The following is a 51,134-nucleotide window of genomic DNA, read 5'->3' as shown; positions in this document are numbered from 1 at the left end:
TCATTTTTCCAGTTTTAAATTCAGTCCTCCAAATTTCTGCAGCAATTTGCGATTTAAAAAAAAATCACGAGAATTCTCCAGCATTTTAGTGCAAACTTGTAGTAAACACATTTTTGTAGGCAGTTCTGACTAATGTACACATTTTGCAAGCAATTTCTCATCATATAATGCGTTTTGTATATTATTTTCACTCATGTATTCATTTTTATGCACACTTTCCCCGAACATATGCATTTTTGTAAACTTTGTTTGGTTGGCAAACTGCATTGCAAAATTCAAATAACTGTCAATTTTGAGGGATGGCAGTGTGTCAGTTCCCATATTGTTTAGGAAAGTGCAAATTTGATAGATTTGGCTTGAAATGTGAACTGAATTGAATTTCTTGCCCATCCCTAGTGGCCAGACAGAAATAACTGGATCCATCTTTTTCCTGCCAGTACTGAGAGTCTGTGAGTGTGTGATGGGTTGTGAGCAAATAACTTAAGTGCACATTTCTTCTCCCATGTGCCTCCTTTCCTCTTAGAATAGAAGGAAGATGCCAAAAGATATTTCAGACTGCATTTTAAGTAGTGCTGCTATGCTAGTTTGTTGAAAAGAAAATGGGTTCAAGGAAAGCCAGTTGCCACTGGAGAAAGACTTTATTCTAAGATTCCCTTAAAGTCTGTGCCACATCTTCCATGGAGGCTGTAACAGACAGGAGGGAGGTGACCATCTGTCACTTGCTCAAGAAAAAGAAAACAAAGAAATAAAAATATGGAAGCTCACAAGCAACTTTTCATGGGATTAACTTTGTTTTTCTGCAATATTAGTGGAAGGTGGTGATATCAGAAACAGCTGTTTTATCAGTAATGCATGCTTTCAGCTGTCACTGAGAACTGTTTGCATACTTGTTATTTTATTTGGATTAAGCTATCTGAGAAAAAAGAAGACTGAGTATTGGAAGTTGAAGAAGGAACCTGGTGGAATACGCAACAGTAAATACGAAAAATGAAACCAACATGATATTCTGCAGTACTGTCATTTGGTAGCCAGGCTGCAGCTGGAGAGCAAGGGCAATAGAGCTTGAATGAGCAATTGTCATGCTCCCCCCCTCCCATTTCCCCATATGGTCTTAGACAAATTTGCTCTCATATACCAAAAAAGTGGGTTGGGAGGCTTTATAAGAGGATGGAAGAGCCCAGGGTTCCCATCTTGTCCATCATCTACTGTCTTCCATGTTTGTATAGGGACCTGGCACCTCCACTTCCTGGGAGTAGTTGACTCCCTAGCCAGAAGAGACACATGAAGAAGGGTCATGTGTCATATGGTAGTGTCCTTGGCTCCTTCCTTCCTTCCTTCCTTTTTTTTTTTTTTTGGCTTTTTTCTTGGCTCCAACTTTAAGTCCAACTTTCTTATGTCCACCATCCATTGTTTCTTCACATCCTTGATTTTTTGTCCACTGCTTTTTTGTCCTGCCCTGTCACTAGCCTTCCTTACCCTCCTCCTTCCCTATAATGTGCACCCCTTCTTCATTTTAAGTGCTTTGAGCTTTCTTCAGGGACCCTTCTGTTTAGGGTCATGTTTTTGTTCATCCTGCCATTTTGGTCATGTTTTAGTCTTTCTCTACCTACGCTTCCTTCAGGTTTCTCTTTTTTGAATCATTCTCCCTCAACAACTTTGTTGTCATTCAGACTCCTTACTTTGGATTCTCTGTCTGTAACTCTTTTTAGACCCCCACCCTGCTTTTGTGTGAGTTTTTGATCCCAGTCAGACGGACACCTTTCCCTTCCCTCATAGAATCCGGGCTGCAAACTGTTTTGTTCACTGAGCAAATGAACCTTCTATGCCAGCTCAGCCAGTGGCCGCATTTGCATGTCACAGTAAGCCAGCCTTGCTGAATTATGGTTATTGAGAATGAGCAGCATGCTGATGCTCACTGTCTGATTGCTTTCATTTTGCTCCTCCACTGGCATGAACTGGAGAAACAAACCAGGAAGTTAAGCTTGGATTCTTGTGATGTCCAAACCTGGGATCCTGATTTGTTGCTCCCAAAAAAGATTCATAAGGCACAAACAAACAATGGTCACAACTTAATGGTCTTCACTGGCTCCACTGAGCTCCTGTGCCTGGAAGCACATGAAGCTACAATTTTGCTGATGCTAAGCAGGTCTGAGTGTGGTCAGGGCCTGGATTGGCGACCTCCTGGGAACCACACATATATCACTTTGGGTTCCATAATAGAAGAAAGGTAGGATATAAATGTAAGGGGGAAAAAACAAATTTGTTTTACTGTAGTTAGCTGGGTTCTTCCACAGTACATATGGTTTTTTCATGGTAGTTAAAAAAAGAAAGAAAGCTATCAGAGCTTGCTTTTAGGTCATGTCTATATATCTTTGCCAAGCGTAGTCATTATGAGATGATTCATACATTACCTTCTACTGCCACCAAGTGCATTTAACAGTTCAACGAACAGTGTACTCATGTGAATAGTGTCACTTAGTAAGCGGGAAATTCTGCATCACTGCAGATTAACTTCTGTGACCAAGGATTTTTGCTTTTGGAGTATACCCACCTCAAAGAAATTATACCTGGACAATTAATGTGGGCAGACTAACAAACAAGGTGTTAATTGTGCATTTCATGCAGAAGGTAATGTAATGATCTGCTCTGAGAGGCAAAACCAATTCAGAGAGTAAGCTGGGCATGTGGTACTGATCTCACTGAGCATCACTGTCAACTATCTGAGCTTTTGTTTGTTATTGCAACATGAGTTTTAGATTGCAATCCTACACACATTTTGCTGGGAGTAAGTCTTATTGAACTCAGTGAGGCTTACCTCTGAGTAGACATGCAAGAAATTGCACTGTTGGCCCATTAATCTATTGATTTAAATATGCATTTGGATAAAATTATCTCTAAAGCAAGCATATTCCTTTTGATTTAAACCAGGGGTAGGGAACTGGATCCAGAGGGTGGACTGGATTGATATTTCCCCTCCCTCCTCCCTTGGGATCTGTTTGGTAGGTGGGTGGAACTGCTCATCTGTCAATCACCTGGCACCAGTTGACCTGTTTTTACATAATGCTGTGCACGGAAGCTCCAATGATCACATTATTGGGGATTGCAAAGTGCTGTGCAGAGAGCTTTGCAAGTGCTGCTGATCAGTTGCAAACCTCCTTTCAGCCCAGCTATGCCTTAGCCCAGCCATGATGCCATACATGTCAGGTGTAGGGCAGGTGGGCCTGGCTTGGCTTTGCAAGCCAAATGGGGAGGCCTGGTGAGTCTAAGTAGGCACATCGGCAGGGAGTTCCTCCATATTCCATAGCAGACATCATTTAGAAGAAGCATTCTTTCTTATGGGAGAGAAAAGTGGAAATGGCTTTTTAAAAAATAGTGCTTTCCATCCACAGTTTTAAGTACTTGCATTAAAAACATTTTAAAAAGAAAATTAAGAAATCTGCTGCCCCATTAATCAAAGTCACTCTTTTAGTAGATTAAAGGATTTTTCAATCTATTACTTTAACAAATTGATCACTTGAACATTGCAACCATTGTTTATAATTGGGTTGCATCCAAATAAGTCACGTTTATTTATTTATTTATTTTATTTCATTCCATTTCTATACCGCCCTTAGCCAATGGCTCTCTGGGCGGTTCACAGCAAGGAATAAAATACAATACAGTAAAATAAAAATCAGATAAAATCACTAAAAACATACAACATTGAGCATTTAACAACTTAATATAGAATAACTTAACAATAAACAGTAAACATTAAAATGCCTGGGAGAATAAAAAGGTTTTCACCTGGCGCCGAAAAGATAGAACAGTAGGCGCCAGGCGCACCTCATCGGAAAGACTGTTCCATAATTCGGGGGCCACCACTGAAAAGGCCCTGGATCTAGTAACGGCCCTCCGAGCTTCCCTATGGGACGGAACTCGGAGGAGGGCCTTAGATGTTGAACGTAGTGAGCGGGTAGGTTCATAGCGGGAGAGGCGTTCCGCAAGGTATTTTGGTCCCGCACCGTGTAAGGCTTTATAAGTCAAAACTAGCACTTTGAATCTAGCCCGGAAACAAATAGGTAGCCAGTGCAAACACGCCAGAACAGGTGTAATATGCGTGGACCGCCTGGTCCTCGTCAGCAGTCTGGCTGCTGCATTTTGCACTAGCTGTAGTTTCCGAATTGTCTTCAAAGGCAGCCCCACGTAGAGTGCATTGCAGTAGTCCAATCTCGAGGTTACCAGAGCATGGACGACTGAGGCGAGGTCATCACTATCCAGATAGGGGTGTAGCTGGGCTACCAACCGAAGATGGTAGAACGCATTCCGTGCCACTGAGGCCACCTGAGCCTCAAGCAACAGGAATGGATCGAAAAGGACCCCCAAGCTACGAACCTGTTCCTTCAGGGGGAGTGTAACCCCATCCAGAACAGGTTGAACATCCACCACCTGGGTCGAGAAGGCGCCCACCAACAGCGTCTCAGTCTTGTCAGGATTGAGCTTCAGTTTGTTAGCTCTCATCCAATCCATTATCGCGGCCAGGCAACAGTTCAGCTGAGAGGTCAAGTAGAATCAACAGGGTTACACTCCCCCCGTCCCTCTCCCAACATAGGTCATCATACAGGGCGACCAAGGCTGTTTCGGTGCCGAAACTGGGCCTAAAACCGGATTGAAATGGATCAAGATAATCAGTTTCATCCAAGAGTACCTGGAGCTGGTTGGCAACCACACACTCTAGAACCTTGCCCAAAAATGGGATGTTCGCAACCGGTCTATAGTTGTTCAAATTATCTGGGTCCAAGGAAGGTTTCTTCAGGAGTGGTCTCACCACCGCCTCTTTCAGACACTAGGGGACCACTCCCTTTCCCAAAGAGGCATTTATCACTTCCCTGGCCCAGCTGGCAGTTCCAACCCTGGCAGCTTTCACTAGCCAAGAAGGGCAAGGATCCAGTACGGAAGTGGTTGCACGCACCAGTCCAAGTACCTTGTCAACGTCCTCAAGCTGTACCAACTGAAATTCATTCAATAAGTGAGGACAAGACCGTGCTCCAGATACCCCATTAGGATCAACTGCCATAATATTGGAGTCTAAGTCCCGGCGGATGCATGAGATCTTATCTTGGAAGTGCCCAGCAAACTCATTACAGCGGGTTTGAGATGGTTCCAAGATATCCGGAGGGCTAGGATGAAGAAGCCCTCGGACAACTTTAAACAACTCCGCTGGGCGGTTGAGAAATGATTTAATAGTGGCAGCAAAATATCGCTTTTTTGCTGCCCTAACCGCTTCTGTATACCGTTTAGTGGAAGCACTTACCAAGGCATGGTTGCATCCGTCGGGAGTCCGTCTCCATCTGCACTCAAGCCTCCTCCTCTCTTGCTTCATCGCTCTTAGCTCCGGGGTATACCACGGAGCTGCATGAGCTCTGCAAGGGAGAGGGCGTGCAGGAGCGATTGTGTCCACAGCCCGGGTCATTTTGGTGTTCCATAATTCGACCAGGGCTTCGACAGGAGCGCCAGTCTTCTCAGCCGGAAAATCCTCCAGAGCCCTTTGGAAATCCTGTGGATCCATTAGTCTCCAAGGTTGGACCAACTTAATAGGTCCCCCACCCTTGCGGAGGGAAAGGGAAGCTGTAAGCCTAAATTTCAGCAAGCGGTGATCTGTCCATGACAATGGGGTCGTTGAAAGACTCCCCACCTCCAGATCACCATCTCCATGTCCAGTGGCGAAGATCAAATCAAGAGTGTGCCCCGACACATGCGTTGGGCCAGTGACAAATTGAGACAGCCCCATGGTTGCCATGGAGGCCATGAAGTCCTGAGCTGCCCCAGTTAGAGCAGTCTCAGCATGGATGTTGAAGTCCCCCAGTACCAATAGTCTGGGAGACCTCAACAATACCTCCGAGACTACCTCAGTCAGCTCAGTTAGGGAAGCTGTTGGGCAGCAGGGTGGGCAGTACACCAACAGAATTCCCAGTCTGTCTCCTTGACCCAGCACAAGGTGGAGGCACTCCAGACCAGTCGTCAACTGGACAGGGTGCTTGATGAGCAAGAGAGAACTCCTATAGGCCACAGCTACCCCACCTCCCCGACCCTCGGATCTACCACAGTATTGAACCGTATAGCCAGGTGGGCAAAGTTGGGAAAGAGCAACTCCTCCCTGATCACCCACCCAGGTCTCGGTTACACATGCCAGGTCGGCACCCTCGTCAACAATTAAATTGTGGACGAGAGAGATCTTATTAGATACCGACCTGGCATTTAAAAGCAACACTTGGAGATCCGAGGACAACCAACATTCCTGCGGGTGTGGGGAGGACCGGAACAAGGCACAGAGTAAACCCACTGAAATCAGTGGAGTTAAGTTATTATTATTATTATTTATTACATTTGTATACCGCCCCATAGCTGAAGCTCTCTGGGCGGTTTACAACTATTAAAAACATTAAAAACAAATATACAAATTTAAAAACACTTTTAAAAAACAATTTAAAAACACATACTAAAATGCCTGGGAGAAGAGGAAAGTCTTGACCTGGCGCTGAAAAGATAACAGTGTTGGCGCCAGGTGCACCTTGTCAGGGAGATCATTCCATAATTTGGGGGCCACCACTGAGAAAGCCCTCTCCCTTGTTGCCATCCTCCCAGCTTCCCTCGGAGCAGGCACCCAGAGGAGGGCCTTTGATGTTGAGCTAGTGTACAGGTGGGTTCGTGTTGGGAGAGGCGTTCCATCAGGTGTGGTGGTCCCAAGCCATGTAAGGCTTTATAGGTTAAAACCAGCACTTTGAATCAAGCTCGGAAACATACCGGCAGCCAATGCAAGTGGGCAAGTTAGTTAACGTGACTAATTTTTAAGTTTATATATTTATTTAAAATATTTCTTAACTGTTCATCAGAAGAGTCTAGAGCTGATGACACGATATCTAATTCACACTATGTCTAAATACTACTTAAAATCAGCAAATAAGCATACCAAAATATATAAACAAAACAAAATAAATATCCCAAACGTTAAAAACAGAATAAAAGAATTTCAACTCCCCCGCAATCTAAAATGTGTGGGCAAATAGGAGGGTCCACCTGGTGCTGAAAAGCTTGCAATGTTGGTCCTAGACATGCCTCCTTAGGGAGGGCATTCTAAAGTTCAGGAGCCATTGCAGAAAAGGCCCTTTTGTTTTGTAGAAGTAAAGCATACCTCAGTTAAAGAAGGTACTTGGAAGAGGATTTCTCCAGAAGATCTTAAGACATGGGCAAGCTGGTATTTTAAAGGGTCTACTTAGATACAACTCAGATACAGCTCTTATTCTATACAAATTTTATCCAACCTTTCCTCCAGGGAGCTCAGGGCAGCATTCATGGGAGTTATCTCATTTTATGCACACAGGAACCCTGTGAGACTGCCTAGGTAGGGCAAGTATTTGATCCCACATTGCCCTAGTCCAAGTCCAACACTACACCCCCAAACTGGTGCTCCAACTGCTTGGAACATCTGCCCTAAGCAACTTGGGTAAAGAAGTTTAAACACTATTCAATACTTCCCCCAAGAAATCATAATGTAGAATTATAGAACAGAGATTCATACAAAGGCAACTGATGTAAGAATTTATTCATCTTCAGAAATGTTTTTTTAAAATAAAACCCATTCAGAAGGAGACAGTGTGTGAAAAGTAAGCTAGTAACAGACTTGACTTTCGTCAAGGATACTGTTTTATACCACAAGTGTATGCAGTGATGCATAGTGCTAGTATCTATTGGGGTGGATGGGAAAAACACACACACACATGGATCTTAAAAGATCATGTTCTGCTATCTCTAGAGAATTGCATCCAATTGTTAGCGGTCTGACTTGGCCTTATTCTAGCATAGAGTATATAGACTGAGGGTCAAACTAGACCTGAGCTAGAGACACATCAAGTATCCTCCAACATTTTCTTTTAATGCACCCTTGTTGCTTCCAGATTTGATTGGAGCAGTGGCAGGAGGGAGAGGGTGCTTAACCCTTTCCATGCAGGGCATTTTCTCAGTCAAAATTGGCCTAATACTTTTAGAGCAACAGTGTTAAGAAAAACTCAAGGCAGGCTTTCTCAACCTGGTGCTAGGGATGGGGGAGAAATTTGATTCAGTTCACATTTCCAGTTGAATCTATAAAATTTGCCCTTTCCAAAACAATATGAGAACCAAAACACAGCCATCCTTCGAAATTTGCACTTGTTTAAATTTTGTGATACAGTTTGCCAACCAATAATGTTTACAGCAATGCATATATTAGGGGAAAGTGTGCATAAAATAAATATATATGTGAGAATAACATGCAAAAATGCATTATAGGACAAAAAATGGCTTGTAAAAATGTGCACATTAGTCAAAACTGCCTACACTAATGTGTTTATTAGGAGAAATTCACACTAAAATGAGAATTTTCATGAAGATTTATTTTAAAAAATATTGCAAATTGCTGCAGAAATGTGGAGAACTGAATTGAAGATTGGGAAAATGAGAAACTGAGAGAGCCCAAACTGACAGATTTTCCCATCCCTACCTAGCACCCATCCAGTGGTTGTGCTGAGTGGCACTGATGGAAATTGCAGTCTAAAACATCTGGAGGCCATCAGGCTAGGGAAGGCTAAATCAAGGCATTGGCAAACCCAGACTCAGGGCTTCAAAAAACTTGCATAATCTTGCTAATATCTATTTACTTATGTTTACATTGTATATTTTGTGTGCTCATTAATTACAACATCTGTACATCTTAATGTTGTGCTAACCCAGCATTTTCTTTTGGGTGCATGCTTTGTTGACTTTTTGCACAGAGAATACAAGTCAACAGTTACACAAACTGCAGGCTACAGAAACCACTATGGAAGGTCAATGGTCTTTAATCTGGAATCAAGAAGAGACCACAGCAAAAGCAGCTCCTTGCACTGAAAGCCCTGTAATTTTAAATAGCTCTACTTTTCAAGGTAAGAGGAAAAGCAAAATAGAGCTAAGACCAAAACTGAACCACACTGCAGACAGGAAAGACACATTTTGAATTTCAATTAACTTAGCTGTAAGCATCACTTGAGTATATTGTGGACTTTTCTAGGCATCCAATTATAAGGCAACAGGCAGATGAAGTTGTACTGCTTGGCTAATATTCTAAGGGCATATCTACATTGCAAACATATTAGGTTTTATATTGGTTTAACAATCATAGCTTCCTTTAAGCCACCCCATCCTCAGGGCATTCTGGGAAGTACTGTTTGGCTAACGTGCTGAGACCTGTTAGAGGTCTGTAGCCCATCTTCACAGAACCACAGGTCTCTTGGGAGGGGGAATGACTATTAAGTAAACCACCTTATGGTGATAATGATCTTATCTGAGATTGAGCCTCAAGGAAATTTGAGAATATATTTTTGAGGTCTGATATTCTGCAATAACTTCTTTGGAGTTATTGGAACTGTGCACCAAGTATGTGGTCCTTAATGTAATATATTGTACATTAATATAGTAATATTGTGCACTAATATATTTATATTGTACATTAATATTAATTGCATTTATGTATTTTTATATATTTTAATGTTTATTGTTTTTATTGTGTATGATTTTATTATGAGCTGCCCTGAGTACCCTATTTTAAGGTAGAAGGGTGAGACAGAAATATTTTAAATGAAATATATAAATAAATAAATGTATTAAATTGATATCCCGCCTTTTCTCCCAGAAGGAGCCCAGGGTGACAAATAAAACACTAAAACCACTCTAAAACATCTTAAAAACAGACTTTTAAAATAAAACATGTTTAAACAAAACATGTTTAAAAACATATTAAAGCCAAATATTTTTAAATAAATAAATATATTACTTCGGTTTAAAAGTCCTTACAGTAGAGATGTGCAACGTGTCCCTCCAGATGTTGGGCTTCAGCTCCCATCTGCTCTATCCAGCATAGCCAGTGATCGGAAAATGAAAGTTGTAGTTCAGTATCATCTTGAAATTTACAGGTTCCCCACCCAGCCTTACTGGTTAGAAATATCTTGTAGATGTCTTCATATTGTTTTTCTATGCAGGGAAAGAAAATCTTTATCATACCCATTGCCATTGTATATGGATATCACGAGTTCAGTATTTTACTGAAGAGTAAGAACTGTGCTTCACTGGATGGTGATGACGACTGTTTTCTTCCAGATCTTGTGAACTGTGTTCTGTGAGATGTTTGATGGTGCAATGGAATTACAGGAACAAAGATGCATATCTTCCACCTACGTGGCACGCGTATATGATGGGAAGGAAAACAATGGAAATCTGAAATAATCTAAAACCCAATTATATTTAATGTGCTATCTCATTTCTGAGAAGATGCAGTCTGTTAGCAGCTAGGCAGAGGAGTTCCAAACAGGCTTGTGTAAAAAAAAAGAAGTGATTACTAATTTTCATTTTGCTAACATCGTATGTAACAAAAAGGCCATTTTATCTCTTCATCATGGTGAGAAACTGTTGCTTTAGCAAATTGTCATTACATTATTAGTACATGGGCTGGGTTTTATGTGTAGACATAATTCGTAATAATATGTTGCATTAAGCTTGCATTGGCTGCCTGTATGTTTCTGAGCTCGATTCAAAGTGCTGGTTTTAACCTATAAAGCCTTACACAGCTTGGGACCTCAATACCTGATGGAACGCCTCTCCCGATACGAACCCACCTGTACACTATGCTCAACATCAAAGGCCCTCCTCTGGGTGCCTACTCCAAGGGAAGCTGGGAGGATGGCAACAAGGGAGAGGACTTTCTCAGTGGTGGCCCCCAGATTATGGAATAATCTCCCTAATGATGTGCACCTGGCGCCAACACTGTTATCTTTTTGGTGCCAGGTCAAGTCTTGCCTCTTCTCCCAGGCATTTTAGCATGTGTTTTTAAATTGTTTTTTTTTTTAAGTGTGTTTAAATTTGTATATTTGTGTATTTGTTTTTAATGTTTTTAATTGTTGTAAACCTCCCAGAGAGCTTCAGCTATGGGCCGGTATATAAATGTACATCATCATCATCATATCCAACTGTACTGTATTTTCCTGATTAAAACAACCAGTGTGCTTTGTACTGCGTATCCTCCAACTGTCCATGTTTTTTTGTCTGTGTCCCTAATACTTAATTATTCCTGTTTTTGCCTATAGGAGATGCATTATCAATACTGTTGTTGGTGTGAGTTGCTAGACTTGCCATTCTTTAGGTTTTAGCCCCCTTAACTCAAGTCTATAGAAGTGAAATCTGCATTTGCAATGGAATGGCTATATCTTGCAAAGACACACATCATTGTAAGTGCACATATATGAACATTAAAGTGCCATGTTGCCATGTGGCATTTTACTTTCTGATGATGCTCATTTTGATGAATGGCTGGTAACAGGTTGTAGGACAATTATGTCTTTTCTACTAGCATATCTTTCAGCCGACACAGCAAACACCTTGGAGAAGCTGTTGCAGGATCAATAATTGAACCTTTAGAAGTGAGTGAGGCTCAGGCAATGATCCTTAGTGTGGCATGGAATGCACCTAACAAAAGAAACAAAGTCCTCTAACACAACTCAAGTTGGTATTAGGATTAATACTTGGTATTAGTATGGAATAGAATAGGAATGTTACAAACTTCAGGTCAATTGAGTTCAGCCACATTTCTGCATTAGTTTGCAATTTTTTTAAAGTCCTCATGAAAACTCAACAACATTTTACTGTGCATTTCTCCTAATACACATTTTTATATGTGATTTTGCTTACTATGCACATTTTTACAAGCACTTGTCCCTAATATGTGCATTTTTGTATGTTGTTTGCATTAACATATGCTTTTCCCCACACTTTCCCCTAATATACACATTTTTGTTATTGTAGGAGCACTGCAGATTCAGAGAAGTGCAAGTTTCAAGGGACAGCTGCATTTCAGTTTTAGGAAGTACGAATTAGATAAAATGCAAACCAAACCAAATTTCTCTTCCCCCCCCCCATCCCTGCACCTACCTGGTCGAAACCACATCTTGCATCTCCATGCAGGTGAGTTAGTGTAGAGGCAAAGGGGCTGTTTCTGGGGATAACTGGCTGGGAACCTTTTTGATCCATCATCAGTATTACCACCTTACTTTAAAAAGGAGTGCCCATTGTGAAATTCTGAGGGTTACCTGCTTTTTATTTCTTAATGGAGATTATTGGTGCTCAGGATATACCACAGATAGCTGAATTTGGCATTGATCTGAGATAACATGTAGCACAGATATGTGTTTGGTTTGAGGGAATGTAGATCTTAAATATCTGAAGTATGTTGAGAAATGTCAGAATTAAAAGCATCTGAAAATATAACCTGTCACAGGTGTCTTGTTAAGAAATGCCCTGCAATAGAGACCAGTGGTGGATTGTGTCCATTCTGCAAAATTCTCCAGATAAAGAAAGATGCATCTGCAGCAACACTTGTGGACCATTACAATTCACTACTAACCCCAGACTAAACATGGGTTTCTCATAATAAGGAGGGACTGAAAAATCTTCTGTGTGATGTATGTTAACTACTTTTCCTCTTTTCCTGAATGTATTAACTTTCCGGATAAATGCCTCAGATTTGAATTTTTAATTAGCGAGAAAAGAAACAATACTGTAGTTGATACATTTTTCACCAGCAGCTATTTCTTTGAATATCAAACTTGAGTTGCATTAGAGGGCGTTGTTTCTTCTGTTAAGTAGTAAATATTCATCCACTTAGATCAAGTTCTTATGAACATTTTATTTTAATTTAGTTATTAAATGTTGATGCATGAAAAATAAAAAAAAATAGGGGGAAAAAGAGCTGTTGACTTCTTCAGGACAGTAGTTTCAGCCAAAATAAAAAATAGATCTCTTTATCTCTGGCTCTTACTCCTCTTCCTGCCTAAACCACTGCTAAATATACATTCCCTTGCTAGGTACTAAACCTATAAACAGAAAGTATTTCAGAATCATTCTCTATGAGCAAGATATAGAACTACGCTTGTGTGGTATTGCAGGCTTATTTGTCCATATAAATTGCCACCTTGAATGTAAAAGCATCCAGCTTGCCTGCCAAATTTACATCCAATCAAATATTAGATTAAATTAAATAACCTTCCTCCCGAAATGTGTATTTTGTTTATTAACATACACTGTAAAGGTTTCCCTTGGATATCCAATTTGAGCCTTCTTTCCTATCTGGATGGTGATGCTGAATGACTGTGCTTTCTTGAGTTCTTACCTGGTATTTTCTGTGAATTTGAATACATTTAAATTAGTTCTTCCTAATTTGTGGTTAATGCTACAATCTTAACCCGACGTATGTGGGTGTAAGCCCTATTGAATTCAATAGGACTTGCTTCAGGGTAAATATGGTTAGGATTTCAGCCTAAGTCAGTGTATTTGTAGAAAGCTGTTTCATGTTTCTTGTATTTTCCTATGCTTCTGAATTTCTGTTTTGATTTTCTCAATAGACAAGCCTACCATGGATAAATAATTGTTGCATTCACCTGCCACAATTTAAACAGTAGCATGCTCTCCATTCACCTATTCTGCTATTTATGATTCTTTTAAGGATCCTTATGATCCAAACTTATTTATTGAATTTTGTGGTTCTGAATTACTTGTTTTTGGTCACAAAACAGCATCAGTGTATTTAGTCTTCCACTATTGCCTTGTAGTGGAATAAAGTTTGTAAAGATCACTATTCATGTGCAGCTTATTTGTTCCGCAAACTTCTAATCTTTTACCTTTCTTCTCTTCCCTGTAATAAATGAATGTATACATTGAAATACTGCATCCTGTGTGTGTGTGTGAGAGAGAGAGAGACTGCACAACACTATCTAAATTATAATGCTCTGTTGAGCTGCCTTTTTGAGGTACATGGGGAAGCACATTCTCTGTCATCTGAGTCTTTATTTTAAACTGATGTGTACTCATATTCAGTCACATACTCAAAAAAATAATGTTTCAGTGTGCATGGCTCATTATGTGCATGGATTACTTGGAGAGAGAGAGAAAACAACATGAATGAATGAGGGCAAAGTATGCATGTGCCAGTTCTAAAATCAATGAGAAATTCTCCATGCAAAATCAGACAACAGAGTAGAATGTGAGAGACAGCCCACACCCAATAATGAAATCTACTCATTCTCTTTTTCTCACTTTCAGTCTCAAAGGAATTGATAACATTGTTGTTTCACTTCTCATGCTGGAATCCACTCAAATATGACTTCTGGGTTCTGGCTGGCCACCAGTAGTGTAGTAGCAAATTCGGAAGTGCAGGGTACCTTCATGATAGTCACAGCCATGCCCCCTCACAGCCACACCCCCTTCTAAGATTATACAACCTTCTTAAATTATAGAATAATCTGTCCAGGCTTGAATACTGCTTTCTGCTTCTCTGTCACTGTCACCATTTGACTGTCCTTTCTCACTGTCAGAGATACTGCTTGAATTATTGAATGCAGTGTCTCCACATTTATCTCCTTCTGCTACCAAACTGCTTGATGATGTAGATAGGATGCTGTCATCAGGATTCACTGTCTCTTTGTTCTGCAGTTGCAGCATTTTCACTTTCCACACCTTATCTTGGCTTTTTGAAGTACGATCTAATAAGGGTTTGCTTTTTCCCTGCTCCAAGCAGCTGGGTTTCCCACATTGCTGCCAATGTAGCATCACTTGGGGGCATTTGGGGAAATTAAAGTCACAACTCCCAGCCACCTAGAGTTGTTTGGATCCTTGCTGCTACTTGCCATCACTGCTTGGTAAGCCCACCCTCCTGACTAGAGGCTTTCCCTTGCACCACCACTCACTCTGAGTCCCTGTCTCAAGGTTCTGGGCCTGATTCCTCTGAGAACAGATTCCAGGAAAATGTCAAACTGGAGGGAGTGTTGGGATGAGGCAATCCTGGAAAGGGGCAAATATGTTGACTCATAATGATGTCAGGTGATTGACAGGAGTGTTGTCCCACCCTCTGTCAAGGTTGGCCCCCAGGGTGGGGCCAGAAAAGATCTGGCCTCTGGACCTAAAAAGGTTCCCCACCCCAGATGTAGAGGGATGGGATAGTCTGTGGGAGGAAATTATTAAGGGAACAGGCATGTCTAGAACCAGGGCAGAGAAAGGGAGAGGGTTGGTGCCAACTTAGCATCTTACTTGCAACATAAATAAAATGGATATTGAGCATCTGGAAATGGCCAGGAAAAAATGGTAACCTAAATATGTTGTTTCTGAAAAAGAGTGAGCACTGGTCTTCCCCTCATTCATCTGTTTTCTTCCAGAATTATTCTTGGATGCCATATAGAGTCTTAAGTTCCCATTTGATTGCTTGTACTTAGGATGGGGTGGGGGAAGCAGCCCATTAACATATAGGTTGCAGTTGCCTGGTACTAGTTCCAAAAAAATAAAGGGCAAGTGCACCCATGGGTGACTTTCTAATTGCAAATCTCTTTTTTTCTCTCTCCACTGGCCTGCAGATGTCTGGAGATTCAGCTCATTGCCTTTCTCACAGAAGGCTATTTTTGTCACATCTTAGATCACAGTGAAGTTTTTTTCTCTCTGTCTGTGTGTGTGTGGTAGAGGCAAAATAGTTATCCTGACCTTCAGACAGTCCTATAGACTTCAGAGACAAAGTTTGGTAGCTTTGGGGGCAATTCTTGTAAGAGCACTTTTGGGAGTGGGTGGGAACACACACACACACACGCAGACACACTTGCATTGTAAGTGTGTATTACCCATTACTCTGACTCTCTCAACTGAGGCATATGTGCCATATCTAAAGCATCAGGGAAGAATTCACAAGGACTTTAGCCATGGGAAAATTTTGCACAGTGACATGAACGCTACAACTACTGTACTACTGCTACCTCTACTGTGTTAAATTTATTTACATAGTAGTAGAAAAATAGTATACTATTTTTAGCTTTTCTGAATTGACTAAAGACCTAGCTCATTCAGATGTGAATACTTTTACTATGATGTGAAATTTAGATGTGAAAACTTTTACTATAGTGGGCATACTGTAATACAGAAGTAATGCAATCCCTACTAAGATGACCTGCAGCATAAGCAAAAGAGAAGAAATGTGATCACAAAAGGCTGGATAATGATGCCACTAGGATTGGGGAGGAAAGTCCTAATTTCAGCAACAAAGATGTGTTTTACTAGGTTCAGGAAAACATGTGCAAAGAGAAAGGTGAGTTTGAAGGAGAAGGGTTTGCAAACAACAGAGCAGCTTTGGAGACAAAGATGGGTGGCATAATGTAAAGAAAAAAGGCCGAAACAGAGTACATAGTGCAATCGGTGCAAACAGGTGATTTTAAATGACTGTACATCCTGTGCTGTCCAGTGCAATGTTAACTAATTCATCTGATGACATGTAAATTGTGTTGGATTTAGCAACCCTGTTGTTTCCGGGGGGGGGGAACCTGTGGCCCTCCGAATGGTGGTGGACTACAATTCCTATAATCACTGGTCATTGGCCATGTTGGCTTGGATCAAATTGAGTTGGAGTCCAATAACATCTGGAAGGCTACAGGTTCCCTGCCCCTGATTTAACCCTTCAGTTCCTTTTCGGTTTTTTGTCCAAATGTATTTTTCATGCTATTCCTGCAGTGGTTTGAAAAACAAAGGTGGTTTCTTTATTTTAATAAAGTTATAATCTAAGAGGAGGAGGAGGAGGACAGAAATATGCACAAAGAAGAGACGGAGAAAGGAGAAGTACTAATTAGATTACATGATACACACAATTTTGTACCTGTCATCTGCTACAATAATATCTATTCTGTGGACTCTCTGAATAGAGACCATGCTACTTCTGTAGGGCAGCATGCCTAGCACAGCAGAGCTGCATACTGTTAAATGCGTGTAATTTTTCTAGCAGCAGCATGCAACCAAATACAACCCAGGAGTGGCTTTTCATATCATCTTGTTCAATTTGCCTAAGCTTAATTGTGGCTGGATAATATTCTTAATCAGAAAGAGGACCTCATTCATTTAAGGCTTGTGCTAGTGGTTCTGGTCCTAAAAGTACAGAATTCTTTGAGCTATCATTGAGACTCAAAAGCATTCAGAGTGATTTTATAACAAGCATGTATATTTTATACTGTAAATTTATTCTGCAGATTTTGTTCCCAAGTCTCTTAAACTGATTGCATCTAACCTGTTTGATTGTTTTCAGTAGGTTGCATCTAACTATGTCATACTCAGTGAAAACCCATTGAAATCAATGGATTCCTCTTTGTGGGCCTCCTCTGAATATGACATAGTTATTACTGCCTCCATCTCCTGAAGAGACCTGGCTCTTCAGGCAGGCTTTTGGGGTGGGTTAGGTTTTTATTGTTATGGTTTTAAATGTTAACGTTTTAATGTATTGTTTTTATCTTGTACGTCGCCCAGAGTGGCTGGACATCCAGCCAGATGGGCGACTAATAAATTTATTATTATTATTATTATTATTATTATTATTATTGGGATTGGAGCTTTTATGTTTTTTGCACTCCTGTGTTTGTATCATTGAATGAAGGGTTTCAGTGAATAGGAAAATGTGACATAACAGGATTTGCTGGGGATTCTTCCTAGTTCTGTCTTGTTGGCTCTGGTGGTCTTGCTTAAACCACTATTTCATCTCTCCTCCTGAATCATATTTTTACACACCCCACTTCCTGCATTCAGGGCCATAGAAATAGATCATCAAGGTGATGTGCCTACATTGTGAAGTCAGTCAACCAAGCACCCTTCTGCTCTATTTTGAATCTACATTAGTCTTGTATCCCTCCAGTATTCGTTCTTCTTTTCTTTTTTTTATTTCTGCTTCTGACATCATTTCCTGAGTAGTACATTGGTTTAACAGCAAAGCCAGATCTTCTTCTCAGCACACAATACAAGAAGATGTTTAAAATGGATTTCCGTTTTTCTTTTCTTTTGCCATGCATGCTGGTGATTCTGACCATTATTGATGGTAAGTGGGCATTTTCTTTATAAAATTGGCATTGCTTTGCCTAGATGAGCAGAAGTTGTCCTCCTTGTTCAGATTTCACCCCCCCTTCTCTTTCAAAGGTGTCTAGTCTCCAAGACTCAGGGAAATATTGGTGTCGTAACTGCCAAAGCATGAAAAAGGGACAGTCAGTCCAAAGTAAGACAGATTTTCTTATAAACTAATTGTAGCCATGTCCCTTGGTGTACTGCATTTGTAAATGCAAGAGAAATAAGAGGTTGTCAGACTTTGCATGCAGTATAGCAGTCGACAACATGATTCCAGGATTCTTTTCTTGTCTCTTTATGTGACCTTGAGCAATTAATTTAGAATACTAGACAAAAAGATCCCCAAATCATTTAGATGCCCAAGTCCCATGTACATAGGCTTTCAATTTTAAGTTCTTTTGAAAATGGTACTTCAAGACCTTTTCTATATCCATTCATGATCTCCGTTCATTTTGCGGACTTTGAATTGTAGTAAGGGGGTGTTAGCTAGTTTGAATTTATCCAGGTTTGCAAACACTGCTCAGATTTCCTTTCCTTTATTTTAAAAAAAACCAAAGTAGGTGGAAATGATTTCTATTATTTTATTATATACAGTGTTATCAGTACAAATCTGTGAACTATATAAAGTTACTGAACTCTTTTTGCTTTTTGAGACCAATGAATCAGCTAATCAACAAATTCACACACACACACACACAGTATAGGTGACAGTTTAAAGCCAAATACAACATTATTCAACTCCGCAAAACAACTGACAAATTACATACTTTCTTTTTTCAATATGTTAAATGTTTTATCTGAATTAGCTACGTTTAGGTCATTTGACTTATTTGCAACAATGGATCAGCAAGTATCCTTCTGAAGGCCCAGCTAAATCATAAATTAAGGCTTTCAGCCTTAGTAATGAACTGGGTTTTTAGGTGAACCCCCCCCCAACGTTCACTCAGATAAAATGTAGCTATGAACTCAGAGGAGAAAAGGGAAGATGCGACTTCTCAGATCTTTTCTTGAATTCAGAAACAGAAGGATTTCTCATCTTTTTCTGGTAGGGATCAGTGTTACCTCTTTGGTCAGACTTAATACCACCCCTTCCTACGCAATGCAGCCGTCTCTTGATATGCCTTTCACTATGCCAAGACATTCCCCTCTTTTGCCAGTACGAAGGCTGATGTGTATAATATTCACAGTGCAATAATGACTGTGGTTTCATTATTTTTTATTTAAAAGCATTTGTAAGCCACTTCATATATTTTTTAAAAAAATATTTTATTACTGTTGCAGGCAGGGCTTGTACTGACATAATCCGGATTGTTGGAGACATTGGCGGGAATATTTCTTTCTCTTTGGAAAGTCAACATCTAAGCAACATCTCAGTAACAAAAGAGATGAACTGTTCTCACTCGGTGGATTTAAACGTGGACTGTTGCAATGATTGTGATAAACGGATGTGCTTGAGGAATGGATTCCTGGAGATGATGAATTTATCAGAAAATGATGACGGGAAATATACAATTGCTCTTGGAAATGACAGCAAAACTTTCTCACTTGAAGTATGTGGTAAGTAGGGATGGGGAAGAAATTTGATTTGGCTTGCATTTAAAAGTGAACTTTCCTAATTTGCAATTTCTGAAACAAAATGTGAACTGAAACACAGTTGTATTTTGAAATTTGCACTACTCCTAGTTTTGCAATGCTGTTCTCCAATCAAGTAAGGAGGTACAAAAGAGCATATACTAAAGTATGTATAAAAATTTCACATAGTTAAAATAACATACAAAAATGCTTTATATTCAAGAAAAATGCTTTGCTAAACTGTGTATGTGGGAAAATTGCATTCACATATGTATATATTAGGAAAAAATGCATTAAAATGCCAGTGAATTTTCATGTGGACCTTTATAAAAAACATTCTCAAATTGATTTGGAAATGTGGAGAACTGAATGTGGAAAAACGAGAGAAACTGAAATTGACAGATTTTTCCATCCGTGATGGTAAATATCCTTATTTTGGAATCAACAATGGCAAAACGGAAGAGCTTGATTAATTGCTGGTTCTGTTTCACATGCACTGTGACCTTAAGCATGCTTATTCAGAAATAGTACACACACACAGGCTATTATCCACAAACAAGTGGATTTGAATTTAAGCTTAAACCCAGTGATCTTCAGCAGAGCCTATGGGAACCCTTTGGCCCACCAGATGTTGTTGGACTCCAGCTCACATCTATCCCAGTCAGAGCCGATGTGATGAAGTGGTCAGAGTGTTTGACAGGACCAGGTTTTGAATTCCCACTCAGCCATGAAGCTCACTGGGTGACCTTTGGGCCAGTCACTGCCTCTCAGCCTAACCTACATTACAGGGTTTTTGTGGGGATTAAATGAGGAGCGGGAGAATGAAGTATGTCACCTTGAGCTCTTTGGAGGAAAGATGGGATATAAATGCAATAAATAAATAGATAAAATCCCAACCAGCATGGCCAGTGGTCTGGGATAATGGGAGTTGTAGTCCAGCAACATCTGGAGGGCCACAGGTTCTCCACTCCTGGCCTAATGAATAAAGGCCTCTTGCACTCAGCTGGCATTCAAAACCATTACCATTGTCTCACAAATACTGCATGTGGTCCACAGGTCTGCTGAATGCTTAGATATGACTATGTCAAGCTGCAATTTGACACAACAGCACAGATGTTCCTGATACGAACTGCATTGTGGTATGCCAAACTGTCATTTGCACTTGTTGCAAACATTTCAAATTATTCATTTCACCATGTGCCAACACAATCTGGGCTGAAATATAACAACAGGCCATTACGTACAGGGTTGCCCTCCATCTTCTTTAATCCAAGTACTCTCGAGATTCTCAGCATTGTATGGACAGAGGCCTTTAACAGCTTCACAGTGGGTAAAAAAACAATAAAGCTTTCCCTGGCATAGAGCTACAGTAAACCAAAGGCTCTTTCCAATACTAAAGTAACATGCTACAGCTACAGTCTTACACAATCTTACAGTAAGCTTCCACTTGAACTCAGTAGGACCTACTCCTGAGCACTTCTGCATAGGATTGGGCTGTCGGGTAACTGATTTGTCAGTTTGGGTACTTAAAATGAGATGTGAAGACGTTTCCATCCATAATTCAAGCTTGAGGTCACAGGCAATGTAGTGCATTTCAAAAATAAAAACATTACACGTGTTTATCTCAGAACTGAGGCCTTCCAACTTCACAGGAGAAATAGCACACTTCCAAAATACCTTCTCAATAGGGACTGAATGGATCAATGGGAGTGGAGGTTTTAATTCAAAGATGTGGGTTGGTACGCAATAGTCAATGGAGGGAGCTAATTCATTCTTGTTACTGTAGTGAAACAAAACAGCGGCTCTCCATGCACTCAGATCAGTTTGTAAAACCATAAGAAAGGGGCTTTATATAAAGGTAGGAAATTATGGTTCAAGTGTCTAAGAACATTGCTCTTAAGTGCCACCCAAAGGCAAAACAGCAGAACTGCAACAGAATGCAGTGGTGCTTTGGGTACACGTCTAATCGGGATTTAAATAGTAAAGATGCACCTTGCCAGAGAGAGAGAGAGGAGGCACCAATTTCCCCATTACCCCAAATACATGCTTGAATTGTGTTCCCATGTATGGGAACATTTTTCCCAGGAATATTCCTCCAATAAGCTTCTAGGTGGGACTGAAAATGAATACAGCATTTTAAATAGTAACCGGATATGCAAGGAACTTGAATAGTGACTCCAGATATTCCATATATTTGCTCTGATACAAAGACAGATCACTCACTGGGACAAGTTTGGTGCAGCTAATCTCAGTACACTTGATTTCAACAAGACACAAGATGTCTACCTTTCTTTGGACTGGAGCCACTGTGAGCCAACTTCACACAACCCTTAGCAGGCAGTGCCTCCCCTATGTGTGGGGGACACTTCTCCCCGCTACTGGGTGGGGGAGGGGGTAGAGCATTATGTCAATACAGTTTAGTCAAGATACACAGTACTTGCATATTGAAAAGGGTGGGGTAGAATGGGAGACAGTCCTAGTCATGCTCCACAGCAAGTGATTTTCTCCTTCCCTCATGAATCTGTGAGATGCTATATCCTGGAGCTCCCATCTGTTGGAATGGAGTGATGTTTGCTCCTGGGTGTTTATCTGGAGTCCTGATAATTGCTGGGTTATAAACAAGGAATTGTTAGCACTGCACTCAGGTTCCTTGTGTGTTCTGGAGACAGGCTGTTTTGTGCAAAGTGCCGTTTCCGTTACTAGTTCCCTCTTGTGAGCTCTAACTGTGCATGACACGGGCCCCAGAGCAGACAGTCATCTGAGTTATGGTCTCCATGTGCAGGGTTTATATTCTGGTCATAGTGAGCTGTAATTGAGCCCTGGTCATCACGGCAGGGTTGTCTGATGCCAAAGTGGCTATCTTCCCCCCCTCAACCCTGAAGTCAACAGAGGGAGAAAATTGTGTCAGTTCTGGAAACAGTGTAAACGTGCACTGTCAACAGGGTCATGGCCATGGATTGAAGTGGAAAAATAAATTGGCATCAGTATGCTCCTCCTCTGCGCTGTCTTGTCCACAACTCCACCCAGTTTTAGCCATTTGGCCAGCATATCTGGGCAGTTCTGTTGGCATCTTTTTCTTGAAAGGGCCATATCTTGTGTTCCACTATCATCGTAGGGCTTCTGCTGAAAACAATAGCTCCTCAGCTGGCAAATCTTTTAATTACCCACCCCAGTTGCTCTGAAAATCAATATGCAGTCCATGCAATTTGCTCTCCTAGATTTCGGCAGTCCAAATTTTTAAAAGATGGTACAACTTTTGTACAGAAGAAAGTTTCTTTACAAGGACCATAAGGAGTTTTCATTTTCTCAGGAAGCGAATAGCAGAAAAAATACATAAGAATCCACTGTGTGTTATATGGAGTCAAAATCTGTGATGGAGGTGGTGGGAATTAAATGACACATCTGAAGGGTGCAGGTGACAATTCCCATTGTTCTGTCATATTAACACTTTCCCCCCTGTTTGGTTGTTGCCATTCCACTGGCTAGAGCTGCCTCTAGCTATTCATATTCATTGTCTATCTGATGGAAGAGCAAATCTGTCCTGTGAAGTAGATGGCCAATCCAATGACAGTATTTACTGGACTCTGAATGGGAGAAGCATAAATGAGGCTGATGTTTGTAAGAAGGAAGGTGGCAAGAGGATTATTTTGGAAAAAGGGGCACATGGAAAGCTGGTTTGCCATAGACGAAACACTTGTAGCAGCTCCTCCATTGAGCTGTCATGCAGTGATGGGAATGATGGTAAGCTATATTTTACCTTCTTCATCTTCTTATGGGAGTTCAAAGTGTTTGAATTTATATATCTGCAGATCTGTCTCTCTGTTTCTCTGAACCTGCCAACACAAAACCATTTTTCCCAATTCAGGAAATCATCTTTCTTTCTCCTCTCACTTTTATAGTGTATCTTTGCTGATCTTTCATATCGTGTATTTTATCACTGGTGAGATTATTGCTCTAAAACAGCTTTCCCCCCTCCCAACATGGTGCCCTCCAGATGTCGCAAGACACTTCCTCCCATCATCCCCGACCATTAGCCATGCTGGCTGGGGCTGATGGAAACTGGCATCTGACAAGATCTGGAGGTCACCACGCTGGGAAATGGTGCTTTAGAGAACAATTAAAACAATGTCAAAGAATACCCCTATCCTTTTTCTCATCCAAATTTATCTTTTCCCTTCGGATTGTCTCTGCTAATGTTTAGTGTTTATGTTTAAGCAGACACTGTCAAATAGTAGAAGTGGTAGAGGAATGCCCTTAGCCATAGATGGAAAAAGTGGTTTTGTATATACTTCCAGAGGAAGTGATGTAACTCCAGCTGACATACAAAAGTGTAGCCTTCCCAGCCTGGTGCCTTCCAGGTGCTTCCTACATCCGTCCTAGCCAGCTTAGCCAATGGTCACGGATGATGGTAGTTGTAGTCAAAAACATCTGGAAAGCACTCGGTTGGGGAAGGCTACTTTACAGCACTAGTGAGTAGCATGATCATCAGTGGTTGATGATCAGAGGTACTCCATTTTAAGAGTTTACTCTAAATGTTGGGATTTAACACTGACACACCAGCCCCCCTTTTACAATCCTACTTTACCAAGCTCAAAACATTCTACTATGCACAGTTCCTATGAATTTCATCCTTTTCACCTGAGCTGAGATTAGCCCCGGCTGCTCCAGTCTCTGCATCTGTGTTTGGTTCCCTTAGTCCTGGTCTCGATCTGAGAAAAGAGGGTCAGGTTGGATGCAACAATTTCTTGGGTTTGATGTTACCCACAAATTCTTGAATAGACCCCTACAGTTGCTGACATACTCCAGCCCCTTGAAACAGCATATCTTAAAACATACCTGAATATGTCATGCAACATACTAAAACCGATTGTTATCCCTTACCTCTAGCTCTCTGAACCATGAGTTTTTCTCAACCTAGAGAAACAATAATATGATAATCTTTCTAGTACTAGGATTATTAACTGATTACATTGGCCCCAACTTGTAATTCACAAATATTAGCAGCTTCCAGTAAAATCTTCTTCACCTGGCCTCATTCATAGTTAGAAACTGTGTAAATCATTCATCATTTGGACAATGTATTTTACTTTTTAATGTCTATGTCCTGGAATAAGCAAACAAAGAATTAAATTTCTTAACTGTATATTACCCCCTGAATGTTTTGAATGGAATGCAGTCAAGGAGTTGCTCACAGACTGCTAACCGCAAGCAGTCGTGCATGGCTTTGATATTTATGTTGCAGTAACTGTGCTGTCCCCTCAGTCACAGAGAACGATTTCTACTCTTTCAGACCTTTGCAAGCCTGGAAAGAGCAGAATAGGTTTCTGTGCATCTCATCTGTGTTACTACCAGGGACATTATTAAGAGATGTCTAAGGGGAAATAGGCCTGAGAGCCAGCGTGGTGTAGTGGTTAAGGTGTTGGACTATGACTTGGGAGACCAGGGTTCGAATCCCCATACAGCCATGAAGGTCACTGGGTGACCTTGGGCCAGTCACTGCCTCTCAGCCTCAGAGGAAGGCAATGGGTAAACCCCCTCTGAATACTGCTTACCATGAAAACCCTATTCATAGGGTCGCCATAAGTCGGAATCAACTTGAAGGCAGTCCATTTTCAAGGGGAAATAAGCTCTGTGAGGAGAGCCACACCCGGGCTCTCCTGCCCCTTCCCCCTTAAACTTGAGTTTTTTAACAGTTAAAGGGGGGCAATCAAGGCAGGCAAAAGCCATTTTGCTGCAAGAGGTGGAACAGCAAATGGCAGTATGATCCCTCCGCCCCAGTCACAGTGCATAATATCCAAGGCCATCCAAAGTATTCTGGCACCTGAGAATAACACATAGTTAAATGCTGTAATTTGTCCCCACAAGAAGTAGTGATGGCCAGCCACCAACTTGGATGGCTTTAAAGGAGGTTTAGACAAATTCATGGGGGATAAAGCTATCAATAGCTACTAGCCACAATGGCTGTGTTCCATCGCCACTGTTGGAGGCAATATGCCTCTGAATGCCAGTTTTGGAAATCATGAGTGGGGAGATCCTTCTTTTAGACTTCCCATAGGCATCTGGTTGGCCGCTATGAGAACAGGATGCTGGACTAGATGGCCATTGGCCTGATCCAGCAGGCCCTTCTTATGTTCTAAGAAAATCCCCAAAGCAGCTCTCTGCCTCTCTGGCAGTAGAAAAATACAATGACAACAAAATAAATAAGACCCCAAATCTACAGACTAATGGTAGGGTTGGCTCCATTGCCAATAGATTGCAGGTGGGGTGGAGCAGCCAATCTACATGCAGAGTATTTTATTTATTTATTTATTTATTTATTATTTGATTTCTATCCTGCCCTTCCTCCCAGCAGGAGTCCAGGGCAGTAGTGGGTCCAAATCCTCAAAATAAGTTCTAGAGATGTTTTGGCTAAAAAAAAAAGGGGGGGGTTAAAAATACTTTAATAAATAAAATATGAAGATGAAAAACCACTTCAAAGTTGTAGGGACTAAAATATAAAATGTAACACTAAATAACATTCATTAGATTGTAAGATGGATTCTTAGGTGTTGATGGAATATTTCCAGGCAAGTGATTTTTTTGAAAGTCTGATCTAAGTAAAGTGTTAGGTGGAGTGCTTTTGTAAATCATGCTCTTTTGTAAGTATAAGAAATGAAGTAGGAAAAGGATCAAAGGGTAGCTTATCATTCCTGTCTAAACAAAACAACCAACTGAGCAATAGACACAGGTGTGAAATGTTTATAGACTGAAGTAAGCTTCAAGCACTGACAATGTGTAAATCAGTTGATTTAGTAAAAGGTATCTCACTTCAGCTCTTGATTTTTAAAAAAACAATGCCAACAAACTTTCAAAAAGAATAGGTAACAGTGTCAGTACACTAGGGACCCTGCTAATCCACAGTGCAGCAATATCTTTATTAGGACCAGAGACCCTTCAAATTCTTCCTGAATGACAAATCCTCATCCAAACAGATGTTGGTGCTAGTTTAACCACTCCACTACATTCTGCTGCATTGTTATCTGTTACATAGATTTTGCTTAACTTCCTTATACTAATTTTGTTTCCTTCCATTGGCTTTAGGGCTAATTGAAACATGACTATAAATCTGTCTTTGCATTGGTGCCAGCGGGGGATGCCAATGGGGGATTTACTAACAACGCAAGTAGCTTCAGAGGATGGATTTTTCTCAGTACTATAAGCTGGAGAGGAAAGAATTAGGTTGCTTCTAGACAATCTGCTTTTTTTAGTCTTTATCCAGATTCGCTTGCAGAGAGGCTGGATGATGCCAACTATTTATTGAACATTCATTCTGATTAGTTTGCGGGGAGGTTAGACAATGTTATATCAAACAAGTGTTATCCCATATTTTCCAGTGCATCTCCCCACTGCTTTATTGCAAAAAATCTAATCTTTTGAAGACACTGGTTTGCTGTGCAAGACTGCCGTATCAATTTTAGTTGTATAACCTGAATTTCCTAGTATGCTATGGAATCCCACACCAAAACAGTGACAGTCTGGAAGTGCCCTTCTCCATGTCTGCTGGGATTCAGATAATTTTATGTCCCCCCCCACTGGATGCTATTTGCATTTAAAAAAAAAAAGCTGCATGTTATATGCGAAGACATAATTAACAACTTGGTTGACCCTTAGTTCTGTCTTTAGGCTTCTCCTGTTTTTTTGCTGCTTATAAACAAGTTGTTTCTTTCAACCAGGGGATCTGCTGCAGCACCCTCTCTTCCTGTACATTCTGGCAGCATGCGGAGGGGGTGCTCTCCTGCTGGCCATTATTGCTTCACTGATCACATGCTGCTGCATGAAAAGCAAGCATCATTTCACTCCAGTGCCTGTGGGTGAGTAACATGTCTTCCCCTTCCCCTCGTTTTGTGTGGTGTGAAGAAATTTGACTTTGCTGTCCTGTGCTATTAATCAGAGCTTGGAAAAGTTACTTTTTTGAACTACAACTCCCATCAGCCCCAGCCAGCATGGCCACTGGATTGAGCTGATGGAAGTTGTTCAAAAAAGTAACTTTTCCAAGCTCTGCTGTTAATATGGACTGTTTAATGGAATGTTGTGCATAATATGGGAGTGATGTTTTTACCTGTTTGTTCATTGGGGATTATAGGGTTAACTTGCCCAAATAACCTGGTCTGGCTGATCACATGACCCGGCCTGGAGGCGCAACAGTCAATGCAGTGTAACTGCCATTGCATACATGAGGAAAGTCATATCCTGATCTGGACCATTCATGATTTCCTGTGACCTACTGAGGTGGGGCATATGACTGACAAGAACAGTATTGATCAAGGAATAGCCATCCTGGAGTTTTTTAGTCCAAGGTGGGACTCCTGAGATAATAAGCCTCAAGTTCAGACCAACATGGATCTCACCATGATAAGGAAAAGTTTGGGAAGCCTAGGAGATATGCAAAAACCAAGAGGAAAGGCTGCTGCTCCAGAGTAAGAATCCTACTGGTGGCATTCAAGAGGCAGCTGGACAACCACCTGTCACGTGTGCTTTAAGTTGGATTCCTGCATTGAGCCTTATAGGCCCTTCCAACTACGATTCTATGATTCTACTGAAACCCTAGTGAGTTTAGTGACTGTTCAGACCAGGGCAAGTGGATTGTGTATAACCAATTTTAATCTGTTTTTGCTCCAAAAGGATATTCTGAGTTTCTGTAATTTTGGGGCATTGCATTTCTTTCTCTATTACTTTTGCTTGGCTTAAATGTCACATTTTTCCTGCCTTAGTGAACTCTTCATTTGTTCATAAATCTGGTGTGGACTCTTTATTTTCACCACCCACGCCTGAAGCCATTATACTGGGCTATCTCAAGAAGCTTCAAGAAGGAAGGTTTTTATCATCATTATTAGGCTGATTATTAAGAAGCAACCTGATAATCAAATAACCTTCCCTTGTTTGGTGGCAGCAAGATCTTAAAGGAGGGGAAGGGTTTGGCAGAGCATAGGGGTATACTCTGTGTTGTGGCCAGATCTCCCTTCCCCAAGTGGCCATGGACCCAGAGAGGCTGGGTATGGCTGTGACACATGGTGTTTTGCGGAACAAACCTATTTCATGTTTACTCAGAAATAAATCTTATTATGTTCAATAGCATTTACTCCCATGTAAGCAATGTATATGGTTGTAGCCTCAGTCACACTCTTTCTTTTATTACTATAGAAGAATCTATAATTGTAGTTGTTTACACTCTGTGACAAAAGCAGAAATTCTACTGATAGGCAAATGTTGCAACCAGTCAGAAAAAGTTCTCATCTGTACTTGCCATGGTCTCTTTGACCTCATCCTAGCCTGCCTTTCAGATTTTACATTTTAATGCATTTTTACATTTTACAAAGGCATTTTTCTCATAAAATTCCATCGCTCTTCACATTTTAGGGATCCCGGGTCATTTAACTAATTTCATCCATATCCCCAGCCTATTCATTAGGTATGCAGCTCCTTCAGCACATGTACCATGTGATCTGACTTCCAAATTTCTCATCAGGCCTACCTGATCTTTCTTCAAATCCCTTCACCTGACTCTTTGTGCTCCTCTTAACACAGGCTTTTGCAACTAGAAATGGTGTCATAATATCCCATGGAACAGAAGGGATTCAGAGGCTTCATTGATAAGGGGCTTTGCCTCCAGCCATGACAAAGCATGATGATGGTCATCATGTTGACATCAACATGCCACATTTTTGCAGGAGGCCTCTGTGCAGGATGAAGCCTCTAGAAAGCACTTGATTCTGGCATCACCGGAACAAGGGACATTTATATCAGAAACTGTTCTTGAAGTCTTTGGTTTGTTGAAGTTCACTAGAATACACATGGAAAATCTGGACCTGCTTATCTTATTCCAAAGGAGCAGCTGGAGATCTTGTGCTTCTTTAACTAGAGATTATAGAAGTTGGCATTAACTGGATGTAATCACTGTCACATTTTGCATTCTTGCAGTTTTCTTCTCCTCTTTGCCTATATTTCTTATTCTCTTAGCCATCATTTCTTTAGACTCATCCTCATAAATCTAATCAATGGTTTAGCTACATGTGAACAAGGCCAATGACTGACTCATCAACCCTAAACATTTGCACTGGTGTATATGCCTGCAATTATGGTATATGGTCTAGCTAGCCTTAGACAGTAGTGTAGTGGCAAATTCAGAAGTGCAAGGTGCCTTCATGATATTCGCACCACACCTTCTCACAGCCATGCCCCCAAGGTTAAATATCTTCTGTAATTACAGAATTACAGAATAATAATAATATAAAATTTTATTTGTTAGTCGCCTATCTGTCCGAGCTAACAGACACTCTAGGTGATGTACAATAATACAAAATACAATATACAAATCAATATACAAACAACAAGCCACAATAATCAATTAATCTAAAACCATCCTTCAATTAATACATCATAAAACTAGTCCACCCCAGAAATCCCATAGGCCTGCCTGAATAGCCAGGTCTTTGACGCTCGGTGAAAACCCATCAGGGAGGAGGCATGTCGAAGGTCAAAAGGAAGCGAGTTCCAGAGGGTGGGGGCCACAATCGAAAATGCCCTCTCTCTGGTCCGCACCAGCCTAGCTGTTTTAACCGGTGGGACTGAGAGAAGGTCTTGTGAGGTTGATCTTGTCTGGCGGCATGATTGGTGATACTGGAGGCGTTCCTTCAGATAAACTGGGCCGAAACCGTATAGGGTTTTAAAGGTCAACACCAACACCTTGAATTGGGCCCGGTAAACAACTGGTAACCAGTGTAGGTCTACCAACACTGGGGTGATATGATCCCGGCGACGGCTCTGCTTTATCAAGTGTGCCGCCGCATTCTGTACCAGCTGCAATTTCCGGACCGTTTTCAAGGGTAACCCCACGTAGAGCGCATTACAGTAGTCTAAGCGAGAGGTGACCAGGGCATGTATCACTCGTGGGAGCAGATGTACAGGAAGGTAGGGTTGCAGCCTCTGTATCAGATGTAATTGATACCAAGCTGCCCGGCTCACTGCTGAGACCTGAGCCCCCATGGACAGCTGGGAGTCGAGAATGACGCCCTAGGCTGCGGACCTGGTCCTTCAGGGGTAATCTCACCCCATTAAGCACCAAGTCAAAATCTCCCAACCTTCTCTTATCACCCACAAGCAACACCTCAGTCTTGTCGGGGTTTAGCTTCAGCCTATTCTCTCCCATCCATCCACTTACGGACTCCAGGCACTTGGACAAGGTATTCACAGCCAACTCTGGTGAGGACTTAAATGAGAGATAGAGCTGAGTGTCATCCGCATATTGGTGACACTGCAGCCCAAAACTCCTGATGATAGCTCCCAGCGGTTTCACGTAGATGTTGAATAGCATGGGGGAGAGGATAGAAACCTGTGGCACTCCACAATTGAGAGGCCAAGGGTCTGAAACCTCATCCCCCAATGCCACCCGTTGATGCCTATCGGAGAGATAGGAACGGAACCACCGTAAAACAGTGCCCCCTATTCCTAATCCCTCCAGGCAGTTTAAAAGGATACCATGGTCGACGGTATCGAAAGCCGCTGAGAGATCCAGGAGGACAAGGAATGTGTATTCTCCCCTATCCAACGCCCTCCTCATATCATCCACCAGAGCGACCAAGGCTGTTTCAGTTCCATGTCCAGTCCTGAAGCCCGATTGGAAAGGATCTAAATAATCTGCTTCATCCAAGTGTGTCTGTAACTGTTTAGCCACCACTCGCTCAATCACCTTCCCCGAGAATGGTAAATTAGAGACTGGGCGAAAGTTATTCAACTCTTGAGGATCCAAGGAGGACTTTTTCAAGATGGGCTTTATCACTGCCTCCTTGAGGGCTGATGGCATTGCACCCTCTTCCAAGGACGCATTTACCACTGCCTTGATCCCTTCGCCCAGTCTCTCTTTGCAGCTCATAATGAGCCACGAAGGGCAAGGATCAAGCAAACAAGTGGTTGGGTTCACAGTAGAGAGCACCTTGTCCACTTCCTCAGAGGGAAGAGGCTGAAACCGATCCCAGCAGACCGGAATGCAACTGGCCGACTCTGGCCCACTGCCTGTATCCACGGCGTACGGAATCATGTTCTTCAGGCGCTCGATTTTATCGGCAAAGTGTTTAGCAAATGTGTCACAGGAGGCTTTGGAATGCTCCATGGGTTCCTGAGCAACTGGACCAACCAGGCTTCGGACCACTTGGAACAACCTCCTGGGACAACACTCTGCTGATGCAATAGAGGCAGCAAAGAATTGCCTCTTTGCTGCCTTTGTTGCCACCTGGTAGGCCGCTATTGCCGCTCTAACCAGTGTCCGATCGTCTTCGGCACAAGATTTCCACCACTGGCGTTCTAGTCGTCTCACCTCCTGTCTCAGACCCCGCAACCGTGGTGTATACCAGGGTGCTGTCTGAGCTCTATTCAGGGGGAGAGGACATTTCAGAGCCACCCGGTCTATTGCCCTAGTGATCTCCCTGTTCCACCCCACCACCAGGGTATCGACCAGGTGTCCTTCAGTCAGCTCCAAATCACCCAGTGCATTCAGGAATCCCTTAGGCTCCATCAGGCGTCTGGGGCGGACCATCCTAATAGGTCCTTGTCCCCTGCGGAGGGTGTGCGGCATTGAGAGGTCCATATTCACCAGGTAGTGATCTGACCATGGCACGGGGTTGGAAGAGACAGCCCCCATTTTCAGAGCACTTTCCTCCCCTCCCGAGACAAACACAAGGTCAATAGCATGACCGGCTACATGGGTGGGCCCTGTATTATTTATTTATTTATTATTTATTTAGTTGCATTTCTAAACCGCCCTATAGCTAGCAGCTCCCAGGGCGGTGTACAACATGATAAAACCACAATATTTAAAATACAGCAAGTGTGTATTGCGCAGACAATATAAACATTATATAAACAAAGTGAAAGAAAACTAAAAAAATAAGATTAAAAGCTTAAATACTTTAAAATGCCTGGGTGAAGAGGTGGGTTTTTACCTGGCGCCGAAAAGATGACAGAGAAGGCGCCAGGCGTATCTCATCTGGGAGGGCATTCCATAATTCGGGGGCCACCACCGAAAAGGCCCTAGATCTTGTTACTGTTCTCCGGGCCTCTGTATGGGTTGGGACCCGGAGAAGGGCCTTAGACGTCGAGCGGAGTGAATGGGTAGGAACATAGCGGGAGAGGCGTTCCATCAGATATTGCGGTCCAGTGCCGTTAAGGGCTTTATAGGTAAGGACCAACACTTTGAATCTGGCCCAGAAACATATTGGAAGCCAGTGCAGTTGGGCCAGAATAGGTGTTATGTGGTCGAATTTCTTCGTCCCAGTAAGAACTCTGGCCGCAGCATTCTGCACTAGCTGAAGTTTCCGAATCGTTTTCAAAGGTACATAGAGAGCATTACAGTAATCCAATCTAGAGGTTACCAGACCGTGAATAACTGAGGCTAGGTTCTCCCTGTCCAGATGGGGTCGTAGTTGGGCTACCAGCCGAAGCTGGTAGAACGCATTTCGTGCCACCGAGGCTACCTGGGCCTCAAGTGACAGAAGCGGATCTAATAAGATCCCCAAACTACGGACCTGTTCCTTTAGGGGGAGTGTAACCCCATCTAGGACAGATCTGACATCAACCATCTGAGCAGAGGGCCCCCCAACCAGCAGCATCTCAGTCTTGTCAGGATTGAGCTTCAGTTTGTTTGCTCTCATCCAGTCCATTATCGCGGCCAGGCAGCGGTTCAGTACAGCAACAGCCTCACCTGAAGAAGATGAAAAGGAGAAATAGAGCTGCGTATCATCAGCATATTGCTGGAAACGCGCTCCATAACTCCTGATGACCTCACCCAGCGGCTTCATATAGATATTAAAAAGCATGGGGGACAGAACTGAGCCCTGCGGGACCCCATACTGGAGCACCCAGGGACTCGAGTAGTGTTCCCCAAGCATCACCTTCTGGAGACGATTCTCAAGATAGGAGCACAGCCACCGCCAAGCAGTGCCTCCAACTCCTAACTCCGCGAGTCGCCCCAGAAGGATACTATGGTCGATGGTATCAAAAGCCGCTGAGAGATCAAGGAGAACCAACAGAGTTACACTCCCTCTGTCTTTCTCCCGACAGAGGTCATCATACAGGGCGACCAAGGCTGTTTCTGTACCAAACCCCGGCCGAAAGCTGGATTGAAATGGATCCAGATAATCAGTTTCATCCAAGAGGGCCTGGAGTTGGCGAGCGACCACGCGCTCTAGAACCTTGCCCAGAAATGGAACATTTGCTACCGGCCTATAGTTGTTAAAGTTATCAGGGTCCAAGGAGGACTTTTTAAGGAGCGGTCGCACTACCGCCTATTTCAGGCAAGGTGGGACCACTCCCTCTCGTAACGAGGCATTAATTACCTCCTTGGCCCAGCCGGCCGTTCCATTTCTGCTAGCTTTTATTAGCCACGAGGGGCAAGGGTCCAGAGCGGAAGTAGTTGCCCGTATCTGTCCAAGCACCTTGTCCACATCCTCGAGCTGTACCAACTGAAACTCATCCAATAAAACAGGACAAGACTGTGTTCTGGACACCTCATTAGATTCAACTGTTACAATATTGGAGTCAAGGTCCCGACGGATGTTTATGATCTTGTCTTGGAAGTGCCTCGCAAACTCATTACAGCGGGCTATTGATGGTAATATTGCGTCCGGAGAACCAGAGTGTAAAAGTCTCTGGACAACCTTATAAAGTTCCGCTGGGCGGTTACAAGATGACTGAATGGAGGTAGTGAAGTATTGCTTCTTCGCCATCCTCACCGCCTTCACATAGCGTTTCGTGGAGGCCTTCACAAGTGCATAATTACAGCCGTCGGGAGTTCATCTCCATTTACCCTCCAACCGTCTCCTTTCTTGCTTCATCACTCTTAGCTCCTCGGTAAACCAAGGGGCCAATTGAGCTCTGCAATGGAGAGGGCGCACCGGGGCGATTGTGTCAACTGCCCGGGTCATTTCCATATTCCACAGAGTGACCAGGGTTTCGACAGGATCGTCAGTTTTATAAGCCGGAAAATCCCCCAGAGCCCTCTGAAATCCTTCAGGATTCATTAGTCTCCGGGGACGGACCATCTTAATTGGTCCTCCACCCTTGCAGAGGGGAGAAGACGATGTGAGTCTAAATCTCAAGAGGCGATGATCTGTCCATGACAAAGGAATAGATGTAAGATTCCTCACTCCCAGATCACCTTCCCCCATTCCAGTGGCAAAAATCAAGTCTAGAGTATGTCCTGACACATGCGTCGGGCCAGCAACAAATTGAGACAGTCCCATGGCTGTCATGGAGGTCATGAAGTCCTGAGCCGCTCCAGAGGCGGCCTCGGCATGAATGTTGAGATCCCCCAATACCAGAAGTTTGGGAGATCGCAACACCAAGTCCGAGACCACCTCTGTCAGCTCAGTTAGGGAAGCTGTTGGGCAGCAGGGTGGACGGTACACCAACAGTATTCCCAGTCTGTCTCGCTGGCCCAGCGTAATGTGCAGACACTCCAGGCCATTAGCCACTTGGATGGGGTGCCTAACAAGAGAGATGGAACGTCTATAGACCACAGCAATTCCCCCTTCCCGACTCTCGGATCTACCCAGATGCTGAACTGAATACCCGGGTGGGCACAACTGGGAGAGATTAATACCTCCCAGATCGCTCACCCAGGTTTCGGTAATGCATGCCAGATCGGCCGCCTCATCCATGATTAAATCATAGATGAGGGGGGTTTTATTATTTACCGATCTGGCATTAAAGAGCAGCAACTGGAGATCCGAGAGTTGGCTGGTAGAACTACCAGCAATCCTGTGGATGTGAGGAGGACCGGAACACGGCACAGCCACCAGTTGTCTGGGCCGAGTTCCCCTTAACTGGCAAGTCCTCCTCACAGCACCATACCTCCCATTACCCGTCACTGCGCTGATTGGGGCCCCCTCTGGTCCTCCCTCCCAACACCCTATCCTCTCCCCCAGGCACATAATAAAAATAAAATAAATAAAAAAACTCATACTCCATACACAATCACACACTCATTCATACAACCATTCATACACCCAAATAGCACAAATAGCACAGCAACAACAGCAGGGTCCCAATAGCCACGAATCGCAACAGTGGCAGCTGTAACGTCAGGGGCTCAGAAGCGATGAGCAGCAGCAGCAGCAGCAGCAAAGCAGCAGCAAAGCAGCAGCAAAGCAGGCAGATGGCTCTCCCTCCCTGGGCGGTGATGGTCCTCTTCCCTTGCAGGCTCTAGATCTCCCAAGCCCCCTCAGCCAGCCGGCTTATATATCCCCTCCAGAGAAGGGACAGGTGGAACAGTATCAGGCACAGCTGGCTGAGTACCTGGAGCCTGGTCCTGCAAGGTGCCCACGTGCAGAGCAGGAGCCCAAGAAGGAGAGAGCAGAGATGTTATCCAGCAGCAGAGATGTTATCAGGTGCAGTTCCCAAGAAGTCATGGTTTCAATGAAATCCCGAGGGGCTCCCGTGAGAACAGTCTCGGCATGCATGTTGAAGTCCCCCAAAACCAATAGGTTGGGGGAGAGCAACCGCACATCCGAGACCACCTCGAGCACCTCGGTCAGGGAGTCTGCTGTGCAGCGGGGTGGGCGGTACACAAGCAGAATTCCTGAACTGCCCTTTGGGCCCAACCTCCAGTACATACAATCAACACACTTGGTCTCGTGGAGAGGGGGTCTGGTGAAAACCAAGGACCTCCGATAGATAACTGCCACTCCCACTCCCTGCCTACCAATCCTTGGCTGCTGTGCGTATTGGAAACCGGCTGGACACATGGCCTCAAGTATGGGAGCTGAGGCCTCATCCAGCCAGGTCACCGTAATACACACCAGGTCTGCATTCTCATCCCGGATGATATCATGGATGAGTGATGTTTTCTGGACTTCAGACCTGGCATTACACAACAGCAGACGAAGGTTGGATGGAGTCCTGCATCCCCCAGTTATCTTCTGGTTGTGAACAGGCCCGGAACAGGGGATGGATATAACGCATCTATCCCTTGTTCCCCTAAATTGGCGTGGCCTGCCACCCGCACTCCAGGATCTGCCGCCTAGCCTTATAATATCATGGCTCCCCACCGTTCCCACAACATTCCCCTCTGGTCTACACATGTCCCCCTCCCTGTCTGCTGATCAGGCAGGCCCCCACCCCCAATAAAATAAATAAATTGCCCGTGTCTCTCCTGCTCCACAAAGTGGGGTTGGCTCGCCTGCAGTCCAAAATAAAACTGATATATGCATAGGTGCCCCACTTTCAGTCTCTCTCTCTGAGGGCTAAAAATGGCTAGAAAACATTTTGATTTTAAGAATTCTGAAATAAAGGCAAGTGTGAGATTAGGATTTAGGAAACCAGGGTACTTTGCCATGAATCTCACTTCTCCCCTTAGGAGCCAATCATCATGAAAGGGAATGTGTATGTTAGCTACTGAGAAGAATCTTCTCAGTGGCTAACATACACATTCCCTTTCATGCTGATTAGCTCCTAAGAATCTTCTCAGTGACTGACTCACCTTCTTTCACTCTGATTGGCTCCAGTCAGCCTGAAAGGATAAGGAGGCATGTTGTTAGCCAAGTGAGAAGACTTTTCTCAGTGGCAACACACTCCCTTTTCATGCTGATTTGTTCATACATAGGGACCCTGCTCCCAAAAAAATAAGGAGTCTATGAACCCCCCACGACAGTGGACGACTACATCCCTGGCCTTAGGAATGGGCTGTGAATGATTCTCCCCATCCCCCAAGGTTTAACTGCAAGGTGGTATAATGCAAGGGTAATGGGGAGCACACTATGCTTGTGTTTGGAAGTCTTATTCTCCAAATTGGCTTTGAGATGTATTATACTTCACTAGGCTGAATGTTCAAAAGTAATCTGCAACATACATTAGGCATTCCTGAGTCCATTCACATTATTAATGAAGCCATGATAAGAAAAAAGATAACCTGGAAAATAGGAAGTGTTATGAGTTCAGTTTCATAGTTTTTTGAGTGTTTAGATTTATCTTCAATTGTTGTCATGTGCCTTCAAGTCACTTACAACTTATGGCGACCCTATGAATCAGTGACCTCCAAGAGCATCTGTCGTGAACCACCCTGTTCAGATCTTCTAAGTTCAGCCCTGCGGCTTCCTTTATGGAATCAATCCATCTCTTGTTTGGTCTTCCTCTTTTTCTACTCCCTTCTGTTTTTTCCAGTATTATTGTTTTTTCTAGTGAGCCATGTCTTCTCATTATGTGTCCACAGTATGATAACCTCAGTTTCACCATTTTAGCTTCTAGTGATAGTTCTGGTTTAATTTGTTCTAACACCCAGTTATTTGTCTTTTTTGCAGTCCATGGTATGCACAGAGCTCTCCTCCAACACCACATTTCAAATGAGTTGTTTTCCTCTTATCCACTTTTTTCCTTGTCCAACTTTCACATCCATACATAGAGATCGGAAATACCATGGTCTGAATGATCCTGACTTTAGTGTTCAGTGATACATCTTTGTATTTGAGGACCTTTTCTAGTTCTTTCATACCTGCCCTCCCCAGTCCTAGCCTTCTTCTGATTTCTTGACTATGGTCTCCATTTTGGTTAAGGACTGTGCCAAAGTACTGATCATCCTTGACAAGTTCAATGTCCTCATTGTCAACTTTAAAGTTACATAAATCTTCAGTTGTCATTACTTTAGTCTTCTTGACATTCAGCTGTAGTTTTGCTTTTGTGCTTTCCTCTTTTTACCAGAAAGATTTTTATGTATAGAAAAGTGGGGATTCGGTGGTCTTCCAGATGTTGCTGAGCCTCAGCAACACAACAGCCTCAGCCAGTATGGCCAATGGTCAGGGATGATGGAAGATGTAGTCCAGCAACTTCTAGAGGTTACAGCCTCTGGTATAAACCAGGATATCTGTTATTTTGCTCTATAAGGCACCACATGCTTTGAAGAGATTATCTATGCAATTGTTTATGGATTCCCCCCCCATCTGCCTTGGGTGTTTTATGGAGAGACAGAGTGCAGTCTAAACTCTGTCTCAATCACATTAGGGAGGGAAGGATACACATGGTTTGCCCCTTTCAGGTTTTCATTATGCTTTCCAACAGAAGATGAGAAGGATGAGGGAATAACTCTATCCGCCATTTCCAGTGAAGGACCAAAGAGTCCCCCTAATGGAGACCACTGTGAAACTACAGATACACTTGTTGGCAGCACCATCAATCTTGGTAGGTACAGTACTGCCATTGTTGTTATCAAAGAGCAAAGATGTGTAAAACCAAAAGTGTTTGTATAGTTCAGGGAAGGGGAGCCTGTGGCCCTGCAAATGTTGCTGGACTCCAACTCCCATCATCAGACCCCGCATGACCAATAGTCCAAGGTTGATGGGAGCTGAAGTCCAACTACACTTGGAAGATCACAGCTTTCCATCCCTGGAGTAGTTCCTTCTAAAAGCAAGGGTGTTACTTCTTCTTCTTCCTCTTCTGACACTCCATTTTAACATGGAGAAAAGAGGTGATAGCCATGGAAGTGCTCCTCACTTTTCAGGATCCTTTGAGTGGGTACAATTTATTTATTTATTTATTTGATATATATCCCACCCTTCCTCCCAGCAAGAGCCCAGGGTGGTGGTAATTTATGTGTTACATGTGCCATAAAGAAGCCATATGAAACAGTTGTATACCAGTAGAGTAACATGTAGAGCAGCACATCACATGGACTGATTGCATTGTATAGAGTTTTCTCACCACCATTGCTCATGGACATTAATGGTTTAATGAAATCTCTCTAACCAATCCATGCACAGAGCTGAAGCTAACATGTTTTAATATTAGCTTTGCCTATAGCATTGAGAGGACCTTTTGGCAGTGGCTCTGCATTTGTGAAACTCTGTTCCAACAATGATTAGACAGGTACCATCTCTTGAAGCCGTTAAGCAGGCTCTGAAAACCTAGTTGTACATTGCAGTTTTTTTCATAATGATAAGACCATGAGAAGAGCCTGCTGGATCAGGCCAATGGCTCATCTAGTCCAGTATCCTGTTCTCAAAATGGCCAACCAGTTGCCCATGGGAAGCCTGCAAGCAAGACCTCAGCACAAGAGCACTCTCCTCTCCTGCAGGTTTCCAGCTGCTGGTATTTGGAAGCATCCTGCCTCCAACTATGGAGTCAGAGGATAGCCATCATGGCTAGTAGCCATTGATAGCTTTTAAAAAATTGAGCTGGTGAAGTTTTGTGGGGCTGTCTTATTGTGATTGCATTATAATGTTAAGGTTAAACTGGGGCTGAATGCTGTTTTAATGTATTTGTAGACCATTTACCTAGGTATATTGCTTTAGTGTTATTGTTTCAAATGATGTGGTAAGAGTACTGTTGCACTCAGGTCCTGCTTTCAAGCTTCCCATGGGGATCTGGCTGGCCACTGTGAGATCAGGATGTTGGGCTAGATGGACCATTGGCCTGATCCAGCATGGTTGTTCTTATGTTCTTATGTGTTTTATATATTATTGTTATATATTTGCTTGGCCTGTGTACACCATGTGCTGCCTTGTGAGGAGGTTTCTGTTTGAAAGGTGGGATCTAAATCTATAAAAGAAAAACTTAAAAGAAAAAACATTGAAAGGTAAGTCAAGATGAAGGCCTGGTTGAAGATTTTAGCAAAGATTGAGATATGAGACTGTGTAATGAATTTTATAGTGCTTTCTAACTTTTCCTCTCCTTAAAGGACCTGAGACCTGCGAGATGGATCCAAATCCTACAGTGGAGCCTGAGCTGGAATTTGAGCCCAAAACAGAGGACAAAGATGGAACAGGGACTGAGTTTCAAGAAATCATGGTTGACAGCGCTGCCCTGGAGACTATGGACGATTGTTTCCCTGATCCTATTGATAATTGATCAGATGTGCTCCCCTTAACCCATCCTGCAGTCTAGAGAATCAGTGCCTCTTCATTCCAAGCTACTATCTCCATAATAATATTGTCCTTTGTAAATCACCCACCTACAGATAGCCAAACTTACAAAGCCACCAAAAAATAGTCCTCATGAGCCAATGTATTGCTCCTGCTCCAAACAGCAATTAGATTTAGAATTAAATATGACAATTCTACATGTAAGACTATCTTCAAATGTTCTGAATAATTTCTCTGGTTTCTATGACAATTTCCAGTCTTCTCAAACTGCTGAGATTCTTGGTTCCATCCAGGCATGGATACACAACCAACAAAATACCATATAGGAATTCTGAAATATTTTATGTTGAAATCAGAACTAGAAATGCCCTAGAAAATTCCAGGGAAGTTTCGAGTTCTGTACTGAGCTGTTTGGAATCATATTACAGTAGCTCTTGCAGATTCTTGTGGTCAAAAGCAGAATTTTCCATTAAGCTGGGTGTTGACACAAACTGATGCTGGCTCCTGGATTTTAAGAATCCGTGGAAAAGGTATTTTCAGAAGGTTTTCTTAACCTGGAAGAGGTGAGGCAGGAAAACAGAGGATGGGCAAGGGGACACTGTTTGACAATGGACCTTTTACAAGTTTACAAGGGCCCAGAGAGATGTCCAGCCTCGTCCAGCCAACACCTGAATCAAACCTCCAGATCCAAACCCAGTTATTAAGCAGAAAGAAGGGTCACTACTGGATGCCCTTTTGAAGGGAATGATGCAAAAATACTTCCCTCTGCCTGTTCTCGCCCAATGTTCTTCGACCTTGAATCCCCAGATGTTGTCGCACTACAACTCCCATAATCCCTAGCCAGTTTAGCCATGATCATGTGGATGATGGAAATTGTAGTCCCAACAATATCTGGGAACCCAAGGTTGAAGAACACTGTTCTAGCAAACAGTCTGTGACAAACAGGAAGTATTGAAATGGTGTTTTGTTTTTGTTTCACTTTTGTGACAGAGTTTTCATCAAAAATTGACTACCAGGCTACGCAATTTAATCATTCTCAGTATTCATGTGCTTTTTTGGGATGGTCCACACAAGGGCAGAACCCCAAGTTTAATCTGAGTTAAATCCAGTTTTTCAAACAGAGTTGGCTCCAAACACTCCAACCCTCGGTGAATATGATGTTTTCTCCTAGATCCAAACTTCTGCTTTCTGTTCATCTGTGGGCATTGCCCCATCTTCCTATTATCTTAAGTCTCTCCTCAGAGGAGGGCGTATGCAATTGGCTGCAGAGGAAAATCTGCCCCTGCCCCCCCAATCTGGAATTGAGCACAGACACAATAAAGCTCAAGTACCTCAACACATTATGGGAATGGGAACTCATGGACTAGTAAATACAAATGTAAGAGAGTAATAAAGGTTTACAGTGCCCACACAGATAAATCTCCATCCTCCCTGTCTTCCATTAAGAACAAAGTCGTGTGCTTTGATGCTTGTATGCAAATTTTGTTGTTGTTATTTGCCTTCAAGTCGATTACGACTTATGGCGACCCTGTGAATCAGCCAACCTATTCAGTTTCTATACCAAAGCAAAACAGCTGCTATGAAGAATAGGTTTCGGTTTCCTTTCCTTTTAATATTACTTCATTTAGCTTGTTGTTGTTATGTGCCTTCAAGTCGATTACAACTCATGGCGACCCTATGAATCAATGACCTCCAAGAGCATCTGTCATGAACCACCCTGTTCAGATCTTGTAAGTTCAGCCCTGTGGCTTCCTTTATGGAATCAATCCATCTCTTGTTTGGCCTTCCTCTTTTTCTATTCCCTTCTGTTTTCCCCAGCATTATTATCTTTTCTAGTGAATCATGTCTTCTCATTTATGTGTCCAAAGTATGATAACCTCAGTTTCATCATTTTAGCTTCTAGTGACAGTTCTGGTTTAATTTATTCTAACACCCAATTATTTGTCTTTTTTGCGGTCCATGGTATCCGCAAAGCTCTCCTCCAACACCACATTTCAAATGAGTTGATTTTTCTCTTATCCGCTTTTTTCACTGTCCAGCTTTCACATCCATACATAGAGATCGGGAATACCATGGTCTGAATGATCCTGACTTTGGTGTTCAGTGACCTTTTCTAGTTCTCTCATAGCTGCCCTCTCCAGTCCCAGCCTTCTTCTTGACTATTGACTCCCTTTTGGTTAACAACTGTGCCAAGGTATTGATCATCTTTGACAAGTTCAATGTCCTCATCGTCAACTTTAAAGTTACATAAATCTTCTGTTGTCATTAAAGTTAATACAGCAGTTGGTGGAAGAGAAATGAGAACAATTGTTTTTTAAACAATGTTAATATTTTGTTGTTTGAATTTTTCTGCACTGTATTCATTTTTGATGTGTATTTTGTGTTTGTGTTTATTTTATTTTTTTGTGAGCTGCCCTGAGGGCCTTTGGCCAAAAGGCGGCATAGAAATACAATAAATAAATAAACAAACAAACAAACAAATGAGGGTGCAGGGGACATGGCAGGGGAGGAGCAATTAATTGGGGAAAGGAAAAGAAACACAGCTGCACATCCAGTACCAGGTAAAAGGATTAGGGTTGGATTTTTCTTTTCTTTTTGGATTTTCCCAGGAAATGCAATTTCAATGTAAAAAAAGTGAGATGGGTGCTGCTTGAGGGCAGCATCATGCAGACAATGCCCAGAAATTTGAGACTCATACAGCCATTCAATACAGAGTAAACCTTGGTGAGGACAAGCTCTTACACATAATCATCTCTGTAATTTACAACAGGCGTTCCATTACTTTGCTTACCTTTATCTTGTCTAAATTGTGGATGTGCTTGCAGGTTATTTCAGATGAAAGGCTTGAGAACTTGACGCATCCCCCAGGTGCGCTTTTCTTGTGGTATGCCTACTTTTGGCCCTTAGTTTGATATCAAGGCTTGTATGCCGCTGCCTAAAACACTGCAAGTTGTACTTTTGCCTTTTGCTGGACATATTCTCTGTAGATAAATACACCAGTTTTAGTTATAAACAGAACATGTATAAGGTGAACATGTTCTTTCCAATATGTGAGACTAATCTGTGCTAGTTGCTCCATCATGATAGATTTGCATGTTCAAGAAACAGCTTTGTCTCCTCTGATGTGATTATTGTAACTTATGAATTTTCCCATTAACAGTATCCTTGGTCTCTCTAGGAACCAGGGTGCATATAAACTATATGGAAAGTTAAACAAACAAATAGGATTCAATTAAAAAGAACTTGGACTGGGGACATTGTTTCCCACCCCTGTGTGAACTTAAATTGCAGGGACAGTCCGATACACATCTACGTGGGAGAATATGTCATTGAACTCAGTGCGGGTTACTTCTGAGTAGAAATGTGGAGCATTACCCTGTGAATGTTGCTCTTTTTACAAGGAATGGAGGAGACAGACAGCACAAATCTGTTTTACTCCCAAGTCAGTTTGTATAGGATTGCAGTCTAAGAGTGTCAGTACTGACTTTGGGTTATATTCCATAACCTGCAGAAAGAGCTCACATTTCTCTTGTGATTTTTCTCACTGTATTTCTTCCTTCTGTGTGTTCCCTTTTTCTCTCCTGACCCTCATTTTCTGCCTCTCTTTTCTTCCTCTGCCCATAACTATAGGTCAAAACTGGGTGACTTGCTCTGTCTTGTATTAATGGAGAGTCAGTCTTTGCCTGAACAAGCCAATCCCTGCTTCTGAGCATCACTAGGTGCTATTATTAGATCATACGCCTCCTGGCTGGGACTTGTTATTTATTTTTTTCATATCCAGCTCCTAATACTGTGTAGGGACCTTTATTAAATGATGATGACTACCTAAGCCCTAGTCTATGGCACTAGAAATGAGTTGCATTAGAAGAACTAATTTCCTAGCCTTATTTCATTCTCTGGAAATATCCCTCTTACCAATACTGCCAATGTTTATGATGATCAGGACTCATGAACATCAAGTCATTACTATGTGACAAGTGCACACAAAGACCATTTAGATGTATTTTTACACAACTGTTTTAAATTTATAACAACAAAAAGAGACCCTGATTTTCTATTATTTTGGAATTCAGATCTAACATATGATTTCAAGACTTAACCTATCTTTGTTGCTCATATAGTCCTCAAAAATAAGATGCTCACCACATGCCCCAGGCATGTTTACTAAGCAGTAACTGTGTTCAGTGGGACTTACTCTTGAGTAATGAGCATAACATTGCAGTTTTAGGCTGTTTTCACAGGTGAAATGTAGATTGCATTTTAGCCTCTCCTGCCACTTATAGCTTGTGTTTGATCGCTGAGAACGCAGAAAAGATGCACATGCAATGTGAGTGAGCATCATGTTCACGATAGTCTGTATATTCACAAACCTGGTTGACATAAGTCTTGCTTTCAGCCTCATGTGTAAAATGCGTTTTGACTTTGCAGTTCGATTAAGGAGACAAAGCTTTCCTTTTTAAATATCCCATGGTGTTTGGATGTCATGTGTGCATGAACATTTTCAGTATGATGTTTAGAATTATGACTTGAAGCTCTTGAAACCATGGAGGAAGGCGTGTGGGATTTCCTCCTGCTTAGCATGCTATGGTACAGGTTTCAGCAGTGCCCAGTATAAAGTGAAGTTGCTTTAAGCTTATCCATTATGCTTATAAAAAAACCCAAAAACCTCTACTCATGATGTCAGCCACAGCCTTGTCTTGCATTAGAAATCAAGGTTGAAAGATGAGACTTAAAGCAACAGGCTGGTATTTCTTGTGTGCCAGCCACATGCCTTACCATCGATTCTTGAGCCGGGGGGGGGCAGATGTACATGCCCCTTCCTCCACTCCTCTGAAATATTGTTCAATGGCAGCACATAAGAATAGTTGCCTTGTCTGCTGATGTTAATGCCCCTTACACCCTAGTGCAGGACCTCCTCACTTATCATCCTGATGACCTTATTTGCCATACATGTGACTGTGATGGGGACAGTCCTATGACTAGGCACATTATAGTAGACATGCCTCTTGAATTCCGTATTAGTTTGAATCCTGCTTTGGATTCTACTTTGCTTCATGAGTCAGAAGCTGCATGTTTACTGCACTAGAGAAGATGCATGGATAGCTAAGCATAAAATAGCTGCAAATACTCTGTAGACAGCTACAGCTCGTGAATTTGCTTTATTTTCTCACTCTCTGTTGCATTAATATAAGGCCAAAAATTTATTCTGCTGCAGTGTTTTTTATCTGTATTCATGCTATGGTATTTTTAAATAATGATGTACCTAACTAATAAAGAGATTTTTTTTTATAAACCTAATGTGGAAAAGTAGGGTTATTTGTACCCTTTCTTTATTTCCTACACTGCCAAAATGACTATCTGGAAAGCTTATGCAGCAATGTGCTATCCCACAAAAGTGCCATCCACCATGCTAAGTCACTCTCTTAATATTCCTCTGGGTTCCACCTACTTAAAGCTCCTATTTATTACTACTATTATTAGAGTTGGGCAAATCTGTTAATTTTGGCTTTTCTCAGTTTCTCATTTTTCCACACTTGGTTCTCCAAATTTCTACAACAGATTGCCATTTTCCCCTCATTAAAATGCATCAACATTTTAGCATAACTATCTGCTACTAAATATATTTTAATGCAATTTTGCCTGAAATACACATTTTTGCAAGCAATTTCTCCTAATATTTCACTAATATATGCTGGTGAATATAATGTTATTGTCACCAATATATGCATTTTTATGTACATTTTACTCAAGGAAATGCATTTTTGTAAACATTACTTGGCAAGAGAACTGCATTCCAAAACTGGGAGAAGTGTAAATTTTGAAGGATAGCTGTGTTTCAGTTTGCATTGTGTTTTAGAAAGTGCAAATTAAGCAATTTTAAATGTGGACTAAACCAAATTTCTCTCTCATCCCCAGCCATTTTTAAATACATTTATATACCACCTTTACCCCAAGGAGCTCAATGCAGTGTAGATGGTTCTTCCCCCTCCATTTTATCCTTGCAACATCCCTGTGTGATAGGTTAGGCTGAGTGACTAGATCAGCCTTTCCTAACCTTTGGGTCCCCAGATGTTGCTGGACTACAATTCCCGTCATTCCTGACCATTGGCCATGCTGGCTGGGGATGATGGGAGTTGTAGTCCAAGAACATCTGGGGAGCCAAAAGTTTGGAAAGGCTGGACTAGACTAAGGGTGCCCAGTAAGCTTTGTGGCTGAGTATAGATTTGAAGTCTTAGTCTACCACTTTAACCACTACGCCACACTGATTTCTCCAGTCTTCTCCGCTCCAGTGCCATTAATTGAAATCTTTTTTATCAGCTGTGATAGTCAATGGGAAATTCCATACTCATAAACATTCTATCTCTAAATACCAGGTGCTGAGTAACAATACCAAGGGAACTCTGCTTGTTAGCTTCTCAGAAGGCATTTGACTAGCCACTGTTGGAAACAGAATACTAAACTAGAATGAAGATTGCTCAATGCCACAATTTTATTTTATTTTATTACATTTATATCCCTCCCTCCCTCCCAAAGAACACATATAAATCCCATAATTTCCCCTTCTATTAATCCCCCCCTAAAAAATGTGTGACGCCCAGCTGTGTTGCTTTTGCATAAGGAACTGAGAGCACCACTATAGTACTGAGTTGAGGCACTATCTGGGCCTGAGACAACCTTGGAACTTGATTGGCAAATGGACCAATCCAGTACTGAACTCTGTGATGATAAACCAGTCATACACATCATCTTCAGTGCTAAGCAAATATTCAAAGCTATTCCCTAAGAGGTGGGGAATGAGCTGGGGTTGGCACACCTTTTGGTGATGTTTCTAGCTCTGTACGGATGGGAAACTATTTGCTTGAGGGCCTAATCCAGCTCACCAGGCCTCACCGTCTTCTGGGATGTAACACCCAACACCTTTCTGGCAAGGTGAAGTGCTCCTCAGACTGAAAAAGCTTCCTGGCCCCTGCTCTAATGACATCTGTCTTTGCACCATATCTACCAGCTGGCAATACAAGATATAAACTGCAAGCATCTATATAAATGTGACAGATCCTTGGAGAGCCACGAGAGCTCATTGCATAACTTTGCCTTCACATGTCCTTTTCCATAAATTGACCGACACTTCTCAGCATTTGCTTTGCACAACCCTCAGTCGTTCCACTTCTAATTTGCATTTGCTGGCAAAATCTGGAAATCAGATATTCAGCTTGGCTTTAACCCACTGGTTCCTTAAACATAAAATAAAAGGTTTGGGGGCAAACAGAGCAACAGTTACTGGTGGTCAGGCTATGAGCAGTTGTATGGACTGTATTACTTCAGTCTGTATGTGAATTTCATTAAGCACACAAGAAAAGGTTAACGGTAAATAATTTTGCATACAATACAAACAAGCCAGCTGTGACCAATAATTTTGCATACAACACAAACAAGCCAGCTGTGACCAATAGCCAGATATTTTATGAACTGCATTTTTACAATGCTGTCACTAGGTGGCAGCAAATCACTGCAGCAAACCAACAGCGGGGAAGCCTCAGCAAAATTTGTCTCTTGGTTCTCATCCTAAGCCCTGCCCCTTTTGTGCTGCTGAGCTGCTTCTAGACCTCATGCTGGCTTTCTTCTGCTCAGCAAGACAATTGCCTGTTGTCAACTAGCTCCAAACATTTGTGAAACCCACTTTTGTGTAATCTTCTGCATAACCCATGATGATTGCTGGTGCCCCAGAGTAGACCAGAAGGCCAGATACAAAGTCTGAATAAGAGGGTCACTCACCATAGTCACCTGTGCTATCCCTTAAAGAGTGTTGCGACACAGCAAAGATAACCAGATTTATTGTGACATAAACTTTCATGATGATAACAAAAAGCGTTCAGCTTTCAAAAAAGAGGATGAAAATCCCAAAATGCTGTGAGAAACTTTATTTCTTAGACAAGCCCAATGTGTATTGGCCTCTATTGTATTAGGCCTTCATCAAGGGATGAAATTAAAACTCATCATCATCATCAAATCTAGATCCTGCCCTTCCTCCCAGTAAGAGCCCAGGGCGGCAAACAAAAACACTAAAAACACTCTAAAACATCTTAAAAAACAGACTTTAAAATATATTAAAACAAATTTAAAAACATATTTTTTTTTAAAAAAAATTAAAAACAACTTTAAAAAGCAATTCCAACACAGACGCAGACTGGGATAAGGTCTCTACTTAAAAGGCTTGCTGAAAATCTTCAGTAGGCACCAAAAAGATAACAGAGATGGTGCCTGTCTAATATATAAGGGGAGGGAATTCCAAAGAGTAGGTGCACCACACTAAATGTCTGCTTCCAATGTTGTGCAGAATGGACCTTCTGATAAGATGGTATCTGCAGGAGGCCCTCACTTTACCTCACCTGCTGCAGAGTGCAGATTTTAGGGGAATGTGCACCAAAAATGAATATATTAGTGGAAATAGCATACAAAAATGCATTATATTAGGAGAAATTGCTTGCAAAAATGTGTACATTAGTCAGAAGTGCCTACTAAACTGCCTAGTGAAAACTGCCTACAAAAATGTGTTTAGTAGGAGAAGTTTGCACTACATTCTGGCTAATTTTCATTAGGATTTTTTTTAAAAAAAATCACAAATTGCTGCAGAAATGTGGAGAACTGAATTTACAATTTGAAAAATGAGAAACTGAGAGGACAGAAACAGACAGATCCTTCAATTCCTAGGTGAATATTTGAGAGGGGACTTCTAATCCACAAAAGAAGATAGAAATCCGCTTGCCTGGGGGCAAAGGAGAATAAGTGTGCTCAATATGCCACTGTTATCATGAACAGCCACACCCCATTCCAACACAATCCTAGTGGAGTAGCCCACAGGCAACAGGCATACCATCACGTAAGAAGCCCCCACCCACCCGGTTGTAAGCCTTCTCCCCTCCTTTCTCCCAAAACTCTTTTAGGCTGCTGCCCCTTCTCTCCTTTTGTTTTGTTCTGTGGGTTTGTCCCAGAACTCCATTCCACAAAATCAGGCAAAATCCAAAATGAAACAAAAGGATACTAGTCTGAGGGTTGGGTTACCTAAAATCAGGGAGTACAAGGGTAGCCAATGTGGTGCCCTCCAGATGTTGCCGGATCACTACTCCCATCATCCCTGACTACCAGCCATGCCGGCTGGAGCTGATGGGAGTTGGAGTCCAACAACATCTGGAGGGCACAACATTGCCTACCACTGATCTAGTACATTCATGGCTAAGAAAAGGTTTGAATCAGTTACTTCACTACTAATCCTCTACTGGAAAATACATGGAAAGCAAAACAGAGAAAATGAAACAGGCTAAACAAGGCTCTGGCGTCAGGCCTGTGATTTTTCACAGTATGGGTTTTGACTATGATGCTGAGTACCCAAGCAATTTATATGTAGGCTACAGGGAATTTTTCTTTTTCTTTTTTTCTTTTGACTGAGAAGAGATTTGTACCAGTAACTTCCTACAAATCGTCCAAGGCTAAATAAAGCTACAACAGCTTCTTCAGAAGCATACATAGAGAAAATGCAACTTGCCCCACATATAAGCTTGTTTTAAAAATGGAAATAAATAACAAAACTAAACAAAGTTACAGAGAAAAAACTGCTCAAAAAGCCAGATACAGAGCGAAATATACATGTAAAAATTTTTTTCCCTCTTGAAGCAAGAAAAAATGCCGTCCATGCTTTTGCCCCAGTGGGACTGGGAAAAGATCTATGCTACTGAAGAGATTTTCCTTATTCCCCCCCCCAAGGGATCTTTCCATTCTGACAACCCTTCCCAAACCTCTTTCCCAAGCCTTTTCCAATTCCCCAAGAACTTCTCTTTCATTACCTCCCTCCTTGCCAGCTCGCAGCCTCATTCTCAATGTTGCAGTGGCCATCTTTCCCCACCCCACCCCGCATTTTTTTAGGGAACCTAGGAGAGTCACATCAGGCACTGATATCATGCTAAAGCATCCTTACTGAAAATGCATTGTTTTGAATTGAGGTTTAAAACCTTGTAACAACCAATACACAACAGATTTGTTTTTTTAAAAAATATGTAACATTTGCATTTATTTACAAGTATAGTTACAAATATGCAAGCTGAGCATAAAGTGGCAGTTCATGTACAAACACTCCAGCAGATACTGCTTCCCCCATTAGGGTTGGGGGGGGCACTGGCAGCACAGGATTTTTGCACAGAGGGCTCTGTGTCTTTTTTAGTCCCAGTCTGAATGGCTTGTCTTTCACATAGACACAGAAAGTAACAGGTTCCACAGCTGGGATGTATGGGGAGGGAAGCCCCTTTCCCAGAAGGCTGTTTTCCAGAAGACTTGCCAAGCATTAAGTCATATGGCAACAAATCACCCGTACTTGGCCACCTATCTTACATAAGAAAGCCAAACCCGTTTGGCTGGTTTGATGACTCGAGCAGTACTGCTATGGTCCAGGCCCAACCTTACAACCATAGGTTTACTCAGTTAGGGGGGATTCTTGAGAGATCATTCAGACTCATCTCATTTCAGAGCAAAGGCAGACAGCAGACCTAAGGCTATGGTCTGCTGTAGCCCATATCAGAATGCAGACAGCTCTTCCGGAAGTGTGGCCTTGAGTTGCCAACTCACACAGAATGGCAGTTCTTTATACAGCACCTCCCCCCGCCAGCCACTGGCCAGGCTTGCTTGGAGGGAAACTCTTGTCTTTCTCTCTCATACTTCTTCACAGAGGGGGAGAATCAGCCAGATCTA

The 51,134-nt window shown here is 42.3% G+C and overlaps 1 protein-coding gene across 1 annotated transcript; it reads left to right on the top strand.

Moving 5' to 3' along the window:
• The first annotated feature begins 17,853 nt into the window (after positions 1-17,853).
• Positions 17,854-40,690, top strand: LOC133386098 (uncharacterized). The gene is made up of 6 exons (XM_061629714.1): positions 17,854-17,923; positions 19,228-19,503; positions 23,005-23,259; positions 27,231-27,368; positions 38,599-38,718; positions 40,214-40,690. Exons 1-6 carry the CDS (start codon positions 17,854-17,856, stop codon positions 40,381-40,383), a joined length of 1,029 nt encoding a protein of 342 aa, XP_061485698.1. The 3' UTR covers positions 40,384-40,690.
• Positions 40,691-51,134: the final 10,444 nt, after the last annotated feature.

This window comes from Rhineura floridana, chromosome 5 (genome assembly GCF_030035675.1).
Source record: "Rhineura floridana isolate rRhiFlo1 chromosome 5, rRhiFlo1.hap2, whole genome shotgun sequence".
Taxonomy (NCBI): domain Eukaryota; kingdom Metazoa; phylum Chordata; class Lepidosauria; order Squamata; family Rhineuridae; genus Rhineura; species Rhineura floridana.
Note: the sequence above shows the minus strand (reverse complement) of the source record. Positions and strands in the feature narration are given on the sequence as shown.

Coding starts and splice junctions, on each gene's coding strand:
- LOC133386098 (XM_061629714.1), top strand. CDS start 17,854: ATGTTTAAAATGGATTTCCGTTTTTCTTTTCTTTTGCCATGCATGCTG. Junction 17,924..19,227: donor GATTCTGACCATTATTGATG/GTAAGTGGGCAT, acceptor TTACTGTTGCAG/GCAGGGCTTGTACTGACATA. Junction 23,260..27,230: donor ATGCAGTGATGGGAATGATG/GTAAGCTATATT, acceptor TCTTTCAACCAG/GGGATCTGCTGCAGCACCCT.